Source organism: Crinia signifera, chromosome 1 (genome assembly GCF_055691185.1).
Source record: "Crinia signifera chromosome 1, ASM5569118v1, whole genome shotgun sequence".
NCBI classification, from domain to species: domain Eukaryota; kingdom Metazoa; phylum Chordata; class Amphibia; order Anura; family Myobatrachidae; genus Crinia; species Crinia signifera.
In genome coordinates, this window is record NC_139217.1 from 1,809,501 (window position 1) to 1,870,448 (window position 60,948).

Sequence of the window (60,948 nt, forward strand, 5' to 3'; positions counted from 1 at the left end):
GTCATTACACGGTGGGCTTGTGTACAGGTAGCAACACAGAGCCAACCAATCACATCGCATCTAATCACTACAGAGAGCGAGAGGGGGCCAGGACCCCGGTAGGAATAATCAGACCACACTGTGTTATTAGTTAGATGAGGAGGTTTCCGCTCTGTCCGTATACTGAGTCCCATATTACACAGAGCCAACCAATCACATCGCATCTAATCACTACAGAGAGCGAGAGGGGGCCAGGACCCCGATAGGAATAATCAGACCACACTGTGTTATTAGTTAGATGAGGAGGTTTCCGCTCTGTCCGTATACTGAGTCCCATATTACACAGAGCCAACCAATCACATCGCATCTAATCACTACAGAGAGCGAGAGGGGGCCAGGACCCCGGTAGGAATAATCAGACCACACTGTGTTATTAGTTAGATGAGGAGGTTTCCGCTGTGTCCGTATACTGAGTCCCATATTACACAGAGCCAACCAATCACATCGCATCTAATCACTACAGAGAGCGAGAGGGGGCCAGGACCCCGGTAGGAATAATCAGACCACACTGTGTTATTAGTTATATGAGGAGGTTTCCGCTGTGCCCATATACTGAGTCCCATATTACACAGAGCCAACCAATGACATCGCATCTAATCACTACAGAGAGCGAGAGGGGGCCAGGACCCCGATAGGAATAATCAGACCACACTGTGTTACTAGTTAGATGAGGAGGTTTCCGCTGTGTTCATATACTGAGTCCTATATTACACAGAGCCAACCAATGACATCGCATCTAATCACTACAGAGAGCGAGAGGGGGCCAGGACCCCGATAGGAATAATCAGACCACACTGTGTTACTAGTTAGATGAGGAGGTTTCCGCTGTGTTCATATACTGAGTCCTATATTACACAGAGCCAACCAATGACATCGCATCTAATCACTACAGAGAGCGAGAGAGGGCCAGGACCCCGGTAGGAATAATCAGACCACACTGTGTTATTAGTTAGATGAGGAGGTTTCCGCTGTGTTCATATACTGAGTCCTATATTACACAGAGCCAACCAATGACATCGCATCTAATCACTACAGAGAGCGAGAGAGGGCCAGGACCCCGGTAGGAATAATCAGACCACACTGTGTTATTAGTTAGATGAGGAGGTTTCCGCTGTGCCCGTATACTGAGTCCCATATTACACAGAGCCAACCAATCACATCGCATCTAATCACTACAGAGAGCGAGAGGGGGCCAGGACCCCCGTAGGAATAATCAGACCACACTGTGTTATTAGTTAGATGAGGAGGTTTCCGCTGTGTTCATATACTGAGTCCTATATTACACAGAGCCAACCAATGACATCGCATCTAATCACTACAGAGAGCGAGAGGGGGCCAGGACCCCGATAGGAATAATCAGACCACACTGTGTTATTAGTTAGATGAGGAGGTTTCCGCTGTGCCCATATACTGAGTCCCATATTACACAGAGCCAACCAATCACATCGCATCTAATCACTACAGAGAGCGAGAGGGGGCCAGGACCCCGGTAGGAATAATCAGACCACACTGTGTTACTAGTTAGATGAGGAGGTTTCCGCTCTGCCCGTATACTGAGTCCCATATTACACAGAGCCAACCAATCACATCGCATCTAATCACTACAGAGAGCGAGAGGGGGCCAGGACCCCGATAGGAATAATCAGACCACACTGTGTTATTAGTTAGATGAGGAGGTTTCCGCTGTGTTCATATACTGAGTCCTATATTACACAGAGCCAACCAATCACATCGCATCTAATCACTACAGAGAGCGAGAGGGGGCCAGGACCCCGGTAGGAATAATCAGACCACACTGTGTTACTAGTTAGATGAGGAGGTTTCCGCTGTGCCCGTATACTGAGTCCCATATTACACAGAGCCAACCAATCACATCACATCTAATCACTACAGAGAGCGAGAGGGGGCCAGGACCCCGGTAGGAATAATCAGACCACACTGTGTTATTAGTTAGATGAGGAGGTTTCCGCTGTGCCCGTATGCTGAGTCCTATATTACACAGAGCCAACCAATCACATCACATCTAATCACTACAGAGAGCGAGAGAGGGCCAGGACCCCGGTAGGAATAATCAGACCACACTGTGTTATTAGTTAGATGAGGAGGTTTCCGCTGTGTTCATATACTGAGTCCTATATTACACAGAGCCAACCAATGACATCGCATCTAATCACTACAGAGAGCGAGAGGGGGCCAGGACCCCGGTAGGAATAATCAGACCACACTGTGTTATTAGTTAGATGAGGAGGTTTCCGCTGTGCCCGTATACTGAGTCCTATATTACACAGATCCAACCAATCACATCGCATCTAATCACTACAGAGAGCGAGAGGGGCCAGGACCCCGGTAGGAATAATCAGACCACACTGTGTTATTAGTTAGATGAGGAGGTTTCCGCTGTGCCCATATACTGAGTCCCATATTACACAGAGCCAACCAATCACATCGCATCTAATCACTACAGAGAGCGAGAGGGGGCCAGGACCCCGTTAGGAATAATCAGACCACACTGTGTTATTAGTTAGATGAGGAGGTTTCCGCTCTGTCCGTATACTGAGTCCCATATTACACAGAGCCAACCAATCACATCGCATCTAATCACTACAGAGAGCGAGAGGGGGCCAGGACCCCGGTAGGAATAATCAGACCACACTGTGTTATTAGTTAGATGAGGAGGTTTCCGCTGTGCCCATATACTGAGTCCCATATTACACAGAGCCAACCAATCACATCGCATCTAATCACTACAGAGAGCGAGAGGGGGCCAGGACCCCGTTAGGAATAATCAGACCACACTGTGTTATTAGTTAGATGAGGAGGTTTCCGCTCTGTCCGTATACTGAGTCCCATATTACACAGAGCCAACCAATCACATCGCATCTAATCACTACAGAGAGCGAGAGGGGGCCAGGACCCCGGTAGGAATAATCAGACCACACTGTGTTATTAGTTAGATGAGGAGGTTTCCGCTCTGTCCGTATACTGAGTCCTATATTACACAGAGCCAACCAATCACATCACATCTAATCACTACAGAGAGCGAGAGGGGGCCAGGACCCCGGTAGGAATAATCAGACCACACTGTGTTATTAGTTAGATGAGGAGGTTTCCGCTGTGCCCGTATACTGAGTCCTATATTACACAGAGCCAACCAATCACATCGCATCTAATCACTACAGAGAGCGAGAGGGGGCCAGGACCCCGGTAGGAATAATCAGACCACACTGTGTTATTAGTTAGATGAGGAGGTTTCCGCTCTGTCCGTATACTGAGTCCTATATTACACAGAGCCAACCAATCACATCGCATCTAATCACTACAGAGAGCGAGAGGGGGCCAGGACCCCGGTAGGAATAATCAGACCACACTGTGTTATTAGTTAGATGAGGAGGTTTCCGCTGTGTCCGTATACTGAGTCCCATATTACACAGAGGTGTTAGAGCAGCATAGGGAATATACAGTATATAAACGGTTACTTCCATTGCGCCTCTTGTACAGCACTGTGGATCCACCACAGTCTCCTCTCCTGCTGGTGGCCTCTTGTCCTCCCCCGGCCTCAGGATTAATGGGGTATAATAGGGGTATTGTAATGAGGATGTGAATGGAAGGTGTTATGGAAACATCCACCATATGCTTCTCACACCAAAGGGCCTGGCCTGCCATTGTTATCACCTCAGCACGGCCTAAGGGGGTACTGACCTCTGATCCCACGCTGGGGGTAGTGACCTTATGCACCTGTATATTGGACCTGGCACATTTTCAATGGTGCGCAATGTTTTTGTACTGCGCAGGCACATTTCTGCCCATGCGCAGGGTGCGAGCAGAGTGTTTGCCGGACGCTAGCACCCACCATTGCGGCCAGGGGGCGCGGGGCAGCGGTGGGTAGTCGTGCCCATGGAAATCACCCAGTGACACGGGTTCTGGGTGTGGGCCAAATGTTAGCTGCCCGCCATGTTCCCCTGCAAGATACACGCAAAACTAAGACACCTCAGAGTGTGCTCACCACATCATTCCATGGTCGGCGATGGTCGGATGATGTGGGTGTCAACCCATAGGGCGCGATGTTTGGCAAAAACATCCATTCACAGCCGTGCAGGCAAAATGGGGTGCGGCGGCGGCATTTGTGAGTTGCGGGCGGGCTGAAAAATTTGCAGCACTGTGTGTCAACCAGAATAATCTCCATAAAGCGCCAGCCTCAACCCACAGAACTTACAATCCTTTATGTCTGTCGGGAGCTAGATACACATTGGCAGCATGTAATAGTCATAGGAGAGTCAGCGGCTGCAGCGCCCAGAGAGTCAGCGGCTGCAGCACCCAGAGAGTCAGCGGCTGCAGCGCCCAGACAGTCAGCGGCTGCAGCGCCCAGAGAGTCAGCGGCTGCAGCGCCCAGAGAGTCAGCGGCTGCAGGCAGCGCCCAGAGAGTCAGCGGCTGCAGCGCCCAGAGAGTCAGTGGCTGCAGGCAGCGCCCAGAGAGTCAGCGGCTGCAGCGCCCAGAGAGTCAGCGGCTCCAGCGCCCAGAGAGTCAGCGGCTGCAGCGCCCAGAGAGTCAGCGGCTGCAGCGCCCAGAGAGTCAGCGGCTGCAGCGCCCAGAGAGTCAGCGGCTGCAGCGCCAAGAGAGTCAGCGGCTGCAGCGCCCAGAGAGTCAGCGGCTGCAGCGCCCAGAGAGTCAGCGGCTGCAGCGCCCAGAGAGTCAGCGGCTGCAGCGCCCAGAGAGTCAGCGGCTGCAGCGCCCAGAGAGTCAGCGGCTGCAGCGCCCAGAGAGTCAGCGGCTGCAGCGCCCAGAGAGTCAGCGGCTGCAGCGCCCAGAGAGTCAGCGGCTGCAAAACTATCCCATCTATAAAGCTCCAGAACGTTGTACCTGCTGTAACCTAAGTATTACACACCGCAATCATTCCCAGGAGAGGGTTCTTCCAGAACCCTCCCCAGCAATTCCCGCTGTATATCGGTGGTCAGCAGTCTGCACAGTAGGGGTCGTGATCATTTTATTTTATTTTTTTACAGTTTCTTATGTAGTGCAGCCGATTCCGTTACGCTCTACAATAGGAGACAGTGATAAAACAAACTGGGTAGTAACAAACGGATATAGAGGCAGGAGGGCCCTGCTCGCACGCTTACAATCTATTGATCATCCCATCACTTCACTTCTAACCCAATGGATGATACAGATCTGTGTATCAATAAATATATATAAAATGGCACCCAGGAGACTTTTCAGTGTGTGGTGGTTTTTATTCACATGTCGTCAGTGTGTAGTGATATTTATTCACATGTCGTCAGTGTGTGGTGATATTTATTCACATGTCGTCATTGTGTGGTGATATTTATTCACATGTCGTCATTGTGTGGTGGTTTTTATTACCATGTCGTCAGTGTGTAGTGATATTTATTCACATGTCGTCAGTGTGTGGTGGTTTTTATTCACATGTTGTCAGTGTGTGGTGGTATTTAGTCACATGTCGTCAGTGTGTGGTGGTATTTATTCACATGTCGTCAGTGTGTGGTGGTTTTTATTCACATGTCGTCAGTGTGTGGTGATATTTATTCACATGTCGGCAGTGTGTGGTGGTACTTAGTTACATGTCATCAGTGTGTGGTGGTATTTAGTCACATGTCGTCAGTGTGTGGTGATATTTAGTCACATGTTGTCAGTGTGTGTGGTGATATTTATGCACATGTTGTCAGTGTGTGGTGATATTTATTCACATGTCGTCAGTGTGTGGTGGTACTTAGTTACATGTCGTCAGTGTGTAGTGATATTTATTCACATGTCGTCAGTGTGTGGTGGTATTTATTCACATGTCGTCAGTGTGTGGTGGTTTTTATTCACATGTCGTCAGTGTGTGGTGATATTTATTCACATGTCGTCAGTGTGTGGTGGTACTTAGTTACATGTCGTCAGTGTGTGGTGGTACTTAGTTACATGTCGTCAGTGTGTAGTGATATTTATTCACATGTCGTCAGTGTGTGGTGGTATTTATTCACATGTCGTCAGTGTGTGGTGGTTTTTATTCACATGTCGTCAGTGTGTGGTGATATTTATTCACATGTCGTCAGTGTGTGGTGATATTTATTCACATGTCGTCAGTGTGTGGTGGTATTTATTCACATGTCGTCAGTGTGTGGTGATATTTATTCACGTTGTCAGTGTGTGGTGATATTTATTCACATGTTGTCAGTGTGTGGTGATATTTATTCACATGTTGTCAGTGTGTGGTGATATTTATTCACATGTCGTCAGTGTGTGGTGATATTTATTCACATGTCGTCAGTGTGTGGTGATATTTATTCACATGTTGTCAGTGTGTGGTGATATTTATTCACATGTCGTCAGTGTGTGGTGGTACTTAGTTACATGTCATCAGTGTGTGGTGGTATTTATTCACATGTCGTCAGTGTGTGGTGGTTTTTATTCACATGTTGTCAGTGTGTGGTGGTATTTAGTCACATGTCGTCAGTGTGTGGTGATATTTATTCACATGTTGTCAGTGTGTGGTGGTATTTATTCACATGACGTCAGTGGGCGGTATTCAATGAGAATACCTGCGAGGTGCAGCGAATCCTTTTTAGGATTCGCTGCACATTCGCCACGTTCCGGAGCCTCGCCGGCTCCGGTATTCAACGAGTCAGGGGCTCGCTGCCCCTGACCGGCGAATATGAGCTCCTGCGGCGAACGCCGCAGGGAGCCTGAGGACGGTGGCAGGCAGAGAGATGGAAGTCTCTCTGCCTGCCCCAGAACGTTTGTGGGGGGGAGGTGGGCTCCCCGGGTGCCAGGCAGCACAGGCTGCCCCCCGGGGGTGCCAGCAGGGGACCGCTATATTCACTACACCCGATCGTAAAGATCGGGTGCAGTGAATATATGAATATCTAATGAGCGGCTCGGCTCCGGCGCCCCCTGCTGCTGGCTTACAGCACATGAATAAAAATAGCATGCCCCTCCTCAGACTAAAATTCTTGATTTTTTGACACCAAATGTAAAAAACAAAACACTTTATTTTAAAAGTTCACCTTCCACTTCTCCATAAAAAGATAGCGATTGCTACTCGGTGAATCATGGCGAAAAAAACCTTCAAATGTATTCGCCATCTGGTCATTGAATAGGGTGATTCACCGTTTTAGTCCAAAATTCGCCAAACAGCACAAATTCGCCATAAAAACCTGGCGAATCAGGCTCATTGAATACCGCCCATTGTGTGTTTGTCCCTTGTTTGCTGAGACGTTTGTGTGGGTGATTAGCACGCCCGCTGACATAACTGCCTAATTAGCACCTGAGAGATGAGGCTGAGCATTCTTATCACACATACGCTGGGTGACTGGGAGTTCCCTTCATTTTCACCTGAATGGATGCACATCCCATACTCCCTATCATGCTGCATCTCCCGCTGTCCATCTGTATTTCCCGCTCACAGGTCCCACAGATGGCTGAGAGATTTGTTATCATTCATACATAGCAGCCAGCTTTCCCAATGATTGGGGGGTGACTCTCATATGTCTGCATACCTCCCAGCATGCCCCTCTCCAGGAGGATACAATGCTCTGTTCCTGGGTCTCCCTGGTAATAGAATAGAATAGAATAGAATCAACTTTATTGGCCATGTGTGCTTGCGCACACTAGGAATTTTTTGTGGATATACAGTACAGCATCAGCAGGGATGAAGGGGGGGGGGGGGAATTACATACATTACATTGAGACGTTACATGCGGGGAACACATACCGCCAAGCAGCACAGCGCCTAGGCAGCCATCTGCGGCGCCACTGGTCGCTGCACCAGCTCGGGTAGGTAGCAGTAAAAGCAGGTACAGAACAGTATCACACAAGGAACACATACCCGCCAAACTGCACAGCGCCTAGGCAGCCATCCGTGGCGCCACTGGTCGCTTCAGCAGCCAGGTAGGTTACAATATAAGCAGGGACAGTACTGGCACATAGAGAACATATACCCGCCAGGCTGCACAGCGCCTAGGCAGCCATCAGCGGCGCCACTGGTCGCTGCAGCAGCCTGGAAGGTAACAGCATGAGCAGAGACATTGCAGTTAAAGCAGAGACAGTACAATTATCACACGGGGGACAGGGGATAAGAGGTTACATGTGGCTGAGTGCACAGATCCGAGGCAGCCATTTGCGGCGCCATTTGCGGTGGGGGGGGCGGGGGAGGGGAGAGTCAGTGAGGCCTGGGGAGAGTCAGTGAGGCCTGGGGCTGGAGTTGGGCCCTCCCTGTGCTGAGTTCCATGCTGCTGCCCGATAGTCTTTTCGACCCTGCTGATAGCTGCTGGTGAGGCATCCAGGGGCAGGGGGTCTCATCTCCTAGGTGAGGCAGGGGGCCGGGGGTGAGGGCCTGCAGGGAAGGTAGCATATGCCGGTGTCCTCCAAAGCAGAGGCCTCCTCTCCTACCGGCCTGCGAGGGGGTGAGCCAGGGAGCCTGGGGCCATGGCTGGCGCTGCTGGTGTCCATGCCAGATCCTCCTCACCTCACAGTGGGTCGTGGGGTGGACCTCTTCTGCCGCTGTGCCCGTGGTCCACTGGCCGGGGCTGGGCTGCTTGGTGGATGAGGTCATGTGGGGCCTCTGCTCGGCCCGGACTGCCGCTGCCCGGGGGGATCCGGTCCGCTGCTGCACGGGGGGATCCCGGTCCGCTGCTGCATCGAGGGGATCTCGGTCCGCTGCCTGCACGTAGCTTGCCCGTCTCGTGTGGTAAGGGGAGGGGGGGGGCGCCAGGGGTGGGAGCTCCGAGGAATGGAGCGGAAGCCTGGGACCGACCCCAGCAGCCTCCGGCTGCCCCATCAGTCTGGAGGACGGAGCTAGCGTGCTCTGCCCCTCCAGCTTCCTCGCCTCCTCCGGCTGCCTCCGATCCTCTCCCGTCCGTCTCCCGACGCCTCGTCCGCCTCCACCACTCCTCTCCGGGGGCCGAGGATGGGGGAACTCCTTGGGTGGGAAAAGGGAGCTCCGAGGGAGCTCCGAGTTCGTGCGACCATCCTCGGCCCCCACCGGAAGTAATGTATGATTGCCAGCACCTGTGGTGACACCTTTCTTATCAGTTACCTAGCTCCCCACAGGTGCTGGCAATCATACATTATCCATACCTCCCAGCATGCCCCTCTCCAGGAGGATACAATGCTCTGCTCCTGGGCTTCCCTGGTAATGTAGGATTGCCAGCACCTGTGGTGACACCTTTCTTATCAGTGACCTAGCTCCCCACAGGTGCTGGCAATCATACATTATCCATACCTCCCAGCATGCCCCTCTCCAGGAGGACACAGTGCTCTGTTCCTGGGCTTCCCTGGTAATGTATGATTGCCAGCACCTGTGGTGACACCTTTCTTATCTATTACCTAGCTCCCCAGAGGTGCTGGTAATCATACATTATCCATACCGCCCAGCATGCCCCTCTCCAGGAGGACACAATGCTCTGCTCCTGGGCTTCCCTGGTAATGTAGGATTGCCAGCACCTGTGGTGACACCTTTCTTATCAGTTACCTAGCTCCCCACAGGTGCTGGCAATCATACATTATCCATACCTCCCAGCATGCCCCTCTCCAGGAGGACACAGTGCTCTGTTCCTGGGCTTCCCTGGTAATGTATGATTGCCAGCACCTGTGGTGACACCTTTCTTATCTATTACCTAGCTCCCCACAGGTGCTGGTAATCATACATTATCCATACCTCCCAGCATGCCCCTCTCCAGGAGGACACCATGCTCTGTTCCTGGGCTTCCCTGGTAATGTAGGATTGCCAGCACCTGTGGTGACACCTTTCTTATCAGTTACCTAGCTCCCCACAGGTGCTGGCAATCATACATTATCCATACCTCCCAGCATGCCCCTCTCCAGGAGGACATAATGCTCTGCTCCTGGGCTTCCCTGGTAATGTATGATTGCCAGCACCTGTGGTGACACCTTTCTTATCAGTTACCCAGCTCCCCACAGGTCCTGGCAATCCTACATTATCCATACCTCCCAGCATGCCCCTCTCCAGGAGGACACAATGCTCTGTTCCTGGGCTTCCCTGGTAATGTATGATTGCCAGCACCTGTGGTGACACCTTTCTTATCAGTTACCTAGCTCCCCACAGGTGCTGGCAATCATACATTATCCATACCTCCCAGCATGCCCCTCTCCAGGAGGACACAATGCTCTGTTCCTGGGCTTCCCTGGTAATGTATGATTGCCATCACCTGTGGTGACACCTTTCTTATCAGTTACCTAGCTCCCCACAGGTGCTGGCAATCATACATTATCCATACCTCCCAGCATGCCCCTCTCCAGGAGGACACATTGCTCTGTTCCTGGGCTTCCCTGGTAATGTATGATTACCAGCACCTGTAGTGACACCTTTCTTATCAGTTACCCAGATCCCCACAGGTGCTGGCAATCCTACATTATCCATACCTCCCAGCATGCCCCTCTCCAGGAGGACACAATGCTCTGCTCCTGGGCTTCCCTGGTAATGTATGATTGCCAGCACCTGTGGTGACACCTTTCTTATCAGTTACCTAGCTCCCCACAGGTGCTGGCAATCATACATTATCCATACCTCCCAGCATGCCCCTCTCCAGGAGGACACAATGCTCTGTACCTGGGCTTCCCTGGTAATGTATGATTGCCAGCACCTGTGGTGACACCTTTCTTATCAGTTACCTAGCTCCCCACAGGTGCTGGCAATCCTACATTATCCATACCTCCCAGCATGCCCCTCTCCAGGAGGACACAATGCTCTGCTCCTGGGCTTCCCTGGTAATGTATGATTGCCAGCACCTGTGGTGACACCTTTCTTATCAGTTACCTAGCTCCCCACAGGTGCTGGCAATCCTACATTATCTATACCTCCCAGCATGCCCCTCTCCAGGAGGACACAATGCTCTGTTCCTCGACTTCCCTGGTAATGTGTGATTGCCAGCACCTGTGGTGACACCTTTCTTATCAGTTACCTAGCTCCCCACAGGTGCTGGCAATCATACATTATCCATACCTCCCAGCATGCCCCTCTCCAGGAGGACACAATGCTCTGTTCCTGGGCTTCCCTGGTAATGTATGATTGCCATCACCTGTGGTGACACCTTTCTTATCAGTTACCTAGCTCCCCACAGGTGCTGGCAATCCTACATTATCCATACCTCCCAGCATGCCCCTCTCCAGGAGGACACAATGCTCTGTTCCTGGGCTTCCCTGGTAAAGTATGATTGCCATCACCTGTGGTGACACCTTTCTTATCAGTTACCTAGTTTCCCACAGGTGCTGGCAATCCTACATTATCCATACCTCCCAGCATGCCCCTCTCCAGGAGTACACAATGCTCTGCTCCTGGGCTTCCCTGGTAATGTATGATTGCCAGCACCTGTGGTGACACCTTTGTTATCAGTTACCTAGCTCCCCGCAGGTGCTGGCATTCATACATTATCCATACCTCCCAGCATGCCCCTCTCCAGGAGGACACAGTGCTCTGCTCCTGGGCTTCCCTGGTAATGTATGATTGCCAGCACCTGTGGTGACACCTTTCTTATCAGTTACCTAGCTCCCCACAGGTGCTGGTATTCCTACATTATCCATACCTCCCAGTATGCCCCTCTCCAGGAGGGACACAGTTAGGGTTACCACCTAGTCCCTTTAATTCCGGACACATGTTAATTACACAGGTTCTGTGGCAGTTTAAAATCAGGTGAAGTGGAGTCTTGAAGTCAGCCAGCCACAGAACCTGTGTAATTAATATGTGTCCGGAATTAAAGGGACTAGGTGGTAACCCTAACTGTGTCCCTCCTGGAGAGGGGCATGCTGGGAGGTATGGATAATGTAGGATTACCAGCACCTGTGGGGAGCTAGATAACTGATAAGAAAGGTGTCACCACAGGTGCTGGCAATCATACATTACCAGGGAAGCCCAGGAGCAGAGCACTGTGTCCTCCTGGAGAGGGGCATGCTGGGAGGTATGGATAATGTAGGATTACCAGCACCTGTGGGGAGCTAGGTAACTGATAAGAAAGGTGTCACCACAGGTGCTGGCAATCATACATTACCAGGGAAGCCCAGGAACAGAGCATTGTGTCCTCCTGGAGAGGGGCATGCTGGGAGGTATGGATAATGTATGATTGCCAGCACCTGTGGGGAGCTAGGTAACTGATAAGAAAGGTGTCACCACAGGTGATGGCAATCATACTTTACCAGGGAAGCCCAGGAACAGAGCATTGTGTCCTCCTGGAGAGGGGCATGCTGGGAGGTATAGATAATGTATGATTGCCAGCACCTGTGGGGAGCTAGGTAACTGATAAGAAAGGTGTCACCACAGGTGCTGGCAATCATACATTACCAGGGAAGCCCAGGAACAGAGCATTGTGTCCTCCTGGAGAGGGGCATGCTGGGAGGTATGGATAATGTATGATTGCCAGCACCTGTGGGGAGCTAGGTAACTGATAAGAAAGGTGTCACCACAGGTGCTGGCAATCATACATTACCAGGGAAGCCCAGGAGCAGACCCTTTTTTTCCCTGAAGGAGAGGGTCAGGTAGGCAACCCTGGTATATACATGTATGTGTGTTGCGGTACCTATGTATATACATGTATGTGTGTGGCGGCACATATGTATATACATGTATGTGTGTGGTGGAACATATGTATATACATGTATGTGTGTGGCGGTACATATGTATATACATGTATGTGTGGGACGGTACGTATGTATATACATGTATGTGTGTGGCGGCACATATGTATATACATGTATGTGTGTGGTGGAACATATGTATATACATGTATGTGTGTGGCGGTACATATGTATATACATGTATGTGTGGGACGGTACGTATGTATATACATGTATGTGTGTGGCGGCACATATGTATATACATGTATGTTTGCGGCGGTACAAATGTATAAACATGTATGTGTGTGGCGGTACATATGTTTATACATGCATGTCTGTGGTGGTACATATGTGTATACATGTATGTGTGTGGCGGCACATATGTATATACATGTATGTGTGTGGCGGCACATATGTATATACATGTATGTGTGTGGCGGCACATATGTATATACATGTATGTGTGTGGTGGAACATATGTGTATACGGGATGCAGTTAATTTGCCGGTGGTCGGGATCCCGGCGGTCGGAATCCCGACACTGGAATCCCGACCGCCGAAATCCCGAAACTTTCTCCCTCTGTGGGTGTCCACGACACCCATAGAGGGAGAATAAAATAGCGTGCCGAGCGCAGCGAGGCACCGGGCCCGCTGCGTGGCGAGCGCAGCGAGCCCGCAAGGGGGGGCGATCCATGTCCCCCCCTTGTCGGGATTTCGGCGGTCGGGATTCCAGTGTCGGGATTCCGACCGCCGGGATCCCGACCGGCGGCAAATCGTATCGGATCCGTGTATACATTTATGTGTGTGGCGCCACATATGTATATACATGTATGTGTGTGGAAGTACATTTGTATATACATGTATGCGTGTGGCGGTACATATGTGTATACAGGTATGTGTGGTGGCACATATGTATATACATGTATGTTTGTGTCGGTACATATGTTTATACATGTATGTCTGTGGTGGTACATATGTATATACATGTATGTGTGTGGAAGTACATATGTATATACATGTATGCGTGTGGCGGTACATATGTGTATACAGGTATGTGTGGTGGCACATATGTATATACATGTATGTTTGTGTCGGTACATATGTTTATACATGTATGTCTGTGGTGGTACATATGTATATACATGTATGTGTGTGGAAGTACATATGTATATACATGTATGCGTGTGGCGGTACATATGTGTATACAGGTATGTGTGGTGGCACATATGTATATACATGTATGTTTGTGTCGGTACATATGTTTATACATGTATGTCTGTGGTGGTACATATGTATATACATATATGTGTGTGGAAGTACATATGTATATACATGTATGCGTGTGGCGGTACATATGTGTATACAGGTATGTGTGGTGGCACATATGTATATACATGTATGTTTGTGGCGGTACATATGTTCTGCCACAGACGCATGTGTGCATAGTTAGGAGGAGTTAATGCAATATTTGGGCGTGATATACTCTGCTGTGTATATAGAGGGGGACTCTCCCTAATGATCACTGGGACATATGTGATAACTGCGGCTACATTAGTCTGTCTCCTCTGTGCAATACAAATCCCCAGAATATCGGGGGATGGGACGTATTGTATACAGACCCCAGCTCATTCTCTGCTGAAGAGATTAGTACAGTGCCAGGGACACAGGATCACCCTGGGAAAATTGCAGCAATCTACTATGTGTGTGTGTGTACACACATTGCAGGTACATCACGCGTGTGCAGCCATGTGTGCTGAGCAATCTGTGCTTAAGCACGTTGCCCTGTATATATATATATGTATGTATGCTGATTTGATAAAAGCCATTAAAAGGCTGAAACGTTAACCAAGTAAGGTGGCTACGTGTTCACTTATATATATATAAATATATATATATATATATATATATATATACATACACACACTATAATGAATGCCACATTGTATATACATAACACCACTGAGACATAGGCCTCTCTGTGAGATACGTCGGACCCCATATGGCAGCAATTACAGCATCGCACAAGCAGGACACTCAGCCGGGGCCCTCAGTAATTACAGCATCGCACACGCAGGACATGCAAGACACACAGAACACACAGGACACGCAGCCGGGGGCCTCAGTAATTACAGCATCGCACACGCAGGACATGCAGCCGGGGCCCTCAGTAATTACAGCATCGCACACGCAGGACATGCAAGACACACAGAACACACAGGACACGCAGCCGGGGGCCTCAGTAATTACAGCATCGCACACGCAGGACATGCAGCTGGGGGCCTCAGTAATTACAGCATCGCACACGCAGGACATGCAGCCGGGGGCCTCAGTAATTACAGCATCGCACACGCAGGACATGCAGCCGGGGGCCTCAGTAATTACAACATCGCACATGCAGGACACACAGAACATACAGGACACGCAGCCGGGGGCCTCAGTAATTACAGCATCGCACACGCAGGACATGCAGCCGGGGGCCTCAGTAATTACAACATCGCACATGCAGGACACACAGAACATACAGGACACGCAGCCGGGGGCCTCAGTAATTACAGCATCGCACACGCAGGACATGCAGCCGGGGGCCTCAGTAATTACAACATCGCACATGCAGGACACACAGAACATACAGGACACGCAGCCGGGGGCCTCAGTATTTACAGCATCGCACACGCAGGACATGCAGCCGGGGGCCTCAGTAATTACAGCATCGCACACGCAGGACATGCAGCCGGGGGCCTCAGTAATTACAACATCGCACATGCAGGACACACAGAATATACAGGACACGCAGCCGGGGGCCTCAGTAATTACAGCATCGCACACGCAGGACACGCAGCCGGGGGCCTCAGTAATTACAGCATCGCACATGCAGGACACGCAGCCGGGGGCCTCAGTAATTACAGCATCGCAAATGCAGGACAGGCAGCCGGGGGCCTCAGTAATTACAACATCGCACATGCAGGACACACAGAACATACAGGACACGCAGCCGGGGGCCTTTGTAATTACAGCATCGCACACGCAGGACACGCAGCCGGGGGCCTCAGTAATTACAGCATCGCACACGCAGGACATGCAGCCGGGGGCCTCAGTAATTACAGCATCGCACACGCAGGACAGGCAGCCGGGGCCCTCAGTAATTACAACATCGCACATGCAGGACACACAGAACATATAGGACACGCAGCAGGGGGCCTCAGTAATTACAGCATCGCACACGCAGCACACGCAGGTCACGCAGAACACGCAGGTCATGCAGGACATGCAGCCGGGGCCCTCAGTAATTACAGCATCACACACGCAGGACATGCAGCCGGGGGCCTCAGTAATTACAACATCGCACATGCAGGACACACAGAACATACAGGACACGCAGCCGGGGGCCTCAGTAATTACAGCATCGCACACGCAGGACACGCAGCCGGGGGCCTCAGTAATTACAGCATCGCACACGCAGGACACGCAGCCGGGGGCCTCAGTAATTACAGCATCGCACACGCAGGACAGGCAGCCGGGGACCTCAGTAATTACAACATCGCACATGCAGGACACACAGAACATACAGGACACGCAGCCGGGGGCCTCAGTAATTACAGCATCGCACACGCAGGACACGCAGCCGGGGGCCTCAGTAATTACAGCATCGCACACGCAGGACACGCAGCCGGGGGCCTCAGTAATTACAGCATCGCACACGCAGGACATGCAGCCGGGGGCCTCAGTAATTACAGCATCGCACACGCAGGACAGGCAGCTGGGGCCCTCAGTAATTACAACATCGCACATGCAGGACACACAGAACATATAGGACACGCAGCCGGGGGCCTCAGTAATTACAGCATCGCACACGCAGCACACGCAGGTCACGCAGAACACGCAGGTCATGCAGGACAGGCAGCCGGGGGCCTCAGTAATTACAGCATCGCACATGCAGGACATGCAGCCGGGGACCTCAGTAATTACAGCACCACACACGCAGGACATGCAGCCGGGGGTCTCAGTAATTACAGCATCGCACATGCAGGACATGCAGCCGGGGGCCTCAGTAATTACAGCATCGCACACGCAGGACATGTAGCCGGGGGCCTCAGTAATTACAGCACCGCACACACTGGACACGCAGCCGGGGGCCTCAGTAATTACAGCATCGCACACACAGGACACGCAGCCGGGGGCCTCAGTAATTACAGCACCGCACACGCAGGACATGCAAACGGGGGCCTCAGTAGTTACAGATTACAGCAGCAGTAACCAGAGGCCAGGCTGGGTGTGCACCACACATTGGTCCTTATTCTGATTGAGTCGGACGGCTCCGTGTTCGGTTGGATGGCCGATGTTTGGTATCTGCGCATGTGCAAACGCGTCGCACGTACGAACACGGTGTGAGTTCCGTGCAGAAAATTATCGGTCAGAACCGTCCGAGCAGGGGAGGAGAGGGGCGTGAAGGGCTGTTTGGGCTCATTACCATATGCGTACGCCCCGCGTTTCATGGGCGTTCCCATGAAAACGCTGGGCGTACGTACGGTAATGCGGCCGTGACGCACATGTGGGGGGCGGACATATGACATAGCTGGATGCCAGCTGCCCGCCCATATCCCTGCTTTCGCACGGAGAAATGTCCGAGTGGTCTGGAGCACTCAGTGCTGTCTGACCGCTCGGTCCATCAGAGAGGAGGTGTTTACATGAAACACACACTCGCGGTCCGTTCGCTCTGTGTTTTACCACGTTCGGACGGTGTGATCGATCCGTACGGTAGGCGGGGCTAAGGATAATCGGTTCCTGTCCGAAAATACGCATCCGTCCGATTCAACTAGAATAAGGGCCATTGTCCCGCAGCTGTATACAATGCTATAACAGACAATGGGTCACAACAGGCTGACAAAAACCCACAGGGGTCACTGAGCTGTGGGGGGGGGGATCTCAGCAGAATTTACAGACCGTTTATATTGACTGCAAGCTCTTGGGCTCCTCGTGCTGATCATGGTGTCACATACCCATATCAGAATGTCTGGGGGCATTACCACTATGGGCACAATATATATAACAGTATATAGCTGTATACAGGGTGGTATATAGCTGTATACAGGGTGATATACAGTATAATACAGTATATAGCTGTATACAGGGTGGTATATAGTACAGTATATATAGCTGTATACAGGGTGGTATATAGCTGTATACAGGGTGGTATATAGTACAGTATATAGCTGTATACAGGGTGGTATATAGTACAGTATATAGCTGTATACAGGGTGGTATATAGTACAGTATATAGCTGTATATAGGGTGGTATATAGTACAGTATATAGCTGTATACAGGGTGGTATATAGTACAGTATATAGCTGTATACAGGGTGGTATATAGTACAGTATATAGCTGTATACAGGGTGGTATATAGAACAGTATATAGCTGTATACAGGGTGGTATATAGTACAGTATATAGCTGTTTACAGGGTGGTATATTGCTGTATACAGGGTGATATACAGTATAATACAGTATATATAGCTGTATACAGGGTGGTATATAGCTGTATACAGGGTGATATACAGTATAATACAGTATATAGCTGTATACAGGGTGGTATATAGTACAGTATATAGCTGTATACAGGGTGGTATATAGTACAGTATATAGCTGTATACAGGGTGGTATATAGTACAGTATATAGCTGTATACAGGGTGGTATATAGCTGTATACAGGGTGGTATATAGTACAGTATATAGATGTATACAGGGTGATATACAGTATAATACAGTATATAGCTGTATACAGGGTGTATATAGTACAGTATATAGCTGTATACAGGGTGGTATATAGCTGTATACAGGGTGGTATATAATACAGTATATAGCTGTATACAGGGTGGTATATAGTACAGTATATAGGTGTATACAGGGTGGTATATAATGCAGTATATAGCTGTATACAGGGTGGTATATAGTACAGTATATAGGTGTATACAGGGTGGTATATAGTACAGTATATAGCTGTATACAGGGTGGTATATAGTACAGTATATAGCTGTATATACAGGGTGTTATATAGAACAGTATATAGCTGTATACAGGGTGGTATATAGTACAGTATATAGCTGTATACAGGGTGGTATATAGTACAGTATATAGCTGTATACAGGGTGGTATATAGTACAGTATATAGCTGTATATACAGGGTGTTATATAGAACAGTATATAGCTGTATACAGGGTGGTATATAGTACAGTATATAGCTGTTTGCAGGGTGGTATATTGCTGTATACAGGGTGATATACAGTATAATACAGTATATAGCTGTATACAGGGTGGTATATAGTACAGTATATAGCTGTATACAGGGTGGTATATAGTACAGTATATAGCTGTATATACAGGGTGGTATATAGAACAGTATATAGCTGTATACAGGGTGGTATATAGTACAGTATATAGCTGTTTACAGGGTGGTATATTGCTGTATACAGGGTGATATACAGTATAATACAGTATATAGCTGTATACAGGGTGGTATATAGTACAGTATATAGCTGTATACAGGGTGGTATATAGTACAGTATATAGCTGTATATACAGGGTGGTATATAGAACAGTATATAGCTGTATACAGGGTGGTATATAGTACAGTATATAGCTGTTTACAGGGTGGTATATTGCTGTATACAGGGTGATATACAGTATAATACAGTATATAGCTGTATACAGGGTGGTATATAGCTGTATACAGGGTGATATACAGTATAATACAGTATATAGCTGTATACAGGGTGGTATATAGTACAGTATATAGCTGTATACAGGGTGGTATATAGTACAGTATATAGCTGTATACAGGGTGGTATATAGTACAGTATATAGCTGTATACAGGGTGGTATATAGTACAGTATATAGCTGTATACAGGGTGGTATATAGTACAGTATATAGCTGTATACAGGGTGGTATATAGTACAGTATATAGCTGTATACAGGGTGGTATATAGTACAGTATATATAGCTGTATACAGGGTGGTATATAGCTGTATACAGGGTGGTATATAGTACAGTATATAGCTGTATACAGGGTGGTATATAATACAGTATATAGCTGTATACAGGGTGGTATATAGTACAGTATATAGCTGTATATACAGGGTGGTATATAGTACAGTATATATAGCTGTATACAGGGTGGTATATAGCTGTATACAGGGTGGTATATAGCTGTATACAGGGTGGTATATAGCTGTATACAGGGTGGTATATAGCTGTATACAGGGTGGTATATAATACAGTATATAGCTGTATACAGGGTGGTATATAGTACAGTATATAGCTGTATATACAGGGTGGTATATAGAACAGTATATAGCTGTATACAGGGTGGTATATAGTACAGTATATAGCTGTTTACAGGGTGGTATATTGCTGTATACAGGGTGGTATATAGTACAGTATATAGCTGTATACAGGGTGGTATATAGTACAGTATATAGCTGTATACAGGGTGGTATATAGTACAGTATATAGCTGTATACAGGGTGGTATATAGTACAGTATATAGCTGTATACAGGGTGGTATATAGTACAGTATATAGCTGTATACAGGGTGGTATATAGCTGTATACAGGGTGGTATATAGTACAGTATATAGCTGTATACAGGGTGGTATATAGTACAGTATATAGCTGTATACAGGGTGGTATATAGCTGTATACAGGGTGGTATATAGTACAGTATATAGCTGTATACAGGGTGGTATATAGTACAGTATATAGCTGTATACAGGGTGGTATATAGCTGTATACAGGGTGGTATATAGTACAGTATATAGCTGTATACAGGGTGGTATATAGTACAGTATATATAGCTGTATACAGGGTGTATATAGTACAGTATATAGCTGTATATACAGGGTGGTATATAGTACAGTATATATAGCTGTATACAGGGTGGTATATAGTACAGTATATATAGCTGTATACAGGGTGTATATAGTACAGTATATAGCTGTATATACAGGGTGGTATATAGTACAGTATATATAGCTGTATACAGGGTGGTATATAGCTGTATACAGGGTGTATATAGTACAGTATATAGCTGTATACAGGGTGGTATATAACACAGTATATAGCTGTATACAGGGTGGTATATAACACAGTATATAGCTGTATACAGGGTGGTATATAGTACAGGGTACTCTTTACCTAGAACGGCGCCCGTCGCGGGCATCGCGGGTACATTTATGCCTGCCCGCGACGCGACCGACGCGATGCCCGCGATTTTCCCATTGAAAACCATGTTAAACCTGAAAAATCGCGTCGGTCGCGTCGCGGCCGGCCATAAACGTACCCGCGATGCCCGCGACGCGATGCTCCCGATTTCCCATAGGAAGCAATGTTAAAAGCTGCGATGGACCCCATTTTAGTGTTAAATGCCTCAATCCACCCGATTTGGCCATAGGAATCAATGTTAAATGGGCTACAGAGCCCATTAACCCTTAAATGACCCCCCAAATTTTTAACGCCACCCCACGATCAACGCCAACCCGAAGCGTGGCGAGCGCAGCGAGCCCGCGAGGGGCGGCGGTACGCGTCCTCCGACCTTTTCATGCCCTACTATCCACGTCGGCGTGGTGTGAGAATAGAATAGTGTGGCGAGCGCAGCGAGCCACCGAGCCCGAAGCGTGGCGAGCGCAGCGAGCCCCGCGAGGGGACGCGGATACCTTCACAGTTATACGCGTCCCCTCGCGGGCTTCACAGGTGTCCGTGGCCACGCGGACACCTGTGAAGCCCGCGAGGGGACGCGTATAACTGTGAAGGTATCCGCGTCCCCTCGCGGGGCTCGCTGCGCTCGCCACGCTTCGGGCTCGGTGGCTCGCTGCGCTCGCCACACTATTCTATTCTCAACTCCACGCCGACGTGGATAGTAGGGCATGAAAAGGTCGTAGGACGCGTACCGCCGCCCCTCGCGGGCTCGCTGCGCTCGCCACGCTTCGGGTTGGCGTGGATCGTGGGGTGGCGTACAAAAATTGGGGGGACATTTAAGGGTTAATTGGGGCTATTTGGGCTCTGTAGCCCATTTAACATTGATTCCTATGGGAAAATCGCGGGCATTGAGGCATTTAACGCTAAAATCGCGGTCAATCAGGCTTTTTAACATTGTTCTCTATGGGAAAATCGCGGTAATCGCGGGTACCCGATTTTGATGTACCCGCGATTTACCCGCGATGCCCGCGATTACCGCGATTTTACCCGCGATGCCCGCGATTTCAATCGTGGGCGCCGTTCTAGGTAAAGAGTACCTAGTACAGTATATAGCTGTATACAGGGTGGTATATAGCTGTATACAGGGTGGTATATAGTACAGTATATAGCTGTATACAGGGTGGTATATAGTACAGTATATATAGCTGTATACAGGGTGTATATAGTACAGTATATAGCTGTATATACAGGGTGGTATATAGTACAGTATATATAGCTGTATACAGGGTGGTATATAGCTGTATACAGGGTGTATATAGTACAGTATATAGCTGTATACAGGGTGGTATATAACACAGTATACATACCTCCCAACATGACCCTCTCCAGGAGGGACACAATGCTCTGCTTCTGGACTTTTCTCTTAATTTAGGATTGCCATCACCTGTGGTGACACCTTTCTTCTTAGTTAACCTGTTCAAAAACAGGTGATGGCAATCATACATTAAGAGGAAAGTCCAGATGCAGAGCATTTTGTCCCTCCTGGCATGGGTCATGTTGGGAGGTATGCAGTATATAGTATATAGTACAGTATATAGCTGTATACAGGGTGGTATATAACACAGTATACAGGGTGGTATATAGTACAGTATATAGCTGTATACAGGGTGGTATATAGTACAGTATATAGCTGTATATACAGGGTGGTATATAGTACAGTATATAGCTGTATACAGGGTGGTATATAGTACAGTATATAGCTGTATACAGGGTGGTATATAACACAGTATATAGGGTGGTATATAGTACAGTATATAGGGTGGTATATAGTACAGTATACAGCTGTATACAGGGTGGTATATAGCTGTATACAGGGTGGTATATAGTACAGTATATAGCTGTATACAGGGTGGTATATAGTACAGTATATAGCTGTATACAGGGTGGTATATAACACAGTATATAGGGTGGTATATAGTACAGTATATAGCTGTATACAGGGTGGTATATAACACAGTATATAGGGTGGTATATAGTACAGTATATAGCTGTATACAGGGTGGTATATAGCTGTATATATACAGGAGGAGGCGGCAGATGTGGGCACGGCAGCAGTGACAGCAGCAGCCCCGGTCCCCTCCCCGCCGGTCTCCTCCTCCCCGGTCCCCTCCTCCCGGGCCCGGCCATTGGCTGTGTCTCTGCCTCAGGCCTCTGTTATTATTCGAATATAAATAGTGCGCTGCCTGGTGGATGAGAGACCCGTGTCCCCGGCCTGTGCCCCGTGTCCCCGGCCTGTGCCCCCGCTGCTCCCCGGCCTGTGCCCCGTGTCCCCGGCCTGTGCCCCGCTGCTCCCCGGCCTGTGCCCCCGCTGCCCCCCGGCCTGTGCCCCCGCTGCTCCCCGGCCTGTGCCCCCGCTGCTCCCCGGCCTGTGCCCCGTGTCCCCGGCCTGTGCCCCCGCTGCCCCCCGGCCTGTGCCACCGCTGCTCCCCGGCCTGTGCCACCGCTGCCCCCCGGCCTGTGCCCCCGCTGCCCCCCGGCCTGTGCCCCGTGTCCCCGGCCTGTGCCCCCGCTGCTCCCCGGCCTGTGCCCCCGCTGCTCCCCGGCCCGTGCCCCGCTGCTCCCCGGCCCGTGCCCCCGCTGCCCCCCGGCCTGTGCCCCCGCTGCTCCCCGGCCTGTGCCCCCGCTGCCCCCCGGCCTGTGCCCCCGCTGCCCCCCGGCCTGTGCCCCCGCTGCTCCCCTGCCCGCACCCGGGACCATGGAGATGGAGAAGATGCTGAATGACTTCAGTCCCAGCCGCCCCAATACCCTGCTGCCCTGTGTCCTGAGCGGGGTCCGGAGCCGGCTGCCTGCAGAGACTGGAGTCCTGTCCCCGGTCACTAGCCTGGCCTTCAACATGAACCAGCTGGCCGGCCTGGGGAGGTGAGTGACCCCGTGTGTGTGCTGCTACTGCTGGGTGTCCTGGCAGGCATGGCTGTATTCTTATTATATGCTTATTGCATGTATACCTGGGCATATCGGTTATTGCATGTATACCTGGGCATATCGGTTATTGCATGTATACCTGGGCATATCGGTTATTGCATGTATACCTGGGCATATCGGTTATTGCATGTATACCTGGGCATATCGGTTATTGCATGTATACCTGGGCATATCGGTTATTGCATGTATACCTGGGCATATCGGTTATTGCATGTATACCTGGGCATATCGGTTATTGCATGTATACCTGGGCATATCGGTTATTGCATGTATACCTGGGCATATCGGTTATTGCATGTATACCTGGGCATATCGGTTATTGCATGTATACCTGGGCATATCGGTTATTGCATGTATACCTGGGCATATCGGTTATTGCATGTATACCTGGGCATATCGGTTATTGCATGCATATCGGTTATTGCATGTATACCTGGGCATATTGGTTATTGCATGTGCATATTGGTTATTGCATGTATACCTGGGCATATCGGTTATTGCATGTGCATATCGGTTATTGCATGTATACCTGGGCATATCGGTTATTGCATGTATACCTGGGCATATCGGTTATTGCATGTGCATATTGGTTATTGCATGTATACCTGGGCATATCGGTTATTGCATGTATACATGGGAATATCGGTTATTGCATGTGCATATTGGTTATTGCATGTATACCTGGGCATATCGGTTATTGCATGTATACCTGGGCATATCGGTTATTGCATGTATACCTGGGCATATCGGTTATTGCATGTATACATGGGCATATCGGTTATTGCATGTGCATATCGGTTATTGCATGTATACCTGGGCATATCGGTTATTGCATGTATACATGGGCATATCGGTTATTGCATGTATACCTGGGCATATCGGTTATTGCATGTATACCTGGGCATATCGGTTATTGCATGTATACCTGGGCATATCGGTTATTGCATGTATACCTGGGCATATCGGTTATTGCATGTATACCTGGGCATATCGGTTATTGCATGTATACCTGGGCATATCGGTTATTGCATGTATACCTGGGCATATCGGTTATTGCATGTATACCTGGGCATATTGGTTATTGCATGTGCATATCGGTTATTGCATGTATACCTGGGCATATCGGTTATTGCATGTGCATATCGGTTATTGCATGTATACCTGGGCATATCGGTTATTGCATGTATACCTGGGCATATCGGTTATTGCATGTGCATATTGGTTATTGCATGTATACCTGGGCATATCGGTTATTGCATGTATACATGGGAATATCGGTTATTGCATGTGCATATTGGTTATTGCATGTATACCTGGGCATATTGGTTATTGCATGTATACCTGGGCATATCGGTTATTGCATGTATACCTGGGCATATCGGTTATTGCATGTATACCTGGGCATATCGGTTATTGCATGTATACATGGGCATATCGGTTATTGCATGTGCATATCGGTTATTGCATGTATACCTGGGCATATCGGTTATTGCATGTATACATGGGCATATCGGTTATTGCATGTATACCTCGGCATATTGGTTATTGCATGTATACATGGGAATATCGGTTATTGCATGTGCATATTGGTTATTGCATGTATACCTGGGCATATCGGTTATTGCATGTGCATATTGGTTATTGCATGTATACATGGGAATATCGGTTATTGCATGTATACATGGGAATATCGGTTATTGCATGTGCATATCGGTTATTGCATGTATACCTGGGCATATCAGTTATTGCATGTATACCTGGGCATATCGGTTATTGTATTGATACCTGTACAGATTAGGTATTGTATTTATAGCTGGGCATATTGGTTATTGTATTGATACTTTGTACAGATTAGGTGTTGTATTTATACCTGTGCATATCGGTTATTGTATTGATACCTGTACAGATTCGGTATTGCTTTATACCTGTGCATATCGGTTATTGTATTGATACCTGTACAGATTCGGTATTGCTTTATACCTGTGCATATCGGTTATTGTATTGATACCTGTACAGATTCGGTATTGCTTTATACCTGTGCATATCGGTTATTGTATTGATACCTGTACAGATTAGGTATTGTATTGATACCTGTACAGATTAGGTATTGTATTGATACCTGTACAGATTAGGTATTGTATTTATACCTGTGTGTATTGGTTATTGTATTGATACCTGTACAGATTAGGTATTGTATTTATACCTGTGCGTATTGGTTATTGTATTTATACCTGTGCAGATTAGGTATTGTATTTATACCTGTGCATATCGGTTATTGTATTGATACCTGTGCAGATTAGGTATTGTATTTATACCTGTGCATATCGGTTATTGTATTGATACCTGTACAGCTTAGGTGTTATATTTATACCTGTGCATATCGGTTATTGTATTGATACCTGTACAGATTAGGTGTTGTATTTATACCTGTGCATATCGGTTATTGTATTGATACCTGTACAGCTTAGGTGTTATATTTATACCTGTGCATATCGGTTATTGTATTTATACCTGTACAGATTAGGTGTTGTATTTATACCTGTGCATATCGGTTATTGTATTGATACCTGTACAGATTAGGTATTGTATTTATACCTGTGCATATCGGTTATTGTATTGATACCTGTACAGATTAGGTGTTGTATTTATACCTGTGCGTATTGGTTATTGTATTGATACCTGTACAGATTAGGTGTTGTATTTATACCTGTGCGTATTGGTTATTGTATTGATACCTGTACAGATTAGGTGTTGTATACTATAGTAGTTGCTGCACATTTACTGCTTTTCTTTCTGTAGATTTGGGCATATTATTTGTACGTGTATACATGCGAAGATTTGACTTCCGATGTTCCCGATATATGTGCCCATTGTGTGGTAATATAGCAGGGTTTAGGCATTTATTTGCTGTGCACATTATATACACCGCATAGTGATGTCATGTAGGCCTGTATACTGTATTTGTATCTGCACATTATATACACCGCATAGTGATGTCATGTAGGCCTGTATACTGTATCTGTATCTGCACATTATATACACCGCATAGTGATGTCATGTAGGCTTGTATACTGTATATATATATATCTGCACATTATATACACTGCATAGTGATGTCATGTAGGCCTGTATACTGTATATGTATCTGCACATTATATATACACCGCATAGTGATGTCATGCAGGCCTGTATACTGTATCTGCACATTATATATACCGCATAGTGAGTCATGCAGGCCTGTATACTGTATCTGTATGTGTACATTATATACACCGCATAGTGATGTCATGCAGGCCTGTATACTGTATCTGCACATTATATACACCGCATAGTGATGTCATGCAGGCCTGTATTCTGTATCTGCACATTATATACACCGCATAGTGATGTCATGCAGGCCTGTATACTGTATATGTATCTGCACAGACATATAGGGGCGGTAATTGTCCGCTGATAATGGGAAGAGTCCTTGTGACATGCTGGCGGTTATCAGTCACTGAGGAGAGCAGCTGTACGCCAAGCTCCTGGGGAACAAGATGGCTGCCGTTGTGTATCCCCAGGCAGCTGCCTACCGGGTATGGATCATTAGGTCAACAGCATGGGTAACGTCAATAGGGTCATTAGGTTAAGTTGGGTAAGGTTGGGAAACGTAGCACTGCGACCCCTCGCATGGCTTGCTACGCTCACCATGCTTCGGGCTATTTTATTCTCCCACCACGCCCTAGTGGATGGTAGGCAGTGCCGGTGCAAGGCACCGGAGCACCCCAGGCGGGGGGTGGGCGCTCCGGTGCTCAACTGCTCCCCGGGGGGTGGGGCGGTAATTGGCATTCCACGAGGGGTTTGGCAGGGGGTGTTGGGGCTGATGCAGCCTCCGGTGCTGCTAAGTGTGCCGGAGGAGGGGGGGAGTTGAGGCTGCCGCCGGTGCCACTCCCCTCCATCTGGGGGGGGTCTAGTGGTGGTGCCGGCCCTGATGGTAGGGCATGAAATACCGCCTGTCGGCTCAAAAAATAGTAAAAAAAAAACCCATGTCGACCTAATGCTTGTCGACCTACTTGGTGGTGAGCCAATGACCGCGTCCCGGCCTACCATGTATATAGGGCCTGATTCAGATCTGATCGCTGCCGTGTGAATTCGCACAGCGGGTGATTCTGGATGCACTGTTCATGCGTACGGCCTTTGGTACGGATGGGTGATTCTGGATGCACTGTTCATGCGTACGGCCTGTGGTACGGATGGGTGATTCTGGATGCACTGTTCATGTGTACGGCCTGTGGTACGCATGGGTGATTCTGGATGCACTGTTCATGCGTACGGCCTGTGGTACGGATGGGTGATTCTGGATGCACTGTTCATGCGTACGGCCTGTGGTACGGATGGGTGATTCTGGATGCACTGTTCATGCGTACGGCCTGTGGTACGGATGGGTGATTCTGGATGCACTGTTCATGCGTACGGCCTTTGGTACGCATGGGTGATTCTGGATGCACTGTTCATGCGTACGGCCTGTGGTACGGATGGGTGATTCTGGATGCACTGTTCATGCGTACGGCCTGTGGTACGGATGGGTGATTCTGGATGCACTGTTCATGCGTACGGCCTTTGGTACGCATGGGTGATTCTGGATGCACTGTTCATGCGTACGGCCTTTGGTACGCATGGGTGATTCTGGATGCACTGTTCATGCGTACGGCCTGTGGTACGGATGGGTGATTCTGGATGCACTGTTCATGCGTACGGCCTTTGGTACGCATGGGTGATTCTGGATGCACTGTTCATGCGTACGGCCTTTGGTACGGATGGGTGATTCTGGATGCACCGTTCATGCGTACGGCCTTTGGTACGGATGGGTGATTCTGGATGCACTGTTCATGCGTACGGCCTTTGGTACGGATGGGTGATTCTGGATGCACTGTTCATGCGTACGGCCTGTGGTACGGATGGGTGATTCTGGATGCACCGTTCATGCGTACGGCCTTTGGTACGGATGGGTGATTCTGGATGCACTGTTCATGCGTGCGGCCTGTGGTACGGATGGGTGATTCTGGATGCACTGTTCATGCGTGCGGCCTGTGGTACGGATGGGTGATTCTGGATGCACTGTTCATGCGTGCGGCCTTTGGTATGGATGGGTGATTCTGGATGCACTGTTCATGCGTGCGGCCTGTGGTACGGATGGGTGATTCTGGATGCACTGTTCATGCGTGCGGCCTGTGGTACGGATGGGTGATTCTGGATGCACTGTTCATGCGTACGGCCTTTGGCATGGATGGGTGATTCTGAATGCACTGTTCATGCGTACGGCCTGTGGTACGGATGGGTGATTCTGGATGCACTGTTCATGCGTACGGCCTTTGGTATGGATGGGTGATTCTGAATGCACTGTTCATGCGTACGGCCTTTGGTACGGATGGGTGATTCTGGATGCACTGTTCATGTGTACGGCCTTTGGTACGCATGGGTGATTCTGGATGCACTGTTCATGCGTACGGCCTTTGGTACGGATGGGTGATTCTGGATGCACTGTTCATGCGTACGGCCTGTGGTACGGATGGGTGATTCTGGATGCACTGTTCATGCGTACGGCCTGTGGTACGGATGGGTGATTCTGGATGCACTGTTCATGCGTACGGCCTTTGGTACGCATGGGTGATTCTGGATGCACTGTTCATGCGTACGGCCTTTGGTACGGATGGGTGATTCTGGATGCACTGTTCATGCGTACGGCCTGTGGTACGGATGGGTGATTCTGGATGCACTGTTCATGCGTACGGCCTGTGGTACGGATGGGTGATTCTGGATGCGCTGTTCATGCGTACGGCCTGTGGTACGGATGGGTGATTCTGGATGCGCTGTTCATGCGTACGGCCTGTGGTACGGATGGGTGATTCTGGATGCACTGTTCATGCGTACGGCCTGTGGTATGGATGGGTGATTCTGGATGCACTGTTCATGCGTACGGCCTTTGGTACGGATGGGTGATTCTGGATGCACTGTTCATGCGTACGGCCTGTGGTACGCATGGGTGATTCTGGATGCACTGTTCATGCGTACGGCCTTTGGTACGGATGGGTGATTCTGGATGCACCGTTCATGCGTACGGCCTGTGGTACGCATGGGTGATTCTGGATGCACTGTTCATGCGTACGGCCTTTGGTACGGATGGGTGATTCTGGATGCACTGTTCATGCGTACGGCCTTTGGTACGGATGGGTGATTCTGGATGCACTGTTCATGCGTACGGCCTTTGGTACGGATGGGTGATTCTGGATGCACTGTTCATGCGTACGGCCTTTGGTACGGATGGGTGATTCTGGATGCACTGTTCATGCGTACGGCCTGTGGTATGGATGGGTGATTCTGGATGCACTGTTCATGCGTACGGCCTTTGGTACGGATGGGTGATTCTGGATGCACCGTTCATGCGTACGGCCTTAGGTACGGATGGGTGATTCTGGATGCACTGTTCATGCGTACGGCCTTTGGTACGGATGGGTGATTCTGGATGCACTGTTCATGCGTACGGCCTTTGGTATGGATGGGTGATTCTGGATGCACTGTTCATGCGTACGGCCTGTGGTACGCATGCGTGATTCCGTAAATCCCGCTACTTTATTCCTTCGCTAGCTGTTCACAAGGTGACCGCGTCTGGGGTGGTAACCGGCCGAGTCTACCCAGCGGAAAACCATGCGATGGTTAGCGTCGGGGGGTTCAGGTCTGACCCCTTTGTGCTGTGATATGAATAGAGTCCCCTCAGGGCATGAGGTGTGAGGCAGCGAGGCATGGTGACACCTCACTCCCTCACATAGACTAATGACAAAGGAAGGAGCTGCACAGATAACGCCTAATCTGACAACAAACAAACAGCCCCCAGGCCGGAGGCAAATGTTTGTAATTGGTGATTAAGTGTCTGAGGCGGGATATCTGACAGGGCCTAATTGGTGTAGGAAAGCCGGATATTAATCCTTTAACTACAGAGCCTCTTCCCGACCACTACGACCTTATCTCCTGTAATCACCCCTCTCTCCAGCTCTAATGGTACTGCCCCCTAGTGCTCAATTCATCATAAAAAATGACCACAGGCTTTTGCGCTGCGCATATTCCGCAACCACTGGATGGCCCCCACTGGCCGGGCATTCTGATACTTGTAGTGGTACAGCAGCATGTATACGGGATTAGGAGCAGATTCACGCTGAGTATATATATGACCGTGACTCTCCTGTTCTGTCCTCCACAGCCTGGCCGATACACCAAAGAGAAAACCTGGGACGGGCTACCCGAGCTTGTCCTCCCTGATCCGCACCGATTCCTCTGATTCCTCCGACTCCGGTTAGTGTGACCCGATACATCGATGCTGTATAATGTCATATTCTGTGACTACTGTCAGCATGACGTAACCCATGGGGGGGGGTGAATGGTCTGTCCGTAAATAACAATCCCCCTCTTGTCCCATTTCAGGTTTCTGTTTGGATTTCCCAAGTCCGCTGGACCCAGAAGCCCCCCTGGAAATGTAAGTGTCCATCATCCTGTGATAAGGCGTGTTTAACCACACGTGATAAGTATGTGAGACGCGCTTGACTCCATGTTGTGAATGGCGTGTTTACAGGAATCAAAGGCAGGAAAAGTGCGACCTTTACACTAGGGACAGTCCACACTCCAGTGTTACACGAAAGGCAAATATCCCCTCTGATGCTGGATGCACACACAGGCGGCTGTCTCCACTGACGAGTGTTTGTAATGTAGGGTAACCTTAATGTCCAGCAAACATAAGCCGATCACCCTGAGATCCCAGCCTTCCCGGCCGTTGTGCGTTCCCAGCCGCTGTGCGTTCCCAGCCTTCCCGGCCGCTGTGCGTTCCCAGCCTTTCCGGCCGCTGTGCGTTCCCAGCCTTCCCGGCCCCTGTGCGTTCCCAGCCTTCCCGGCCGCTGTGCGTTCCCAGCCTTCCCAGCCGCTGTGCGTTCCCAGCCTTCCCGGCCGCTGTGCGTTCCCAGCCTTCCCAGCCGCTGTGCGTTCCCAGCCTTCCCGGCCGCTGTGCGTTCCCAGCCTTCCCGGCCGCTGTGCGTTCCCGGCCGTTGTGCGTTCCCAGCCTTCCCGGCCGCTGTGCGTTCCCAGCCTTCCCGGCCGTTGTGCGTTCCCAGCCGCTGTGCGTTCCCAGCCTTCCCGGCCGCTGTGCGTTCCCAGCCTTCCCAGCCGCTGTGCGTTCCCAGCCTTCCCGGCCGCTGTGCGTTCCCAGCCTTCCCGGCCGCTGTGCGTTCCCGGCCGTTGTGCGTTCCCAGCCTTCCCGGCCGTTGTGCGTTCCCAGCCTTCCCGGCCGCTGTGCGTTCCCAGCCTTCCCGGCCGCTGTGCGTTCCCAGCCTTCCCGGCCGTTGTGTGTTCCCAGCCTTCCCGGACGCTGTGCGTTCCCAGCCTTCCCGGCCGCTGTGCGTTCCCAGCCTTCCCGGCCGCTGTGCGTTCCCAGCCTTCCCGGCCGCTGTGCGTTCCCAGCCTTCCCGGCCGCTGTGCGTTCCCAGCCTTACCGGCCGTTGTGCGTTCCCGGCCGCTGTGCGTTCCCAGCCTTCCCGGCCGCTGTGCGTTCCCAGCCTTCCCGGCCGCTGTGCGTTCCCAGCCTTCCCGGCCGCTGTGCGTTCCCAGCCTTCCCGGCCGCTGTGCGTTCCCAGCCTTCCCGGCCGTTGTGCGTTCCCGGCCGTTGTGCGTTCCCAGCCTTCCCGGCCGCTGTGCGTTCCCAGCCTTCCCGGCCGCTGTGCGTTCCCAGCCTTCCCGGCCGCTGTGCGTTCCCAGCCTTCCCGGCCGCTGTGCGTTCCCAGCCTTCCCGGCCGCTGTGCGTTCCCAGCCTTCCCGGCCGCTGTGCGTTCCCAGCCTTCCCGGCCGCTGTGCGTTCCCAGCCTTTCCGGCCGCTGTGCGTTCCCAGCCTTCCCGGCCGCTGTGCGTTCCCAGCCTTCCCGGCCGCTTTGCGTTCCCAGCCTTCCCGGCCGCTGTGCGTTCCCGGCCATTGTGTGTTCCCAGCCTTCCCGGCCGTTGTGCGTTCCCAGCCTTCCCGCCCATTGTGCCTTCCCAGTTCGTTGTGCCTTCCCAGCTCGTTGTGCGTTCCCGGCCGTTGTGCATTCCCAGCCTTCCCGGGCCGTGTTCCCGGCTTTCCCAGCTCGTTGTGCGTTCCCAACCATCCCAGCTCGTTGTGCATTCCCAACTTTTGCAGCTCGTTGTGCGTTCCCGGCTTTCCCTGCCGTTGTGCATTACACCCCGCACAGCTTGTGGAACAGGTTTAGGTGACATGAGATAGGTGTGGAATGAGCCCTTCTGTCTGTACATTGTTACACACTGAAGCCTGCAGGAATGCACAGGAACAGCTGGTCTCCGTACAACTGCTGCCTGGGCAGACTGATCTCATGTAAAACAATCCCTCCCACCCTTCCACCTGGCAGCTGCTGAACCTGCAGCATTGCCACCGGTAACCGCAGCCAGAGTGTAAGGAGTGGGCGTTGGGACTCTTCCAGGCCCGGTCCTGTGTAACATAGAGCAGGGCTTTGTTGCTGGGCCTGTGGAGGGCAATTGTAAATTCCTAGAACTCTGGAAGGGGCCTGATTCCCATACAGAGAGACTGCTCGGAGAAGCCTGGCAGGGGAAGGGTTAAAGTCACAGGGACGGCGCTGGATGTCAGGGGGCGTATTACTACAGTGCAACTGTTCCAGCTATGCGGAAGTGACAGGAAACGTGCCTGCCCCTCCCAGCCTGTGTGTGTGTGTGTGCACGTGTGTGTGTGCTGCCCCTCCCAGCCTGTGTGTGTGTGCTTCCCCTCCCAGCCTGTGTGTGTGTGTGTGTGCACGTGCGTGTGTGTGTGCCTGCCCCTCCCAGCCTGTGTGTGTGTGCCTGCCCCTCCCAGCCTGTGTGTGTGTGTGCGCGCGCGTGCGTGTGTGTGTGCCTGCCCCTCCCAGCCTGTGTGTGTGCTTCCCCTCCCAGCCTGTGTGTGTGTGTGCGCCTGCCCCTCCCAGCCTGTGTGTGTGTGTGTGTGTGTGCGCGCGCGCGTGTCAGTTACTGCAGCACACACCAGTGTAGGTAGCCCAGAGCGTCAGTGCACCGGACGAGAGGTATTATATCGCTCAGGAGTAGGTTTATTAAGCCTGGTTAAGTGAGAAGTTGGCCAGTGATATAGCACCATCCAATCGGTTCCCAACTGTACTTTTTCAAAACCCGCCTGTAAGTTAGGAGCTGATTGGCTGGTGCATTATCACCGGCCATCTGCCCCTCAGCACAAAGAGCACTGTGTATAAGCAGAATGCACACAGGGCTGCAGGGTTCTCAGTGGCCCTTTTGTGTCCCCAAACTTAGGGGCGGTGCAACCGCAGGCACAGACACATCTACACACACGCAGAGCCGCCACCTCCGGGTAATGTGGGTCCCTCGCCCCGAGTCACCTTCCTGTGTGCGCACCGCGGGCACAGACAGATCTACACACATGTAGAGCCGCCACCTCCGTGTATCCGGGTAACGTGGGTCCCTCACCCCGAGCCACCTTCCTGTGTGCGCACCGCGGGCACAGACACATCTACACACATGTAGAGCCGCCACCTCCGTGTATCCGGGTAACGTGGGTCCCTCACCCCGAGCCACCTTCCTGTGTGCGCATCGCGGGCACAGACAGATCTACACACATGTAGAGCCGCCACCTCCGTGTATCCGGGTAACGTGGGTCCCTCACCCCGAGCCACCTTCCTGTGTGCGCACCGCGGACACAGACACATCTACACACATGTAGAGCCGCCACCTCCGTGTATCCGGGTAACGTGGGTCCCTCACCCCGAGCCACCTTCCTGTGTGCGCACCGCGGACACAGACACATCTACACACATGTAGAGCCGCCACCTCCGTGTATGCGGGTAACGTGGGTCCCTCACCCCGAGCCACCTTCCTGTGTGCGCACCGCGGGCACAGACAGATCTACACACACGTAGAGCCGCCACCTCCGTGTATGCGGGTAACGTGGGTCCCTCACCCTGAGCCACCTTCCTGTGTGCGCACCGCAGGCACAGACAGATCTACACACATGTAGAGCCGCCACCTCCGTGTATACGGGTAACGTGGGTCCCTCACCCTGAGCCACCTTCCTGTGCGGGCACAGACAGATCTACACACATGTAGAGCCATCACCTCCGTGTATCCGGGTAACGCGGGTCCCTCACCCTGAGCCACCTTCCTGTGTGTGCACCGCGGGCACAGACAGATCTACACACATGTAGAGCCGCCACCTCTGTGTATCCGGGTAACGTGGTCCCTCACCCCGAGCCACCTTCCTGTGTGTGCACCGCGGGCACAGACAGATCTACACACATGTAGAGCCGCCACCTCTGTGTATCCGGGTAACGTGGTCCCTCACCCCGAGCCACCTTCCTGTGTGCGCACCGCGGGCACAGACAGATCTACACACATGTAGAGCCGCCACCTCTGTGTATCCAGGTAACGTGGTCCCTCACCCCGAGCCACCTTCCTGTGTGCGCACAGCGGGCACAGACACATCTACACACATGTAGAGCCGCCACCTCCGTGTATCCGGGTAACGTGGGTCCCTCACCCCGAGTCACCTTCCTGTGTGCGCACCGCGGGCACAGACAGATCTACACACATGTAGAGCCGCCACCTCCGTGTATCCGGGTAACGTGGGTCCCTCACCCCGAGCCACCTTCCTGTGTGCGCACCGCGGGCACAGACACATCTACACACATGTAGAGCCGCCACCTCCGTGTATCCGGGTAACGTGGGTCCCTCACCCCGAGCCACCTTCCTGTGTGTGCACCGCGGGCACAGACAGATCTACACACATGTAGAGCCGCCACCTCCGTGTATCCGGGTAACGTGGGTCCCTCACCTCGAGTCACCTTCCTGTGTGCGCACTGCGGGCACAGACAGATCTACACACATGTAGAGCCGCCACCTCCGTGTATCCGGGTAACGTGGGTCCCTCACCCCGAGTCACCTTCCTGTGTGCGCACAGCGGGCACAGACAGATCTACACACATGTAGAGCCGCCACCTCTGTGTATCCGGGTAACGTGGGTCCCTCACCCCGAGCCACCTTCCTGTGTGCGCACAGCGGGCACAGACAGATCTACACACATGTAGAGCCGCCACCTCTGTGTATCCGGGTAACGTGGGTCCCTCACCCCGAGCCACCTTCCTGTGTGCGCACAGCGGGCACAGACAGATCTACACACATGTAGAGCCGTCACCTCCGTGTATGCGGGTAACGTGGGTCCCTCACCCCGAGTCACCTTCCTGTGTGATGTCTCCTCTAATTAGTCTGTGTCTGCACCGCTGTCACCTGCTGCAGCTTTTCATGAACTCTGCTCTCTTCATATAAAGGACGGCAGGAAGGTGGGGGGGTGACGTCCCGGCCCCCCCACTCCCTGCCCGCTGACACTACAAGGAACAGCTGCTGAATTTCCTTCACCTCTCACCCCTGGCATGCGCCGGCCGGACGGGCTGCTCTACTGATCCCACTTATTCTGACTTATTATGTAGCAGCAGCCCGGCCTGGGCACATGCCCCCCATCTCACCACAGGGTGGCCCTTTCCTCTAGGGCCACGTTTCTCCGCACATACACCTAGGGCTGACAGGACAAAGGAAAGAATAGGAGATTGAGGTTAATGGTTAGATGGAAAGGAATTGAATTCAGTTCGGTCCCCTGAAGTGCAAAGTGTCCTAAGAGCTAGCACTTACCCTGCTGAATGCGGAACGGGAGGGGCAGGCCCATTCTTATTCCAAAAGACACAATTATTGCTAAAATAAAGGGCACCCTGGTGGACTGGGAGGTTGTGGTTTGATGCATGAATAGAGGGGAGGGGGTGAGTTCTGAGGGAGGGGGGACATAAAGCATGTCTGAGGAATAATCTCCATCTCCTGCTGTAATTTGGTCTGTGCCCCCATCTGCCGGCTCTCCGCTGTCTGCCTGGGACACGTCCTGTGCACACGTGCCCCCCCCCCCCGCATGAATGGTCTGAATAGATGCTTTCAGATGCCACACTTGTCCCTGCTGATCCCGGCCGACAGCTGCTGGGGCTCAGCCTGACGCCTGCGTGGGACATATGGCGAGGGAACGGAGCAGCCCCCACCAAACAATAGGCAGCATTTGCATACAGGTGGAATGAGCTGGCCCAGCTATAGAAAGCCTCTTCCCCCAGCACACCAGGCATTCATTCGGGAGGGACGGAACTGGGAGGCTTTGTTCTGGGATTTTCTCTCTGATGCTTAATCTTCCGTTTCTCCCTCTCTGCAGTCATAAGAATTCCAAGATAAAATAGGTCACTGGGTAACAAGGGCGTCCCGTGTCTGTGTGTGCAGTGCTGGCGTGTGCAGGTACCTGTATGACTGCCAGCGCACATGCGAAGATACAGTGCTCCTCACCGCTGATGTGTGTGTGCAGTGCTGGTACCTGTATGACTGCCAAGCGCACATGCGAAGATACAGTGCTCCTCACCGCTGGTGTGTGTGTGCAGTGCTAGCGTGTGCTGGTACCTGTATGACTGCCAGCGCACATGCGAAGATACAGTGCTCCTTACTGCTGGTGTGTGTGTGTGCAGTGCTAGCGTGTGCTGGTACCTGTATGACTGCCAGCGCACATGCGAAGATACAGTGCTCCTCACCGCTGGTGTGTGTGTGCAGTGCTAGCGTGTGCTGGTACCTGTATGACAGCCAGCGCACATGCGAAGATACAGTGCTCCTCACCGCTGGTGTGTGTGTGCAGTGCTAGCGTGTGCTGGTACATGTATGACTGCCAGCGCACATACGAAGATACAGTGCTCCTCACCGCTGATGTGTGTGTGCAGTGCTGGTACCTGTATGACTGCCAGCGCACATGCGAAGATACAGTGCTCCTCACCGCTGGTGTGTGTGTGCAGTGCTAGCGTGTGCTGGTACCTGTATGACTGCCAGCGCACATGCGAAGATACAGTGCTACTCACCGCTGATGTGTGTGTGCAGTGCTAGTGTGTGCTGGTACCTGTATGACTGCCAGCGCACATGCGAAGATACAGTGCTCCTCACCGCTGATGTGTGTGTGCAGTGCTGGTACCTGTATGACTGCCAGCGCACATGCGAAGATACAGTGCTCCTCACCGCTGGTGTGTGTGTGCAGTGCTAGTGTGTGCTGGTACCTGTATGACTGCCAGCGCACATGCGAAGATACAGTGCTCCTCACCGCTGGTGTGTGTGTGCAGTGCTGGCGTGTGCTGGTACCTGTATGACTGCCAGCGCACATGCGAAGATACAGTGCTCCTCACCGCTGATGTATGTGTGCAGTGCTAGCGTGTGCTGGTACCTGTATGACTGCCAGCGCACATGCGAAGATACAGTGCTCCTCACCGCTGATGGATGTGTGCAGTGCTAGCGTGTGCTGGTACCTGTATGACTGCCAGCGCACATGCGAAGATACAGTGCTCCTCACCGCTGATGTGTGTGTGCAGTGCTAGCGTGTGCTGGTACCTGTATGACTGCCAGCGCACATGCGAAGATACAGTGCTCCTCACCCCTGGTGTGTGTGTGTGTGTGTGTGTGTGTGTGTGTGTGTGTGTGTGTGTGTGTGTGTGTGTGTGTGTGTGTGTGTGAGAGATAGATATATAGATGTGTATATATATTGCAAGCATTATGGAGTTTATGTCATGGAAGGCACCGGAGCCTGAATTTTTTTGGTAATTACACCATATGAGAGAGTGCCGGGGTGAATGTTGTTTTATATATGTGGATACAGAGTACCACGGCACTCGCCATTCCTACGAATGAGGTGCAAACAGCACTCGCCATTCCCAGGTTGGGGTGCAGTGGCCTGTGACCACATGCTCTATTAAATACAAATACAGGGGCTCAGCACTCACCATAATAAACGAACACGCCTTAATATACAAATAAATATATAATGGGGTTTTAGTTCATGAATTGATCAATGCATTAAGCTTGCAGCCCATCGCCAAGGGACCCCACCTCACTGCAAGTCCTACGCTAACAATTGTCTCTCAAGAGATAGAAGTGCTCATATTCTATGAAATGGAATAATCTGCGAGAATCAGAAAGTGAGAGATTTGTTAAGAAATGGCATTTTTTTTTCAGTCTGATTTTGCAGTGTAAATGATAAGACCTGGAGATTTCTTCCCAAATCTCTGATTCTCTCATCCTATTACATTTCCCCCTAAGTGTCTGCAGAGCAGGGCTCAAGCCACCTGTACTACAGGATATACTGCGTAATGCTGCTCCCACCCCCCCTCCTGTGGCCTGTAATGCTGCTCCCACCCCCCCTTATTGATCTCATTCTCCCTCCTTTCTTTCCGCACAGATTTGAGAAGACTGTATTTGACGCTGGGCCTCTGAACAATGAGTGAGTATTATTATTATCATCCTTTTTTATATGGCGCCATAAGGGATCTGCAGCCCCCTATTACAGTGTACACAAAGAAATGACAGTGACTTACAGGTGACTACAATAGAGGACAAGTACAAGGCACATAACCATCAGCAGAGGACACTGACATAGGTACCAGGGCACATAACCATCAGCAGAGGGCGCTGACATGGGTACCAGGGCACATAACCATCAGACGAGGGCGCTGACATGGGTACCAGGGCACATAACCATCAGCAGAGGGCGCTGACATAGGTACCAGGGCACATAACCATCAGCAAAGGGCACTGACATAGGTACCAGGGCACATAACCATCAGCAGAGGGCGCTGACATGGGTACCAGGGCACATAACCATCAGACGAGGGCGCTGACATGGGTACCAGGGCACATAACCATCAGCAGAGGGCACTGACATAGGTACTAGGGCACATAACCATCAGCAGAGGGTGCAGACATGGGTACCAGGGCACATAACCATCAGCAGAGGGCGCTGACATAGGTACCAGGGCACATAACCATCAGACGAGGACACTGACATAGGTACCAGGGCACATAACCATCAGACGAGGACACTGACATAGGTACCAGGGCACATACCCATCAGCCGAGGACGCTGACATAGGTAGCAGGGCACATAACCATCAGTAGAGGGCACTGACATAGGAACCAGGGCACATACCCATCAGCAGAGGGCACTGACATAGGTACCAGGGCACATAACCATCAGCAGAGGGCACTGACATAGGTATCAGGGCACATAACCATCAGACGAGGGCACTGACATAGGTACCAAGGCACATAGCCATCAGACGAGGGAAGAGACATAGGTATCAGGGCACATACCCATCAGCATAGGGCGCTGACATAGGTACCAGGGCACATACCCATCAGCAGAGGGAGCTGACATAGGTACCAGGGCACATAACCATCAGACGAGGGCGCTGACATGGGTACCAGGGCACATAACCATCAGCAGAGGGTGCAGACATGGGTACCAGGGCACATAACCATCAGCAGAGGGCGCTGACATAGGTACCAGGGCACATAACCATCAGACGAGGACACTGACATAGGTACCAGGGCACATAACCATCAGACGAGGACACTGACATAGGTACCAGGGCACATACCCATCAGCCGAGGACGCTGACATAGGTAGCAGGGCACATAACCATCAGACGAGGGCACTGACATAGGAACCAGGGCACATACCCATCAGCAGAGGGCACTGACATAGGTACCAGGGCACATAACCATCAGCAGAGGGCACTGACATAGGTATCAGGGCACATAACCATCAGACGAGGGCACTGACATAGGTACCAAGGCACATAGCCATCAGACGAGGGAAGAGACATAGGTATCAGGGCACATACCCATCAGCATAGGGTGCTGACATAGGTACCAGGGCACATACCCATCAGCAGAGGGCGCTGACATAGGTATCAGGGCACATACCCATCAGACGAGGGCGCTGACATAGGTACCAGGGCACATACCCATCAGATGAGGACACTGACATAGGTACCAGGGCACATAACCATCAGCAGAGGGCAATGACATAGGTACCAGGGCGCATAACCATCAGCAGAGGGCACTGACATAGGTACCAGGGCGCATAACCATCAGCAGAGGGCACTGACATAGGTACCAGGGCACATAACCATCAGACGAGGACACTGACATAGGTACCAGGGCACATAACCATCAGACGAGGACACTGACATAGGTACCAGGGCACATACCCATCAGCCGAGGACGCTGACATAGGTACCAGGGCACATAACCACCAGCAGAGGGCACTGACATAGGTACCAGGGCACATAACCATCAGACGAGGGCACTGACATAGGTACCAGGGCACATACCCATCAGCAGAGGGCACTGACATAGGTACCAGGGCACATACCCATCAGATGAGGGCACAGACATAGGTATCAGGGCACATAACCATCAGACGAGGGCACTGACATAGGTACCAAGGCACATAGCCATCAGACGAGGGAAGAGACATAGGTATCAGGGCACATACCCATCAGCAGAGGGCGCTGACATAGGTACCAGGGCACATACCCATCAGCAGAGGGCGCTGACATAGGTATCAGGGCACATACCCATCAGACGAGGACACTGACATAAGTACCAGGGCACATAACCATCAGCAGAGGGCACTGACATAGGTACCAGGGCACATACCTATGTCTGTGCCCTCATCTGATGGGTATGTGCCCTGGTACCTATGTCAGTGCCCTCTGCTGATGGTTATGTGCCCTTATACCTATGTCAGTGCCCTCTGCTGATGGTTATGTGCCCTGGTACCTATGTCAGTGCCCTCTGCTGATGGTTATGTGCCCTGATACCTATGTCTGTGCCCTCATCTGATGGGTATCAGGGCACATAACCATCAGCAGAGGGCACTGACATAGGTACCAGGGCACATAACCACCAGCAGAGGGCACTGACATAGGTACCAGGGCACATACCCATCAGATGAGGGCACAGACATAGGTATCAGGGCACATAACCATCAGCAGAGGGCACTGACATAGGTACCAAGGCACATAGCCATCAGACGAGGGAAGAGACATAGGTATCAGGGCACATGACCATCAGCAGAGGACGCTGACATAGGTACCAGGGCACATAACCATCAGCAGAGGGCACTGACATAGGTACCAGGGCACATACCCATCAGATGAGGGCACAGACATAGGTACCAGGGCACATAACCAGCAGCAGAGGGCACTGACATAGGTACCAGGGCACATAACCATCAGACGAGGACACTGACATAGGTACCAGGGCACATAACCATCAGCAGAGGGCACTGACATAGGTACCAGGGCACATAACCATCAGCAGAGGGCACTGACATAGGTATCAGGGCACATAACCATCAGCAGAGGGCACTGACATAGGTACCAGGGCACATAACCATCAGCAGAGGGCACTGACATAGGTACCAGGGCACATAACCATCAGCAGAGGGCACTGACATAGGTACCAGGGCACATACCCATCAGATGAGGGCACAGACATAGGTATCAGGGCACATAACCATCAACAGAGGGCACTGACATAGGTACCAGGGCACATAACCATCAGCAGAGGGCACTGACATAGGTACCAGGGCACATAACCATCAGCAGAGGGCACTGACATAGGTATCAGGGCACATAACCATCAGCAGAGGGCACTGACATAGGTACCAGGGCACATAACCATCAGCAGAGGGCACTGACATAGGTACCAGGGCACATAACCATCAGCAGAGGGCACTGACATAGGTACCAGGGCACATACCCATCAGATGAGGGCACAGACATAGGTATCAGGGCACATAACCATCAACAGAGGGCACTGACATAGGTACCAGGGCACATAACCATCAGCAGAGGGCGCTGACATAGGTACCAGGGCACATAACCATCAGCAGAGGGCGCTGACATAGGACATAGGTGTCAGGATTTGGTGCCATTCGTGGTGGTGTAAGTAGCATTACTGCTAATCTCTGCCATTATTAGCCCTGGGCTGCCGACAGATCAGCGACATGGTATGGCCACATATTCTGCAGTACTTGACCGTCACTGCACCAGTGGAGCTTACACTCTATTCCCTACCACATATACGCACTATGGGTCATTTTTGTTGGGAGCCAGAACCGTGGTGTTCTCAGCCCCTGCACAGGCGTATGCTGGGATAGACACCAGGGACGGGCCTGTAATTGTGCGAGTGCGGCAGAATACGGCCTCCTGCGCATATGAATGTTATAATGAGATCACATGGAGCTCACCCCCCCCCCCCCCCCCCCCCTCTCTCTCTCTCTCTATTTTCTAGCTTTAAGTTACCGCTTCGGAGGAGACAGTCTCTGCCGGTGAGTTCCAGCATCAGACTTTGTGTGTGTGTGTGTGTATATATATATATAGGTGTGCACGCATTTCCTATCAGCTACATGCTGAGATTGTGGCCAGTAGGGGGTCACCCTGCACAGCATAAAGTCTGGGTTCTAGGTTTGGAGATAACCTGCGGATGACCTTCCTGTGCTGGCCACTGATAGCTGCCGATGATTTACTGATCCTGTGTCTGTAGGTGACCCTCCTGGGTGGCAGCCCGGCCTTACGGAAACTCCCCGACGTCCCAGGCCCCTTGGAAAGTAGCCCTGCAGCCATTTACAACAAGGAGAATGTAAGTTACTGGCGGATGTCTCCTCTGGTACACGGTGACCTCCCGATCACTACAGCGCCTTTGTGCGCCATTCTGTGTAGCGCATGCATCGTACCAGTCTTAAGGAATGTTGACACAGTTGCAGAAAATCGATGCACTTCTCTGAACATCGGGCATCGGGGCTTCTCACAGCCTCTGAAGTATATAGGGCAATGTTAGTACATGTGTGTCTATATGGCAGCACTGCAAGCACCGGAATATTCTAAGCTCCTTCTGTCCTCTGTCTACAGGAAGTGTTCTTGTTCAAGAGGCCGCACATGTTCCCAGCCCCCCACAGCCGCGCGCGCAGCGAGGAGGCGATCACCGGACGGCCCACTCTCCTGGTGAGCGCTCTTCCTCGGCGCCTACAGTGGAGCAGATCTGGGATCCGGCTGCTAAATCTGACGCCTGTGTTTTCTCCCCGCAGTTCTCTCCAGAGAAGAAGCAGCCTCAGGTGGACGACGAGAGTCCTGTCCGGCTACGCAAATGCTCCCTGACCTGCTCCGTACACGATGATGATGACGATGGGTTCATGGAGATAATGGATGATAATGACGATGGAAAGGTAATAATCACACTATGATAGTGTCTACGTGCCCGTGGTCTGTACGTGCTCCCGACATTTACTTACTGTGACCTGCTGAATTTCAGGGCAAGCCGAATCTCCCGAGCGGAATGGTGAACCTGCTGACCGGCCCCTTTGTGAAGAACAGTGCGGTAAGTCTGTCTGGATTATTCTAGATGGCGGAATATTCCCTCATTATTCCGGTGAGAGGTGTGGCGCCACCTCCTGGTCTCCGGTGTGCATGACGCTGACCACTATCACTTTATCACCATTATCAGGAGCTGGTGATTAGAAGCAAATGTCGCCGTCTATTCCGCTCGCCTTCCATGCCCAGCACCATCATCCGGCCCATCCTGAAACGCCTGGACAGGCCCCTGGACAACGACACACCGGTGAAATCAAAGAGACATAAAAATGTCACCTCCGCCTCCTCCTTCCACATCAGCGAACCTGAACATGAGGAACCGGTATGTAGACTGCAGAAGGTCTCTCTGTCCCTGTCTGTCTCTCTCGCTCCTCTGTGTGTCTCTATGTCTCGCTCTCCTGTCTGTCTGTCTGTCTGTGTGTGTGTCTGTCTCTCTCTCTCCTGCTCTCTGTCTCTCTCGCTCCTCTGTGTGTTTCTCTGTCAATATGTCTCGCTCTCCTGTCTGTCTGTGTCTGTCTGTCTCTCTCGCTCCTCTGTGTGTCTCTATGTCTCGCTCTCCTGTCTGTGTGTGTGTCTGTCTCTCTCTCTCTCCCGCTCTCTGTCTCTCTCGCTCCTCTGTGTGTTTCTCTGTCAATATGTCTCGCTCTCCTGTCTGTCTGTGTCTGTCTGTCTCTCTCGCTCCTCTGTGTGTCTCTATGTCTCGCTCTCCTGTCTGTGTGTGTGTCTGTCTCTCTCTCTCTCCCGCTCTCTGTCTCTCTCGCTCCTCTGTGTGTTTCTCTGTCAATATGTCTCGCTCTCCTGTCTGTCTGTGTCTGTCTGTCTCTCTCGCTCCTCTGTGTGTCTCTATGTCTCGCTCTCCTGTCTGTGTGTGTGTCTGTCTCTCTCCCGCTCTCTGTCTCTCTCGCTCCTCTGTGTGTTTCTCTGTCAATATGTCTCGCTCTCCTGTCTGTCTGTCCCTGTCTGTCTCTCTCGCTCCTCTGTGTGTCTCTATGTCTCGCTCTCCTGTCTGTCTGTCTGTGTGTGTGTCTGTCTCTCTCTCTCCCGCTCTCTGTCTCTCTCGCTCCTCTGTGTGTTTCTCTGTCAATATGTCTCGCTCTCCTGTCTGTCTGTGTCTGTCTGTCTCTCTCGCTCCTCTGTGTGTCTCTATGTCTCGCTCTCCTGTCTGTCTGTCTGTGTGTGTGTCTGTCTCTCTCTCTCCCGCTCTCTGTCTCTCTCGCTCCTCTGTGTGTTTCTCTGTCAATATGTCTCGCTCTCCTGTCTGTCTGTGTCTGTCTGTCTCTCTCGCTCCTCTGTGTGTCTCTATGTCTCGCTCTCCTGTCTGTGTGTGTGTCTGTCTCTCTCTCTCTCCCGCTCTCTGTCTCTCTCGCTCCTCTGTGTGTCTCTATGTCTCGCTCTCCTGTCTGTGTGTGTGTCTGTCTCTCTCTCTCTCCCGCTCTCTGTCTCTCTCGCTCCTCTGTGTGTTTCTCTGTCAATATGTCTCGCTCTCCTGTCTCTCTGTGTCTGTCTGTCTCTCTCGCTCCTCTGTGTGTCTCTATGTCTCGCTCTCCTGTCTGTGTGTGTGTCTGTCTCTCTCTCTCTCCTGCTCTCTGTCTCTCTCGCTCCTCTGTGTGTTTCTCTGTCAATATGTCTCGCTCTCCTGTCTGTCTGTGTCTGTCTGTCTCTCTCGCTCCTCTGTGTGTCTCTATGTCTCGCTCTCCTGTCTGTGTGTGTGTCTGTCTCTCTCTCTCCCGCTCCTCTGTGTGTCTCTATGTCTCGCTTTTCTGTCTGTTTGTGTCTGTCTCTCTCTCTGTGTGTGTGTCTCTCTCTCTCATTCTCTCTCTCTAGTTCTCTCTCTCGTGCTCTCTCTCTCGCCCTGTCTCTCTCTCTCTCTCGCGCCCTGTCTCTCTCTCTCTCGCGCGCGCCCTGTGTCTCTCTCTCTCTCGCGCGCCCTGTCTCTCTCTCGCGCCCTGTCTCTCTCTCGCGCCCTGTCTCTCTCTCGCGCCCCCTGTCCCTCTCTCGCGCGCCCTGTCTCTCTCTCGCGCGCGCCCTGTCCCTGTCTCTCTCGCGTGCGCCCTGTCCCTGTCTCTCTCGCGCGCACCCTGTCCCTGTCCCTCTTGCGCCCTGCCCCTGTCTCTCTCGCGCCCTGCCCCTGTCTCTCTCGCGCCCTGTCCCTCTCGCGCGCGCCCTGTCTCTCTCTCTCTCTCTTGCGCCCTGTCTCTCTCTCTCTCTCTTGCGCCCTGTCTCTCTCTCTCTCTCTCGCCCTGTCTCTCTTTCTCTCTCGTGCCCTGTCCCTCTCGTGCGCGCCCTGTCCCTCTCGCGCCCTGTCCCTCTCGCGCGCGCCCTGTCCCTGTCTCCCCCTGTGGTATTCCTCGCACTGCTGTTCTCCCCTTTGCCTTGTACTGATAATTATATAGCGCTACATCATTTTGTTCTTTTTGTTGTAGAAAATGAAGCTGGGCCGCTCCAAGTCTCTGTGCCTGACGGCAGTGGAACATGTCCTGGACAGCGATGACCGAGATTTGATCGGTGACTCATCCAAGGTGAGACGGAGGGATCATAGGTTTAGGGTCATGTGTTATGTTGCTGGCAGGGGTGTGCTGGGACTTGTAGTTCCACATTTTGCCCCGGCATGGCATATACAGAGGATGTGCTTGATGTCTGACTTTTTGCTTTATTTCACAGACTTATTTGTTGAACACGGTAAAGGGCACTTATCAGGATCTGAAGTACATCACTCCAGAAATGGTGAGTACTCTCTGTGCATCCATTGCTGTAGTCCCATGATGCTGGTCAGTGGCTGTAGTCAGATGATGCTGGGAGGGGTCTGGTCAGTGGCTGTAGTCACATGATGCTGGGAGGGGTCTGGTCAGTGGCTGTAGTCACATGATGTGGGGAAGGGTCTGGTCAGTGGCTGTAGTCACATGATGCTGGGAGGGGTCTGGTCAGTGGCTGTAGTCACATGATGCTGGGAGGGGTCTGGTCAGTGGCTGTAGTCACATGATGCTGGAGATGTTGGTCCATGCCTGCAGTCAGATGTCGTTTGGAGAGTCCAGAAAATCCTATGTATTCCGTACCTGTAATATGTTTGTCTCCTCAGATGGAGCATGTGCTGAGCGGAAAATACCAGGATCGTATAGAACGCTGTGTGATTGTAGATTGCCGGTACCCATATGAATATGAAGGGGGTCACATCAAGGTGAGTGGGATCTCTTCAGCTCCTCATCCCACAAGAGGGTAACATTGTGGATTTTATGTGAATTTAACATGTTTATCTCCTCTAGGGGGCAGTAAATCTCCCGCTGGAGCAGGACGTTGAAGAGTTTCTTCTGAAGAATCCAATCGTGTCGTCCAGCGAGGACAAGAGGGTTATTGTCATCTTCCATTGTGAATTCTCCTCCGTGAGAGGACCGCGCATGTACGTCTTCCCCACACATTTGTCCTTTATTGTCTAGAACTCTAACAATACCCCAGTGCCTGTGTCTGTAATATCGTAAGAGGGAAGGAAGCGGCTGTAACCTGGTGCGTCACTGAGATGCGGCTTCCATAGACTCTGAGGCTGCTTGAGAGGCAGATCTGAGTCTTCATATAAATTCCGTTACACTGTCCTCTCCTTGTCCAGTGCCAGTACCCGCTGTAATGCCGATCGGTGCCACCTCAGATGCAGCATTTCCTGTGTAGAGACTGATACGCCCGCTGTCATTGTCTATCCCCGCTGTAATACAGATCGGTGTTACCTCAGATGCAGCATTTCCTGTGTAGGGACTGATACGCCCGGTGTCATTGTCTATCCCACTGTAATACCGATCGGTGTTACCTCAGATGCAGCATTTCCTGTGTAAGGACTGATACCACCGCTGTCATTGTCTATCCCGCTGTAATACAGATCGGTGCTACCTCAGATGCAGCATTTCCTGTGTAGGGACTGATACGCCCGGTGTCATTGTCTATCCCGCTGTAATACAGATCGGTGTTACCTCAGATGCAGCATTTCCTGTGTAGGGACTGATACGCCCGGTGTCATACTGATGGGCGCTACCTCAGATGCAGCATTTCCTGTGTAGGGACTGATACGCCCGCTGTCATTGTCTATCCCCCGCTGTAATACTGATGGGCGCTACCTCAGATGCAGCATTTCCTGTGTAGGGACTGATACGCCCGGTGTCATTGTCTATCCCGCTGTAATACCGATCGGTGTTACCTCAGATGCAGCATTTCCTGTGTAGGGACTGATACGCCCGCTGTCATTGTCTATCCCCGCTGTAATACTGATCGGTGTTACCTCAGATGCAGCATTTCCTGTGTAGGGACTGATACGCCCGCTGTCATTGTCTATCCCGCTGTAATACCGATGTGTGTTACCTCAGATGCAGCATTTCCTGTGTAGAGACTGATACGCCCGGTGTCATTGTCTATCCCCTCTGTAATACCGATCGGTGTTACCTCAGATGCAGCATTTCCTGTGTAGGGACTGATACGCCCGCTGTCATTGTCTATCCCCCTGTAATACCGATGTGTGTTACCTCAGATGCAGCATTTCCTGTGTAGGGACTGATACGCCCGCTGTCATTGTCTATCCCCCTGTAATACCGATCGGTGTTACCTCAGATGCAGCATTTCCTGTGTAGGGACTGATACGCCCGCTGTCATTGTCTATCCCCTCTGTAATACCGATCGGTGTTACCTCAGATGCAGCATTTCCTGTGTAGAGACTGATACGCCCGGTGTCATTGTCTATTCCGCTGTAATACCGATCGGTGCTAACTCAGATGCAGCATTTCCTGTGTAGGGACTGATACGCCTGCTGTCATTGTCTATCCCCTGTAATACCGATCGGTGCAACCTCAGATGCAGCATTTCCTGTGTAGGGACTGATACACCCGCTGTCATTGTCTATCCCCCTGTAATACCGATCGGTGTTACCTCAGATGCAGCATTTCCTGTGTAGGGACTGATACGCCCGCTGTCATTGTCTATCCCCTCTGTAATACCGATCGGTGTTACCTCAGATGCAGCATTTCCTGTGTAGGGACTGATACGCCCGCTGTCATTGTCTATCCCGCTGTAATACCGATCGGTGTTTCCTCAGATGCAGCATTTCCTGTGTAGGGAGTGATACACCCGCTGTCATTGTCTATCCCGCTGTAATACCGATCAGTGCTACCTCAGATGCAGCATTTCCTGTGTAGGGAATGATACGCCCGCTGTCATTGTCTATCCCCTCTGTAATACCGATCGGTGTTACCTCAGATGCAGCATTTCCTGTGTAGAGACTGATACGCCCGCTGTCATTGTCTATCCCCCTGTAATACTGATAGGTGTTACCTCAGATGCAGCATTTCCTGTGTAGAGACTGATACGCCCGCTGTCATTTTCTATCCCTCTGTATTACCGATCGGTGCTACCTCAGATGCAGAATTTCCTGTGTAGGGACTGATACGCCCGCTGTCATTGTCTATCCCCTCTGTAATACCGATCGGTGTTACCTCAGATGCAGTATTTCCTGTGTAGAGACTGATACGCCCGCTGTCATTGTCTATCCCTCTGTATTACCGATCGGTGCTACCTCAGATGCAGCATTTCCTGTGTAGGGACTGATACGCCCGCTGTCACTGTCTATCCCCTCTGTAATACTGATCGGTGCTACCTCAGATGCAGCATTTCCTGTGTAGGGACTGATACGCCCGCTGTCATTGTCTATCCCGCTGTAATACCGATCGGTGTTACCTCAGATGCAGAATTTCCTGTGTAGGGACTGATACGCCCGCTATCATTGTCTATCCCGCTGTAATACCGATCGGTGCTACCTCAGATGCAGCATTTCCTGTGTAGGGACTGATACGCCCGCTATCATTGTCTATCCCGCTGTAATACCGATCGGTGCTACCTCAGATGCAGCATTTCCTGTGTAGGGACTGATACGCCTGCTGTCATTATCTATCCCCTTGTAATACCGATCGGCGCTACCTCAGATGCATCATTTCCTGTGTAAAGACTGATACGCCCGCTGTCATTGTCTATCCCCTCTGTAATACCGATCAGTGCTACCTCAGATGCAGCATTTCCTGTGTAGGGACTGATACGCCCGCTGTCATTGTCTATCCCCTCTGTAATACCGATTGGTGTTACCTCAGATGCAGCATTTCCTGTGTAGGGACTGATACGCCCACTGTCATACTGATGGGCGCTACCTCAGATGCAGCATTTCCTGTGTAGGGACTGATACTCCCGCTGTCATTGTCTGTCCCGCTGTAATACCGATCGGTGCTACCTCAGATGCAGCATTTCCTGTGTAGGGACTGATACGCCCGCTGTCATTGTCTATCCCGCTGTAATACCGATCGGTGCTACCTCAGATGCAGCATTTCCTGTGTAGGGACTGATACACCCGCTGTCATTGTCTATCCCGCTGTAATACCGATGTGTGTTACCTCAGATGCAGCATTTCCTGTTTAGGGACTGATACGCCCGCTGTCATTGTCTATCCCCTCTGTAATACCGATCGGTGTTACCTCAGATGCAGTATTTCCTGTGTAGGGACTGATACACCTGCTGTCGTTGTCTATCCCGCTGTAATACCGATCGGTGTTACCTCAGATGCAGCATTTCCTGTGTAGGGTCTGATACGCCCGCTGTCATTGTCTATCCCGCTGTAATACCGATCGGTGCTACCTTAGATGCAGCATTTCCTGTGTAGGGACTGATAAGCCCGCTGTCATTGTCTATCCCGCTGTAATACCGATCGGTGTTACCTCAGATGCAGTATTTCCTGTGTAGGGACTGATACGCCCACTGTCATTGTCTATCCCCTCTGTAACAACGATCGGTGTTACCTCAGATGCAGCATTTCCTGTGTAGGGACTGATACGCCCGCTGTCATTGTCTATCCCCTCTGTAATACCGATTGGTGTTACCTCAGATGCAGCATTTCCTGTGTAGGGACTGATACGCCCGCTGTCATTGTCTATCCCGCTGTAATACCGATCGGTGCCACCTCAGATGCAGCATTTCCTGTGTAGGGACCGATACGCCCGCTGTCATTGTCTATCCTGCTGTATTACCGATCGGTGCTACCTCAGATGCAGCATTTCCTGGGTAGGGACTGATACGCCTGCTGTCATTGTCTAACCCCGCTGTAATACCGATCGGTGTTACCTCAGATGCAGCATTTCCTGTGTAAGGACTGATACGCCCGGTGTCATACTGATCGGCGCTACCTCAGATGCAGCATTTCCTGTGTAGGGACTGATACGCCCGCTGTCATTGTCTATCCCCGCTGTAATACCGATCGGTGCTACCTCAGATGCAGCATTTCCTGTGTAGGGACTGATACGCCCGCTGTCATTGCCCATCCCCGCTGTAATACTGATCGGTGTTACCTCAGATGCAGCATTTCCTGTGTAGAGACTGATACGCCCGCTGTCATTGCCTATCCCGCTGTAATACCGATCGGTGCTACCTCAGATGCAGCATTTCCTGTGTAGCGACTGATACGCCCGCTGTCATTGCCCATCCCCGCTGTAATACCGATCGGTGTTACCTCAGATGCAGCATTTCCTGTGTAGAGACTGATACGCCCGCTGTCATTGCCTATCCCGCTGTAATACCGATCGGTGCTACCTCAGATGCAGCATTTCCTGTGTACGGACTGATACGCCCGCTGTCACTGTCTATCCCCGCTGTAATACCGATCGGTGTTACCTCAGATGCAGCATTTCCTGTCTACGGACTGATACGCCCGCTGTCATGTCTATCCCGCTGTAATACCGATCGGTGCCACCTCAGATGCAGCATTTCCTGTGTAGGGACTGATACGCCCGGTGTCATTGTCTATCCCGCTGTAATACCGATCGGTGTTACCTCAGATGCAGCATTTCCTGTGTAGGGACTGATACGCCCGCTGTCATTGTCTATCCCCGCTGTAATACAGATCGGTGTTACCTCAGATGCAGCATTTCCTGTGTAAGGACTGATACGCCCGCTGTCATTGTCTATCCTGCTGTAATACCGATCGGTGTTACCTCAGATGCAGCATTTCCTGTGTAGGGACTGATACGCCCGCTGTCATTGTCTATCCCGCTGTAATACTGATGGGCGCTACCTCAGATGCAGCATTTCCTGTGTAGGGACTGATACGCCCGGTGTCATTGTCTATCCCGCTGTAATACTGATGGGCGCTACCTCAGATGCAGCATTTCCTGTGTAGGGACTGATACGCCCGGTGTCATTGTCTATCCCGCTGTAATACCGATCGGTGTTACCTCAGATGCAGCATTTCCTGTGTAGGGACTGATACGCCCGCTGTCATTGTCTATCCACGCTGTAATACTGATCATTGTTACATCAGATGCAGCATTTCCTGTGTAAGGACTGATACGCCCGCTGTCATTGTCTATCCCTCTGTAATACCGATCGGTGTTACCTCAGATGCAGCATTTCCTGTGTAGGGACTGATACGCCCGCTGTCATTGTCTATCCCCCGCTGTAATACTGATGGGCGCTACCTCAGATGCAGCATTTCCTGTGTAGGGACTGATACACCCGCTGTCATTGTCTATCCCTCTGTAATACCGATCGGTGTTACCTCAGATGCAGCATTTCCTGTGTAGGGACTGATACGCCCGCTGTCATTGTCTATCCCTCTGTAATACCGATCGGTGCTACCTCAGATGCAGTATTTCCTGTGTAGGGACTGATACGCCCGCTGTCATTGTCTATCCTGCTGTAATACTGATCGGTGTTACCTCAGATGCAGCATTTCCTGTGTAGCGACTGATACGCCCGCTGTCATTGCCCATCCCCGCTGTAATACCGATCGGTGTTACCTCAGATGCAGCATTTCCTGTGTAGAGACTGATACGCCCGCTGTCATTGCCTATCCCGCTGTAATACCGATCGGTGCTACCTCAGATGCAGCATTTCCTGTGTAGGGACTGATACGCCCGCTGTCATTGTCTATCCCGCTGTAATACTGATCGGTGTTACCTCAGATGCAGCATTTCCTGTGTAAGGACTGATACGCCCGGTGTCATACTGATGGGCGCTACCTCAGATGCAGCATTGCTGCGTACACAAGCAATTTCCCTGTTTACTGCCTCCGTGTAGGGGTCTCTGGATGCAGCCACTTTCACCAATGCCTGGAAGACCTTAGAGCAGGGGTGGCCAACCTGTGGCTCTAGAGCCTCATGCGGCTCTCCCCCTGTTAAAGTGCGGCTCCTGCTTCCACTGCTGCCCGCCGCCCACCGTCTGTCCCCATCACCCACTGCCGGTTCCTCTAATCCCTTCTCCTTCTGAGAGGAGGAGAGCGCGCATCGCTTATCTCTCCTACCCCTCACTGTGCACCCTTGTGACTGGGTCATCCGCCAATCAGAGCTCGCAGGCAGGCAGCCAATCAGGAGCCGGCCCGCGAGCTTTGATTGGTGGACGGCCCAGTCACAGGGAAGTAAGGGGGGGGGGGGAGACCCTCAGTGTGCTGTGCTTTCCTCCCCTTGGTGACATGACAGGACTGCTGGGGGACACCAGACTGTCCTCTCCACGCCCGGCAGCAGCAGCAACAACGGTGAGTGCTGCTGCTGGGAAATTAGCACGGTGGGGGCATAGCAGATTGTAGCACTGTGGGGGCATAGCAGTTGTGGCACTGTGGGGGCATAGCAGTTTGTGGCGATGTGGGGGCATAGCAGTTTGTGGCGATGTGGGGGCATAGCAGTTTGTGGTACTGTGGGGGCATAGCAGCTTTTTGTCACTGTGGGGGCATAGCAGTTTGTGGCACCGTGGGGCATACCCAGCACCGTGGGAGCATATGTGTATCTTGCACTATTGGGGGCATATGTATATATGGCACTGCACTATTGGAGGCATATGTGTATCACACCCACCCAAGGGGTCCAAATAGACCATGCCCCTTTTTTGGCACGCGTGTCGAAGGCGCGCGCATGTTGTTGGCTCTTTAGCTTGACTACAGATATTTTTCGGCTCTTTACCTCTGACTGGTTGGCCACCCCTGCCTTAGAGGATCGCTCAGCTGATTGTCACTGCATTTCTCCCTGCATTTCTCCCTGCATACACCTGTTATCCCAGCTGTGACTCTGTACAGACACAATGTGGGCGCGCCTTAGACTCATTGGCCAGTATTCAATGCCTCAGATTGGCCGTAGTTTACAGCGAATCTGGCATTTATCCGGGCTAACAGCGAATATTTCCTCTGAAGTAACGATTGTCCCTATTCAATGGAGACAATTCGCTGCAAGTGAACAGCGAATGTCTGCCGATTCGCTGGTGGTTTTCAATGGGTTTTTAGTCAAATTCGCCGAGAGTGTATTCAATGCTCAAATGGAGAACTGCTTTCTCCAGTGATTGCATTCGTAAAATTTTTATATATATTTTTTTTTTTTTACACATTCGCCAGCAGGGGGCCGGGAGCCACTCAATAATATTCATATATTTACTGCAGACTGGTCCAGATCATTAAATATGCAGGAGCGGGCCCATTGCAGTGGCTCCCTATCCCAGTCCCCTGCCAGCTCTCCCTGTGTCCCTGCCAGCCCTCCTTCACCCCCACAGTGTCTGGCGCAGGCATTGAGGCTTCCATTTCCCTGCCTGCCGCCGTCCCTCGGCTCCCTGCGGGGGGGGGGGGGGTTATAATTCGCCGCCAGGGGCAGTGAGCCCCTGAGGCGTTGAATAGGGGGTGAGGGAGGGCTGGCAGCGAATGCTCCAGCCCTCCGTAACCCAGCGATCGTGCACCGAATCCAAAACAGGGTTCGCTGCACGGGGAGAATTATGTCATTATCTGGGTGCTTACGCCTCTGTTTTCAGCTCTGCGTGTCCCCTGCAGTCGCCATCATGTTACCTTCTCTCTAGAAACAGATTTAATGGGCTATGTTCCGAAGTCTCACATAATCTGATCGTTCTTCCTCAGGTGCCGTTTTATTAGGAGTCAAGACAGGAACAGCAACGAGTACCCAAAGCTCCATTACCCGGAACTGTATGTGCTGAAAGGAGGGTACAAAGACTTCTTCCCCAGCTACCAGGTGAGTGTGTGGTGGTGCTCCGGGCCCGGGTACGTACTGGTAGGACCCGATGATATTTATAGTGACTACATATAGGAACACACATTAAACCTGTGCTGGTCATCGCCTAATCACCACCTCTTCTCTGTTCCAGTCCCACTGCGAGCCCCAGTCCTACTGCCCCATGGACCATGAGGACTTCAAAGAACATCTGAAGCTCCACCGCTCCAAGAGCAGGACGTGGGCTGGAGACAAGAGCAAGCGTGAGATGTACAGCCGTCTGAAGAAGCTCCAGTGACCCCGATCACCGCAGGTCTCTTCTCCATCTGTTCTCGGAATTGTTCAAGCAAAGAGTTGGAACCTGTACCTGGAGCCTACACTGAGCCACCCTCATCTTTACCAAGAGGACGTCAGTGATAGTGGTCGCCACACTGGACTCATTAAGCCTAACCGTATCGACCACTAGCATCTTCTCTGTGACGATGACCAAACTGCCCCATGGCCATCGCTACTTCCGCTATGTGTGGAACTGTCTGCATGGGATCAACCTATCTCGGTTTCCCTGCTACGGACTGGCTCCTGCAGGGGCCCTCATTGCCTGTTGGCTTAGCTGCAAGGAGAAGAAGACTATGGTTGGAGAGATTTCTACGTGTCGTTTTGTTTGTTTATATTGTTGCACTAGCACTTTTATGAGGCTGTTCTGGGCCTGCTATGAGATCAACCATGCTACCACTTTCCCTATTCGCTAGTCATGCCCCACCTCTAAAGAGCCCAGCTCGGAAGTCATATTCCGGTCCCTAAGCCCAAATCCTAGCCTGGCCCCTGAAGTTTGTCCCGCCTGCCCCATGTCTATTATCCAGAAAAGCACCTGCTAGTGTTTCCCTATTTTATAGTAATCAAAAAATTTCCACTGTATATTATTCTTTTATCTATCTATATATAGATATATAATATAGAATCTGGCAAAGTATGGTCCCTCTCTGGAGTTACGTATGTATACGTTTACATATACTAATGCATTAATTGGAATACGAGACCACTTTGGGCCAAGACCAGTACCGGTGAATACCCGATCTCGCCGTCATCTACGCTCTGCGTAAACATTCCTAAACCAGATTGATGTATCTGCAATGCCTATATCTCAGAGCAAACATTGATGTGTATTCTCTCCAGCCGCGAGGTTTCATATGCAAATATTAAATGTATATAAACCAGCTGGGGTCATACGAATAAGCCCCGCCCATGTAGATCCTCAGGTCAGCTGACTATTTGTCGGACTTGCCCTCATAGCGAGATCTATGAAACATGGAATAAAAGCACTTTTCCCTAACGTTTGTGCCAGATTGTAAGAAGGAAACGCTTCCCTCTCCTCAGATGTTGGTGTAATATTTCCCCCGCCCGGAATCTTCCCGCCTTATATTTAATAATGACTATTTTACGTTGGTTTTGTATTCTATTGCTTAGGATAAAGAGGAGATTCTGCCGCCAGTGTTACCGTTATTGTAACACACTATATTATCCGCTATCATTTATGCTATATCTTATTTATGTTGTTTGCACAATTAAAAGAAAAAAAAATTCCCTTTAAAAAAATGTTTAAACCGATATCAACATGGAAGTATATGTGGGTACTGCCCCCTCTGGATAATGGTATGGGACAACATGTTGTGCCCCCCCCATATGCGTTGCCGTGCACATTTACAGGTGTGATATTCAGGGATAATAAAAATCTGCTTGTTGCACGTGCGAGGTGTGATCTCTGACTTGTGCACACTTACAGGCTATGTGCACACTTACAGGCTATCTGCAGGCACCTACCTGGACCTGTGGCACTGCTTCCGATCTCCTGAGCCGGGTAATGCCGTAATACTTCCCACTGCCAGAGGGTGGCAGCAGTGTGGGCGATGTCATTTCAGTCCTGTTATAAGGATATCCATGTGTTCCCAGGAAACCGTTGGGCATCCCCATGCGACCGGGGGTGGACTGCTGACATCACCGGACGTTCTCAGGGCAGGACGCCGCAGATCTCAGTCAGCTGAGAGTGACCACGCCCACGTGCGAATGGATGAGCGGGGGGCATTACATGGCTAACTAAGCAGCAACATAACGCTACTTAACGGGCCAACCAGAATGACCTCCTGTATGATATGTACTTGGCTAAGTAGCACTTTGTGTATACTGAATCCTTCTGGCAAAATGACTCAGATGATCCTGTGTTTCTCTGCGAGGCATGACCTGTCCTCAACAAAATGTCCCTTGTAATGGAGGAGACATGTGTGCGAGAGGGAGGCGGCTGGGGTATACGTGTGCAAGAGGGAGGCAGCTGGGGTATATGTGTGCGAGAGGGAGGCAGCTGGGGTATACCTGTGTGAGAGGGAGGCGGCTGGGGTATACATGTGCGAGAGGGAGGCGGCTGGGGTATATGTGTGCGAGAGGGAGGCGGCTGGGGTATATGTGTGCGAGAGGGAGGCGGCTGGGGTATATGTGTGCAAGAGGGAGGCGGCTGGGGTATATGTGTGCGAGAGGGAGGCGGCTGGGGTATACCTGTGCAAGAGGGAGGCGGCTGGGGTATACCTGTGCGAGAGGGAGGCGGCTGGGGTATACCTGTGTGAGAGGGAGGCGGCTGAGGTATACGTGCGTGAGAGGGAGACGACTGGGGTATACGTGTGTGAGAGGGAGGCGGCTGGGCTATACGTGTGCGAGAGGGAGCCGGCTGAGGTATACGTGTGTGAGAGGGAGGCGGCTGGGGTATACGTGCGTGAGAGGGAGACGGCTGGGGTATACGTGTGTGAGAGGGAGGCGGCTGGGCTATACGTGCGTGAGAGGGAGGCGGCTGAGGTATACGTGCGTGAGGGAGACGGCTGGGGTATACGTGTGCGAGAGGGAGGCGGCTGGGCTATACGTGTGCGAGAGGGAGCCGGCTGAGGTATACGTGTGTGAGAGGGAGGCGGCTGGGGTATACGTGCGTGAGAGGGAGGCGGCTGAGGTATACGTGTGAGAGAGGTAGGCGGCTGGGGTATACGTGCGTGAGAGGGAGACGGCTGAGGTATACCTGTGTGAGAGGGAGGCGGCTGAGGTATATGTGCGTGAGAGGGAGGCGGCTGGGGTATACGTGTGTAAGAGGGAGACGGCTGAGGTAAATGTGCGTGAGAGGGAGGCGGCTGAGGTATATGTGTGTGTTAGAGGGAGGCGGCTGGGGTATACGTGTGCGAGAGGGAGGCGGCTGGGGTATACGTGTGCGAGAGGGAGGCGGCTGAGGTATACGTGCATGAGAGGGAGGCGGCTGGGCTATACGTGCGTGAGAGGGAGGCGGCTGGGCTATACGTGCGTGAGAGGGAGGCGGCTGAGGTATACGTGCGTGAGGGAGACGGCTGGGGTATACGTGTGCGAGAGGGAGGCGGCTGGGCTATACGTGTGCGAGAGGGAGCCGGCTGAGGTATACGTGTGTGAGAGGGAGGCGGCTGGGGTATACGTGCGTGAGAGGGAGGCGGCTGAGGTATACATGTGCGAGAGGGAGGCGGCTGGGGTATACGTGTGCGAGAGGGAGGCGGCTGGGGTATACGTGTGCAAGAGGGAGGCGGCTAAGGTATACGTGCGTGAGAGGGAGGCGGCTGGGGTATACGTGCGTGAGAGGGAGGCGGCTGAGGTATACGTATGTGAGAGGGAGGCGGCTGAGGTATACGTGCGTGAGAGGGAGGCGGCTGGGGTATACGTGCGTGAGAGGGAGGCGGCTGAGGTATACGTGCGTGAGGGATGAGGCTGAGGTATACGTGTGAGAGGGAGGCGGCTGGGGTATACGTGTGTGCGAGAGGGAGGCGGCTGGGGTATACGTGTGTGCGAGAGGGAGGCGGCTGAGGTATTCGTGTGAGAGGGAGGCGGCTGAGGTATACGTGCGTGAGAGGGAGGTGGCTGAGGTATACGTGCGTGAGAGGGAGGCGGCTGAGGTATACGTGCGTGAGGGATGAGGCTGAGGTATACGTGTGAGAGGGAGGCGGCTGGGGTATACGTGTGTGTGAGAGGGAGGCGGCTGGGGTATACGTGTGTGCGAGATGGAGGCGGCTGAGGTATACGTGCGTGAGAGGGAGGTGGCTGAGGTATACGTGCGTGAGAGGGAGGCGGCTGAGGTATACGTGCGTGAGGGATGCGGCTGAGGTATACGTGTGAGAGGGAGGCGGCTGGGGTATATGTGTGTGCGAGAGGGAGGCGGCTGGGGTATACGTTTGTGCGAGAGGGAGGCGGCTGAGGTATACGTGTGAGAGGGAGGCGGCTGAGGTTTACGTGCGTGAGAGGGAGGCGGATGAGGTATACATGCGTGAGAGGGAGGCGGCTGAGGTATACGTGCGTGAGAGGGAGGCGGCTGAGGTATACGTGCGTGAGAGGGAGGCGGCTGGGGTATACGTGTGTGAGAGGGAGGCGGCTGAGGTATACGTGTGTGAGAGGGAGGCGTCTGAGGTACACGTGCGTGAGAGGGAGGCGGCTGGGGTATACGTGCGTGAGAAGAAGGCGGCTGAGGTATACGTGTGTGAGAGGGAGGCGGCTGAGGTATACGTGCATGAGAGGGAGGCGGCTGGGGTATACGTGCGTGAGAGGGAGGCGGCTGAGGTATACGTGCGTGAGGGATGAGGCTGAGGTATACGTGTGAGAGGGAGGCGGCTGGGGTATACGTGTGTGTGAGAGGGAGGCGGCTGGGGTATACGTGTGTGCGAGAGGGAGGCGGCTGAGGTATTCGTGTGAGAGGGAGGCGGCTGAGGTATACGTGCGTGAGAGGGAGGTGGCTGAGGTATACGTGCATGAGAGGGAGGCGGCTGAGGTATACGTGCGTGAGGGATGAGGCTGAGGTATACGTGTGAGAGGGAGGCGGCTGGGCTATACGTGTGTGTGAGAGGGAGGCGGCTGGGGTATACGTGTGTGCGAGAGGGAGGCGGCTGGGGTATACCTGTGTGAGAGGGAGGCGGCTGAGGTATACCTGTGTGAGAGGGAGGCGGCTGAGGTATAGGTGCGTGAGAGAGGGAGGCGGCTGGGGTATACCTGTGTGAGAGGGAGGCGGCTGAGGTATACGTGTGTGAGAGGGAGGCGGCTGAGGTATACGTGTGTGAGAGGGAGGCGGCTGAGGTATACGTGTGTGAGAGGGAGGCGGCTGAGGTATACGTGTGTGAGAGGGAGGCGGCTGAGGTATACGTGTGTGAGAGGGAGGCGGCTGGGGTATACGTGCGTAAGAGGAAGGCGGCTGAGGTATACGTGTGTGAGAGGGAGGTGGCTGAGGTATACGTGCGTGAGAGGGAGGCGGCTGGGGTATACGTGCGTGAGAGGGAGGCGGCTGAGGTATACGTGCGTGAGGGATGCGGCTGAGGTATACGTGTGAGAGGGAGGTGGCTGGGGTATACGTGTGTGTGAGATGGAGGCGGCTGGGGTATACGTGTGTGTGAGAGGGAGGCGGCTGAGGTATTCGTGTGAGAGGGAGGCTGCTGAGGTATACGTGCGTGAGAGGGAGGCGGCTGGGGTATACGTGTGTGTGAGAGGGAGGCGGCTGAGGTATACGTGTGTGAGAGGGAGGCGGCTGGGGTATACGTGTGTGCGAGAGGGAGGCGGCTGGGGTATACCTGTGTGAGAGGGAGGCGGCTGAGGTATACCTGTGTGAGAGGGAGGCGGCTGTGGTATAGGTGCGTGAGAGAGGGAGGCGGCTGGGGTATACCTGTGTGAGAGGGAGGCGGCTGAGGTATACGTGTGTGAGAGGGAGGCGGCTGAGGTATACGTGTGTGAGAGGGAGGCGGCTGAGGTATACGTGTGTGAGAGGGAGGCGGCTGAGGTATACGTGTGTGAGAGGGAGGCGGCTGGGGTATACGTGCGTAAGAGGAAGGCGGCTGAGGTATACGTGCGTGAGAGGGAGGTGGCTGAGGTATAC

The 60,948-nt window shown here is 51.9% G+C and overlaps 1 protein-coding gene across 1 annotated transcript; it reads left to right on the forward strand.

The window, feature by feature from the left end:
• Nucleotides 1-22,941: 22,941 nt before the first annotated feature.
• On the forward strand, nucleotides 22,942-56,788 carry CDC25B (cell division cycle 25B). The gene is made up of 16 exons (XM_083158520.1): nucleotides 22,942-23,710; nucleotides 31,008-31,099; nucleotides 31,229-31,280; nucleotides 39,084-39,125; nucleotides 42,989-43,025; nucleotides 43,241-43,336; nucleotides 43,606-43,698; nucleotides 43,782-43,919; nucleotides 44,006-44,071; nucleotides 44,198-44,386; nucleotides 46,488-46,583; nucleotides 46,726-46,788; nucleotides 47,141-47,239; nucleotides 47,325-47,458; nucleotides 54,956-55,067; nucleotides 55,201-56,788. The coding sequence occupies exons 1-16, from the start codon at nucleotides 23,547-23,549 to the stop codon at nucleotides 55,342-55,344; spliced, it is 1,617 nt and encodes a 538-aa protein (XP_083014646.1). The 5' UTR covers nucleotides 22,942-23,546; the 3' UTR covers nucleotides 55,345-56,788.
• The last annotated feature ends 4,160 nt before the right edge of the window (nucleotides 56,789-60,948 follow it).

Bases quoted from the DNA above. Each gene is read 5' to 3' on its own strand.
- CDC25B (XM_083158520.1), top strand. From the start codon at position 23,547: ATGGAGATGGAGAAGATGCTGAATGACTTCAGTCCCAGCCGCCCCAAT. The intron at 43,699-43,781 runs GTGAGCGCTCTT...TTCTCCCCGCAG, and splicing joins CCGGACGGCCCACTCTCCTG to TTCTCTCCAGAGAAGAAGCA. The intron at 55,068-55,200 runs GTGAGTGTGTGG...TCTCTGTTCCAG, and splicing joins ACTTCTTCCCCAGCTACCAG to TCCCACTGCGAGCCCCAGTC.